This window comes from Hippopotamus amphibius, chromosome 6, assembly GCF_030028045.1.
Source record: "Hippopotamus amphibius kiboko isolate mHipAmp2 chromosome 6, mHipAmp2.hap2, whole genome shotgun sequence".
NCBI classification, from domain to species: Eukaryota; Metazoa; Chordata; class Mammalia; order Artiodactyla; family Hippopotamidae; genus Hippopotamus; species Hippopotamus amphibius.
The window spans coordinates 39219375-39291463 of NC_080191.1; the positions used below are offsets into that span (position 1 = coordinate 39219375).

The following is a 72089-nucleotide window of genomic DNA, read 5'->3' on the forward strand; positions in this document are numbered from 1 at the left end:
TCGGGCACAGCAGGCCAATGAATTGGAGACAAGGTGTTGAGGCATGGAATACGACTTTATTTGGGAAGCAGGCAGACCAAGAAGATGGCAGACTCATGTCTGTCAAAAAACCATCTTGCCTGAGTTAGAGTTCAGGCTTCTTTTATACTAAAAAGAGAAGGGGTGTTGTTGGGTACTGCAGACTTCCTGGTGCCAGAATCTTTTGTTCTTGCAACTGTCCCCGTAGGTCAGGTCACGATGTTCCTGTAAACCTCCGACAAGGCAGATGTTATCCTCTGTTCTGCAACATTAATGATTGGGAAAGAGTTATACCTTTAAAGGTCAGAGGTTTGAGAATGGGCTCTCCTGTATAGTTCAGGCTCTAAAGCAACATTCTAAACTTGTAGCAAAAGCAATAGAATACAAAGGTTAATGTAAAACAAACAGATCTAACATGGAGTCCGATTTTAGCTCTTCCCTGTAACAACACTTTCTTGATATGATCATGCACATTCCATATAAACTTATTAAAATATTTTCATATTTAATGAAATACATACTCATTTATTCAGCAAGCATTTATTGACTATCCTCTATATTCTAAGTATGGTGTAAGGTCCACGCTAGAGGTATATAGATAAGCAAGAGGGGACATTCTCCTGAAGAACATGGTATTTGAAGGAAACAAATAGGCACAGCAGATCATTAGAAAGCAGGAAGTAAGTTTCTAGATACACGAACATAGTGATTCCTAATGAAGAATACATAGTAATGCATCTATATTCTCTAGTGTTTTAATTTTTGTACATGGAAAAATAAAGGAAAAACTTACAAGGTACTGTTAAACATATGTTCTACTAAGAGTATGAGAAAATTGCCAATATAATACAACTCAACATCAAAAAAAAAAAAAAACCCACCTAATTAAAAAATGGGAAGAGGATCAGAATAAACATTTTTCCAAAGAGGACCTACAGATGGCCAATAGGCACATGAAAAGATGCTCAGCATCACTAATCATCAGGGAAATGCAAATCAAAACCAGCAATGAGATATCACTTCACATCTGTTAAAATGGCTATGTTACCAAACCAGACTTGGGTCCTCTCCCCCTTCACAGTAAAGCCAATCTACTGACAACGGGCTGTGGTGAAGGAAAGTGCAATGTTTGTTGTAAGGCACCCATACAAGGAGAACAGCTGGCTGCTGCTCAAAAACCCCGAGCTCCCTGAAGGATTCCAGCAAATTATTTTTAAAGGCAAAGTTGAAGAAGGGGCATCCCAGAGTATGTGATCAGCTTGTGCATAATTTTCTGATTTTTAAAAAATTTTTATTTTGTATTTGAGTATAACAATGTTATGTTAGTTTCAGGTGTACAGCAAAGTGATTCAGTTGTACATATACATATATCTATTCTTTTTCAAATTATTTTCCCATTTAGGTTATTACAGAATATTGAGCAGAGTTCCCTGTGCTGTACAGTATGACTTTGTTGGCTATCTATTTTAAATATAGCAATGTGTACATGGAAATCCTGTGTTTCTTTATATGAAAGTTTTCAAATATTTATAAAAACAAGACAGTATGTTGGTTAGTATAGTATAGATAGTATGGGAAAGGAAGTTGTAAAGTTAGATGATTTGTCTAATGTATTAAAAAGGCTATTGAAAAAGAAGACAAGTGTAAGTATATTGAAGTAGATATTAGAAATGTTCATTTGAATCTACAAGTTTTATGATATCAGCAGATTTTTTAAAAACTTTGATTTTAGCATTTTTTTTCTTTAAAATGAGGCAGTATTATGATTCTATGGTGTCCATGAAAAAATGAATCAATAGTTGATCTAAGGAAGAAATAGAAGATTTTACTCAAGCCAACCTGAGGATTATAGCGCGGGAGACAACCTTTCAGAAAGCACAGTCATCTACATTTTTGAGACAATGGATCATACGTCAAAATGACACACTGACATTTTACATAAAGTTCACTAAAGATACATAGTCCGGATAAGCACATACTGCACAAGAAACACCACAACCCTTTACAGGATTAGGAAAAGAAGATTATCTTCTAAGAAGCTACATTGTTGGGATCAGAAAAAGGGAAAAAAAATCTTTAAATTCGAGCAGTCATTCCTGCCTTGAGGAAGTCTGGTTAACGTATAAAGCAGATGCACATTAGGGAGGCCCCAATATGGGCAGGCAGCATGTAATGCTTAAATTTTCTTATCCTGCCTCAAAACATAAATTTTACTCCATTAATAACTTGCAAAACAGGATTAGAAAAAGTTACTATACTGAAACCACAGGAATCAAAATAAAGTTGTTATGCTCAGTGTTAGAAATGAAGACTTGTGAATAAACTGTACTATGCAGGTTGGGATGCCTTTAATCATCTGTAAATCAGATAAACAGAGTTTCTCATAGAAATAGTATAATCAGAAATAATACACTCTTCCCAGAAATGTTTACCAATTCAAAGTATTTGTGTAATGAGAGTCAGAAATGATGTGCTAATAGGTAATGTTGATTTACATCAAGCTAGAAAATTTTAAAATATAGCAAGAATAGTTTGATATGTATTCACACCTGCCACAAAGATGTAATAATCTAATTTTACAATCTCAGTATCTAAGTGAAACAAAATTAAAGCTAGAATAGAATTAAGGAATTTATTTACATTGTTCATGGACACAGAGCACCCACCAGTCTTAGTACCAAGAACAGTTCTCTGAAATAATTGACTTGGTTTATCACTGTGAATTACATAACTAATTCATTTCCTTTTTTTTTTTTTTTTTGCCTTAGAACCAAGTTTCTTGATCCTAAGAAAATGCATTTTGCAGCCTCTGTCTTGGCTTTGTTCTATGCCCTTCACTTCAGTTTTCTTTCCTTTTTTTGAGCACATTTTTAAGTTATGCCTTCAAGTGTATCCTCAAAATCCACTGTAAATTATTTTTAGAACACTGTATAATTAAGTGAATACAAAATACATTTTAAAATAAATAACATAATGAATGACAATTTTAAAATCCCTGCTTTAAACATCTGCTAACTGGTTCTGAACTCTAATACAATTTTATAAGCAGACTTAGGAAGATGCTCACTGGATAAATAAATATTATCTATGATGCCAGTTATCTACCACAATGTAAATAATTGAATTGATATTATAGTCAATAAAGAGCTATTTCTTGATTGATGTTACCTAACTCTGAAATCACAATGTGGAACTTGCAAATCTCAACACCTGACAGTGCAGACGCACTGCTTCGCCCTCCCTGAGCAAAGAGCCACCACCTTACTATCTCCTGGTTGCATTTACATTTTAATAAAAAAATGTTATAAAGGAAGAAAAAGAAGATATAGGCAGGGATTGAACTAATATAAGGTAATTACAGGGAAGATTTAGAATAACAAACATATATTAGGTCCTTTACATGTATTCTCTCAAATTTTGTCATGAGTACTACAAGCGAGAGCTTATAAACCAGAGAAATACCATGAAGTTGAGAGAGCTAAGCCACCCAAGATCACAGTGTTAATGGCAGAGTGGGTATTTCAGTCTAGGCTCTTCTGGCTCCAAGGCTGTGCTGTTCCTGCTACAAATGGGCTTTAAGGTGATATTTAACAGAGAACTATTAACTTGAATTTAAGCGTTCAGAGCACGATTGAATTGCAATTTAGTTATTTTACATTAGAAAATCTTACACTTTTATGATCAGTTTTTTTCTCCTCATTATCTGTCCAGAGTGAGTCTATTTTCAGTTCTCCCAAACTAAGACCAGAAACTACTAAGAAAATAAATTTGTTGTTGAGGAATTCTCTCTAAATACTTTGCCAGTGACAATTAGTTTGATGGCTTTTCGAAACCAAGGATAAAAGAAAGCATAAATCAAGGGGTTCATAGCTGAGTTATAATAAGCAATCCAAACCAGTATTTCGTAAATATATGTGGGAGTGATGAAACCTAGGAAGGCATCAATTACTGAATCCAGGAAGTATGGCAACCAGGAAATCAGAAATGCTAGCACTGCAATGCCCAGCGTTTTGGCTGCTTTTCTCTCCTTCTTGGCCACTCTGTCTTTGTAACTGTCTGAGCATCTCCCACTCTTACTGTTCATCCTTTCAATTTTTCTAGCCTGTTGTTGAGCAATGAGGAAAATCTTGGAGTAAACAATTATCATCACAAGAGTGGGGATGAAAAATATTAGAAAATTTACCAATACCCAACTTTGATTCACTGCAATTTGACAGCCTCCCACACAGGTGAGAGCACTTACTAGATCTTCCAGCCCAGATGCATTTGCACCTGAGGCAAGAAGTGAAAAAGTATAAATAATTGGAAAAAGCCAGGAGAAGGCAATACACATGCCAGAAACAGACACAGTGACCCTGGTTGGATAGACCAGGGGGTCAGTGACCGCAGTGTACCTGTCCAAAGAGATAAAGCACAAGTGGTAGATGGAAGCATAACAGAATGACCCATTGAAACAGGAGTGAAGTTGGCAGTAACTCTGCCCAAAGTACCAGCAGCTCTCCACAGACCTCACTGTGCTGAAGGGCATCACAGTCACTCCCACCAAGAAGTCAGCACAGGCCAGAGAGGCGATCAAGAAGTTGGCTGGAGAATGCAGCTGCTTGAAATGGAGAATTGAAATCATCACCAAGAGGTTTCCAAATACAGCCAGCACAGCCCCAATGCCAAACACTGTGTACAGGACCAGGCGGGGGCCTGGTGAGTAGGGGGTTTTGACACAGGATCCATTCAGATGCTCATAGCAGAGCTGCACAGCTGCAGGGGGGAGCGAATCACTGCCCATGATTCTCGGTTTTGATCCCTGGAGAAAGTGTCCCTCTCTGTGGCCCAGGATGTCATTCCAGGTTTAGAAAAGTCCTTTAAAAAAAAAGATAAATACAATATGTTAGAAATTGCTAGTATATTCTGTCTCCATTTCTTTGTAAGTTTAAATCCTTATTTTCACATTTAGAAAGTGATTTGTATCCTCATTTTGTAAAATAATTCACTTCCAAATGAAAAGACAGTTGTTTTATCATCACATAAAATGCTGTTTATTTAAATTTTTAACAATTTATTTCTTTGAATTACCTAGTACTTCATATCTGAGAAGCATTGGTCTTCAAGGAGCTGTTACACAAAGCTTGTTCAAATGCTACATTTTATTAGCATTCTTTTCCTGATTTATCAGAGTGGGGATGATGCCCAAAACACTCTGTCCCCTCAGGAAAGGAACTAAATGATTCCAATACCCAAAGCTCTTAAGATTGAATCCCCATAGTGGGAGGTGTGGAAAGAAAGGAAATTTTAAATAATGATTATGTTTATGTTAAAAATAAGTTTATGCCCTACTAATTTCTTGATGATATTTGACCTTTCCTTGAAATAGAAATGGAAATGGTATCTGTTCTTAAAAACTTTTGTCCGTAACTTGAAAGCTGTATCATTTATTCTTATTAATTATGGGAGCCTGAAATTTTATTTTTGTAAGAATCCCTGATTGATGATTCCTGTTAGTCACGAAACCTCTTTCAAAGAAGTTCTTAATCTCTTACTATACTGGTTTGTGTAAAGAGATAAAATACAGAATTATATATTAAAATCTAGAATGTTTCAGGTTTAGTTTTAATAATTCTGATTTGGAAAATTGTGGATGTAGAATCCAAAATGTTTCCTCATGGAAATACATGAAGGAACTGTACACACACCTAAAAAGCAGCTCCTGGTAAGGTTTTGCTTTTGGAGATGGAGGGGTTTTGTTGTTTCTAAATGGAAACTGTTGGGAAGATATTAAAGAAATAATATGAAGAAAGTATCTTTGGAATGTGAATATTCCTGTATTATACACTGGATTTTACTGTTGACAAATTTTCTTTTGCTCTAAGAGCTGTAGAACAGAATTCAGCCTAAACTTTGAAAAAGATTTTTCTGATGCATGACTTCTGGTCATTTTAAAAAATCAGCTTTCTGAATTTGAGGTATACTTCACATTTGAAAATTTCACACTTTTAAAGTGTACAGGTTGATGAATTATGATAATTGTATCCACGCATGTAACCACCACTGCAGTCAAGGTATAGAATACACTCTTTCCAGCACCTCAGCTCAGGGTCTGTGAGATTCACCCATTTATTGGGTATATCAGGAGCGCATTCCTGGTTATTTGCTAAGTAGCAATTTATCGTATGAACGTACCACGATTGTTTCATTCATATACCTGTCGATATTCATTTGGACTCTTGTTCACATTAGGGCTGTTATTAGGTGTTGCTGTGCACATTCATATATAATTATTTGCATAGACATCAGTTTCATTTCTTTTTGGTAAATACCTAGATGTGGAATTGCGGGACTGTATGGGAAATATATGTTTAACTGTACAAGAAAATACAAACTATCTTCTAAAGTAATTGTACGATTTTATATTTCCAGCAGCAATCTATGAGTGTTTCAATTGCTTCAAGTCCTCTTCAACACTTGCTATTGACATGTTTTAAAATTTAACCATTCTAGATGGTGTATAGTACTATCTTATGTTTTTAATTTAATGAATGATGGTGTTGAAAATCTGCTCATGTTAATTATTGGCCATTAATGTAATCACTTTGGTGAACAGTCCGTGAAAATTATTGCCCATTTTTACCTGTTTTAAAATTTCTTATTATTGAGTTTACTGGGCACAAGCTCTTTCAAGACATATCTTATGACTATTGGACTTTTCATTTTCCTGAGAGTGTCTTTTGAAGAGTAGAAGGTTTTATTTTTAATGAAGTCCAACTTACTATTTTTTGAATGGTTAGTGCTTCTGTTTCTTGTTTAAGAAACCTTTGCCTAATCCAGTGTCACACCTGTTTTCTTCCATGTTTCTTCTAGAATTGTTGTAATTTTACTTCTAGTATTTTATGATTCCTATTATCTTACAAGTAATTCTAAATATGCTGTAAGGAAGGGTCTGAGGTTTATTCGGAGGAAGAGGAGTGGTATATGGGTATTCAGTAATTCCAGCAGCATTTCTTGAAATGATTGTCTTTCTCCAGTGAATGATGTTTGCTCTTTGTCAAAAATCAATCCATAACATCTGTGTGGATCTATTTCTGGACTCTCTTCTATTCTGTTAATCTCTGTTTCTACATTTAGGTCAATACCCTATTGTCTTGACTGAAACTTTACAGTAAGTCTTAAAGCAAAGTTGTGTAAGTCTTCCACTTTGTTGTCCTTTCCAAAATTGTTTTGGCCATTCTACGTCTGTATTTTTTACAAAACTTTTACAATCACCTTGTAAATTAAAAAAAAAAAAAAAAACCTTGTGGTGTCAATTATTATAAAATTGAATCTATAAAACAGTTATGGAGAGAGACACTGAAATATTTGATCAGAACAGTAAATTTTCTCATTTCTCCCTTTAATTTTGTCACGTATGGTCTATGAATTTAGATGCTTTGCAAATAGCTGCATACATATTTTAAATCATTATATTTTCCCAACATTGAAGGATTGTACATCTTAATAATATTGAGTCTACTTAGCCAAATGCATATTTTATCTTTCCATGGTTAACAGGCCAATAGAAAAAACAAAAAAAGGAAACTAAAAGGGTTATTTTAGCAAAAAATAAAACAAGAAAGGAACAACAGAGAAACAAAATGTAATGAGAACAATTAGAAACAAGTATCAAGAGAATAAAGTCAAATGTGGAAAAACGTTTACCCAACTTATTATCTGTAGACACCTGTAATCAAGTGCCTACAGAAGAGAAGGCTCTGGGTGACCAAACACTGGCTGCATTAAACATTTTGGTAAACATGAGGCATGTGATGGGTTGGTTAGTTTCCTTCAACTGCTCTGAAGAACTTAGGGGACAATGAGCTCTAAAGGCTTTAAAGGCCCAGCTCAGTGTTCATATAAGTAACCAGAAAGCTTCATTGAAAGCCCTGAAAGAACCCTTTATCTCCTAGAGACAAAGAACTGAGTTTCTGAAAACCAAACTCCAAGTCTAATTCTGTAGGACGCTGAATTAAAATGCAAATGGAATTCTCAAATTCCCAGAGCCTCTTTCACTAAAATTCTGGCATTGATTAGGAAGGAAAGGGATTCTTAAAATTAGGAGGATGTCATATCGGCAGGTCCTAATGAAACTCGTTACCTCCAATCCCTAATTCTGTGAAGCCTTTTCTGCCAGAAGAGGCAGGCCTGCCACCACTGCCTGAGGAGCTCAGTCTTCCTTTGTCTGAAGAAGGCATAGTGGCCTCCCCTGAGGTGGCTGCATTAACAATGCACCACTGACCCTCCTCAGGACCTCCCCTAACACCTTTCCTCACCTCTAGACCTATAATCAGGATTCAGACCCAGCAGACCCTGAAGGGTGAAGGATAAAGCAAAAGGTGTTGAACATATTTTTCCAAGAAGCTGTGGACCTAGTTGCTAATCTGTGAAGAATCCACCCTTTTCCCGTAACTTACAATACATTGTTATTCTTGTCATCGACAATGGACAAATTTTGGATACTGTTTACAGAAAAAAAAAATTGCCCTCTGTCATGACTGGCAGGTAAAATACATCTCATGGGATGAGAAAAAGAAACATAAAAAAGACAATCACTGTTGTGAAAGTTGTACCATCTGCTCATGGTTATTCCCACACTTACAAAAAACACATTTACAAAAGTCCCCAAATTATAACTTATGAGTTCAGTTCTGAGAGTCTGAAATGACTGATGTATATGACTCAGGGACCTCCTACGTGCTCCAGAAAAACCATCCTCCTAAAAACAAGTTTCTGAAAATGGAAGCAAAGTTAACTGAGTCCAGAAAAAATGGCAGGGATTTCTAGACTTTCACAGGAAGCACTGAACCAGGAAACTTTTGAAAGTCACAGAAAAGTCAGCCTTAAAGGGAGGCCTGGAAAAGGAAAATAATTCACAACTAACAAAGCAAGAAAGTGTGCAGATTTGAGGAAACTAGAAAACATGAACTTTGTGTCAGACATTTTTAGCTAATATATTTCTGCCAAATGCTTAAAGATGTTCACCCATTAAGAAAGTAAAAGCATAAAGGTGATGGTCCTGAAATTGAGGTATTATTTCTCCTCCCCAGTTGGATGGAGCATTTTTTGTGCAATGTATTGAGAAATTCCAGATAAATCAATAAATTCCTCAATTTGAAAATTAGGCCTCCTTAGGAAATAAATTTATGGTTGATGAACTGTCTTTTAACACTTGGCCAGTTATAATAACTTTTATTGCTTTCCTAAACCAAGGGTAAAATAAAGCATAAATCAAAGGATTTAGAGCAGAGTTATAAAAACCAAACCAGCAAAATATCTCATAAACATATGAAGGGGTTATAAAACCCAAAAAAAGAATCAACAGAGGAATTGATCATGTACGGTAACCATGATATCAAAAATGCTACCACCGTGATATCCACGGGTTTTAGCAGCTTTTCTCCCCCTTAGCCAATCTGGTTTTGTATGTCCCTTATCCTTCTGCTTTGCTACTAAGGTGTTCAATCTTTTTAGCTTGTTGTCTAGCCACAAGAAAAATATTACTATACAGAATCACCATGACAAAAGTAAGTGTGAAAAATAATAGAAAGCCTATCAAAATCTAAAATTGATTTATAACAATCTGACAACCACCAATGCAGCTGAGGGCACGTACTAATTCCTCTGTCCCATTCTCATGAACGCCTGTGAAGAACACAGCACCTCTGTACACAAGGGGCAGACTCCAGGAGGTGCTGATGCACATTCCTGACACAGACACCGTGAACTTGGTGGGATAGACCAGAGGGTCAGTAACAGCAATGTACCTGTTGATGGAGATGAAGCACGAGTGGAAGAGGGAAGAGTAACAAAATACCACATCACAGCAACTGTGAAGGGCACAAAATCTGGCTCCAAAGTACCAGCAGCTCTCCACGGACCTGACCATGCTGAAGGGCATCACGGTCACTCCCGCTAGAAAGTCCGCACAGGCCAGAGAGGTGATGAGAAAGTTGGTGGGTGAGTACAGCTGCTTGAAATGAAAGATTGAAATCATTACCAGGAGGTTTCCAAAGACAGCCAGCACAGCCCCAAAGCCAAACACTATGTACAGAATCACGCAGGATGCAGGCGAGTAGGGGGTTTTCACACAGGATCTGTTCGGATGCTCGTAGCAGAGCTGCACAGCTGCAGGAGGAGATGAGCTGCTGCTCATGGTGCTGCTGTAAATAGCATGTAACCACGTGGAGAAGTTCTGCCCTTTTTCAATCACACAAAATAGAGCAGTTTTCTATTTTCTGAAGAAAGAGAAAAATCTCTTACCTAATTCCCCTGTTATAGTTATCAGATATTTTCATAATGCCCTGTCATATAGCCATTGTAATTTTAAGCTCTGAACATATAAAATAATAATATACTGAATTTAAGTTCTCAATCAATACTACTATTCATAATTATTAGTATTTATATTATTATTATTTAGAATATAGTTGGAAACACTTTTCCAAATCCAATAAGACTTTAAGCAATCTGTTGCAGATTTGCTTTTGCCACAATAAATTTCTTGCCTTGCAATTTAGAAAAAAATTTTTTTTTACCTGGTCTGGATGTTGGATTGATTCCTCATTGTCAAAGTTAGTGAGATGTGTGTGATTTGTTATTTATTAGTTATTTTTACTCCCCCCACCCCCACAAGAATGTCTGAGGAGTAAATGACAAAACCCCCAGGAAACACAGCCAAATCCCGTACCCAAAATTATCTACAGTGGAGTCCCTGTAGTACAATGTGTGAACAGGGAAAAGAAACTTATAGTTAATAATCTCCAGTTACAATTTATTGTTTGATGTAGAATGGCCTTGACACTAAAACCCAACAGGGGTCACATGAAAAATGAGAATGAGAGGATACCTCACTCACATATAAAGATGCAAATATTTGAAACCAAATGTATGTAAACCAAGCTTATCAATATACAAAAAGATAATATTGATACATTCGATTCAGTCTATGCCAAGAATGGAAATTGCATTCATCTTAGAAAATCAATTAATATAATTTACCATTTTAACAGATTAGAATTTTATGATTATTTGGTTAAATGCAACAATAGCAGTCATTTTGTCATTCCCACTCTTTTCTCTCATAATAGCATCTGCATTCCCGGATGCTGTATAGTTGGTCTGGCTTCCATGTGAATATGTTGGGATCGTCTTTGTACATTCCATCTAGTGTGAGATGGACATCTTTCTCATAATGGAAAAAAAGATGTCCATGGTACCCTAAGCTTGAATAACATGCTTAACAATAATCCCCTCCAGGCCTGGGAAGGGCTATGAATCTGGGGAACCTCTCTGTATGTGCTCCAGTCATCAGTGTGTGGCTCATTACATAGCATGCTGCTCTGGCTTGTTTAGATGTCAGAGCTAATATCCCATCATCGGTTTCCCCTCTGTCTCTAGAAAAAGGTTCTACTTTTAAAGAAGTTTAGGCACTAATTAGGGGCTTAATTCTTCTTTTGAAACCTCTTCCTTTCCCTTACAATTCTAACTTTGCAGCCATCAGAGTTGCAGAGAAAATCTATGTAAATTGTAAAGCTCTGTGTGGGAGAAGGGCCGGATTCTCTCATCCTTTGTAGGCCACTGTTAGTGTGACCTCTTGATTCCCAATGCCTCCTGCAGAATTAACTGTATAGAACAGAGCTATTCAGAAGCAATACAGAGGGACTCTTGCTATGGAAATTGCCCTGCTCAAAACCTTTGATCATGTATATGACATATGGGTTTCATGTTTATACTCATACACATATACATACATTCATTCCTGTGTGCTATGCATTCACAGGGGCTGCCAGCTGGGATGAGTGGTGACCTGGTTTGCCTAAATGGTAAGAAAACAATATAATTAAGTTGCGAGAAGTTGGAGAAAAAATAATGGTCAGGTTCATACAAAATGAGAAGGCTCCATCTTGGAACCTGAAATCGTGCTGTTTGGTGAAACAGGAAGTTTTAAAAAGGACCCCCCAAATTTTAAGCAAGCACAAAAACACCAGGAAATGATTGTGCTATTGAGCTATTTCCCAGTGGAACGCTCTTGAGGGAGCTTTTATCAGGCTGCAGGCAATCAGCAGGTCATAGTGAGGTCTGTCTGCCACTGCCTTCTGTTAACATTCGATCACAAAGCTATCACACTTAGGAGAGCACTGATGTTCACATTTAAAGGAGAATCCTGTGTATGTATGACCGATTCACTTTACTGTACACCTGAAACTAACACAACATTGTAAATCAACTATACTCCAATAAAATTTTTTTTAAATTAAAGGAGAGGGCTTTCTTGGTGGCGCGGTGGTTAAGAATCCGCCTGCCAATGCAGGGGACACGGGTTCGATCCCTGGTCCAGGAAGCCCCCCACATGCCATGGAGCAACAAAGTCCCTGCTCCACAACTACTGAGCCTGTGCTCTAAAGCCCATGAGCCACAACACTGAGCCCATGCACCACAACTACTGAAGCCCACGTGCCTAGAGCCCATGCTCTGCAACAAGAGAAGCCACTGCTATGAGAAGCCCGAGCACCTCAGCGAAGAGTAGCCTCTGCTTGCCGCAACTAGAGAAAGCCCGTGCATAGCAACGAAGACCCAACATAGCCAAAAATAAAATAAAAAATAAATAACTTTATTAAAAAAAATTCTAAAGGAGATCCTTTAACCAGGGTGTCCATGAACTTATATGGGAAACATACTATGTTTTTATATTCACTAATCTTTCCTTGAAATTTATCACTTCTTTTCATTTTGAATGTAGGCAAAAATTACAGTGATATTAACACTACTTCTAATTTTTGTCACCAGTAGAAATCAATATTTAGTATTTCAGCACAGCTGTTGCAGATATTGTGAGATTCATCTATGCTCATCACTGCTCTGAAACTGCAGTATTTATTGCCCCGGGCTTAGATCTTGTTAACTAGTAATGCTTTCATAAAGCACATATGTGATTATACTACAAACTTGGCAATTTAAAAGATATTTTGATAGCTGTATTCTAATACAATTTTATTCTTTTATAATTCTATATTAAAAAATTTCTTTTTCTACTTAAACATCTTATTCTGAGACAGAGTCCATGGTCATTACCCAAGCAGAAAAAAATTAAGAACACTTGCCTTCAATTTATTTAATTCTCACTTGGCAAAAGAGTGTGAGTAAAGGTTATTATGCCAGGACAGAAAGGCATCACTATGGATGTTCTACTCATATCTGCGGGGACAATCATTGAACACAGATTCTCATTTGTTCAGGGGCCTAAACAGATTTTCTGGGTGCAACAGTTTTGCCTCTTACACCCTGTTTTTATATCAGGGATGATGAAGGTGCTGGGCCTCCCTGGAGTTAGAAACCTGACCTGTGAACCCATTAGCTCATGCTCCCCATTGTGGCATCTGCCACAGATGTGATTCCTCTTCTCACTCCACCCTGGTCCATAAGTGATGGACCATAACACTCACATTCCAGTGGTTCTACAGTTCACTAGAATCTGAAGTCTCCTACCTGCTTTTAAATTTTAGTCCTGTCAAGGAAGGGAGGGAATACGGGGATATGTGTATAAAAACAGATGATTGAACCTGGTGTACCCCCCCAAAAAAAAAAAAAAATTTTTAGTCCTACTCATAGGTTTATTATTTATCCAGTTTCCTCTAGTATTTCAGAGGTATAGTAGAGAGGTTAGGGTTATCAAGTAAGAAGAGAATAAATTACCAAACTTCTGTATGCCTCATCTATAACAGAAGGTTGATAACGTCCACCTTGCGGGATTTATGGACAGTAATTGAGATGCAGAACGTTATAGGTTCTTAGTAAATGTTAGTTCTTTTCCTTTCCACCTTTCCTTTCTCTTCATCTTAGAGCCTGTCTTGGCTAATGCAGCGTTTTACACTTAATAGAAAGCAGTAAGATGGGAAAGAAGCAGAATCGCTTCCTGCTTGTGTGGAAGTGATTGATGTGCAGAGTTCCACCTAGTGAAGCAGCTGAGTGTTCTTACTTCCAGGACAGAAGCGCCACGCCTAATGGATTGGGAATGGGTGTGGACTTATTCTAGGAAGGGCAGAGGAAAATGTGTTTTTTGAAGTAATGACCAACTTATACTCTGCAAATTAGATTTATTGCTATATCTAAGGCACAGCATTCCAAGCTTCTTAAGCTTTCAAAACTATGTATGAAGATAAATTTGAATTTATAATTCATTTGTAACAATCATCTCATAATGCTTGAGTTAAATGCAAAAGAAAGAATAATTATTTTCAAAGAAGAATTAAGCATTAAAAATATACTGAAAAATATGTTTACAACAAATATATATTCTTAGGAATAAGTGTGGGATCAATAAAAGTTCTTTCTATCAAAAAAGTAAAAGAAATAAATCCATTTTAACTAATTTCATTGCCAAAATATGACTTTTCTTTCTTTTTTATTGATATATCTATGTCTGTATCTGTATCTATAATTACATTTCTATATATCTGTACTCCAGAACCTCAAATTAATTTAGAAATAGGTTTTCTAAATAAGCAATTATTAATCTGAAAAAATCAGTGAGAAATGTGGAAGTAGAGTGACTAGAGACCTGTAGGAAAAGATTTAGGAAGAAACAGAAGCAAGATGTACATAAAAGATACACCTTTCCTAGCAATAGCACCAGAGAAACATGATTCAATTCTGAGCAAGTATGTGGTGTAGATAACTTGTTTTACCAAAGAAAATCATATACCACCATCCTGAGAAGACAGTAGGTCTAACTTATGTGATTTTAAAAAAGGAGAAAATATTAAAATGGTGAGATGTGGAGTATCATCACTTTACAAATATGCCACATATTTTCATTATTCAATTATTAAAGAAAAAGGAAGAAAATATTCCTTCAGGAATATAGTACATTTACTTAGTGAGCACTGAAACAGACAAACCTGGCTTATCAACCTGTTTAGCAGCTGAGTTCTGAGGAGACAGGGTTTTTAAAAGGAACATTTTGAAAAAGAGACACTCAAACACTTGACCATGATTATGAAAAGGGATGGGAAATTAGGATTCAGCTGATGTTTTCCAAAGTTCAATTATACAATATTTGGGGTTAAGGACATCTTAGAGAGCAAACCCTTAATTTTTTTTGATGAGGAAACTGTGTTGAGGGGGAGGGGTCAAAGACTGTCAAAGTAGCCTGACCTGGCGCTGCCAGGTTAGCAGGACCAGGAGAGGAACTCAGAAATCTGACCTCAGTTCTCTTTTCCCTCCACCTCTACATCTTAGTTGTCTCAAGACAGTAATAAATGAGGAGCCTAATATTTGCATAGCATGTTGACTTATCCAATAAATATTTAGACGACTTCACTGTCTCCTTTTCCTACATTCTAGAAAGACATTGAAGGAAGAATGTTGTATATTTTTCCAAATTAAGATGCTTTTTTTTTCTCAGCCACTTAAAAAACCATGCTGCCCTGGAAGCCTGTCCACGAACTTGTGACACCACACATCCCACTCTGACAGGTCCACTCATCCTTCCCGCAAGACCCTACCCCTAGCCTGCATTCAGTCATTCTTGGTACAAATCAATAGTGGCTGTCCGCAGTGAGAAGATCTCCCGACTCAGGATGAGTTTCAGGGCCTTCCTGAACCACCGGCAGGAAAACACGTAAATGATGGGGTTGCAGGCTGAGTTGAAGTAAGCAAGCCAGATGAAGATGTCGAAGACCAGCGCTGGCGTGGTGAAGTTAAGGAGGCTGTCGACCATTGTGTCAGTGGTGAAGGGAAGCCAGCACAAGAGGTACACGCCCACGGTGATGCCCAGGGTCTTGGCAGCTTTTCTTTCACGCTTGGTAGCCCCAGCCAGGCGTTTGCTTAAGTTGCTGATCTGCTTAGCCTGCCTGGTAGCAACCACAAAGATCTTTACATATAAGCTGATCATGATGAGGCAGGGGAAAAAGAACATAGGGAAGTTTAGCCAGCCCCAAAACTTATTGAACGGCAGCTGGCAACTGCCCACACAAGGCATCTCTTTCAGCCACTGGCGGAGCCCTCTCTCTCCCACGTCTGTGTAGAGTAAGAAGGCAGTGTAAGCTGCTGGCAGCCCCCACCCTGCCAGGATGTACCTGAGGGCCACCCTGACTGTGAACTTGGAGGGATAGAGCAGGGGCTCGCAGATGGCATAGTGGCGATCAATGGAAATGAAACAGAGATGGAAGATGGAGGTGAGGCAGAAGAGGGTGTCCAGGTAAGTATGCAGGTGGCAGAGGAAGTCTCCAAAGAACCAGCAGCCCTCCACTGAGCGAATGGAGCTGAGGGGCAGCACCAGCAGACCCAGAAACATGTCAGCCAGGGCCAGGGAAAGCAGCAAGAAGTTGGTGGGCGTGTGAAGCACTTTGAAGTAGGACACAGCAAACACCACAAACAAATTTCCCAGGACAGTAGTCAGCATGCCTGCTGCACAGGCCAGGTAGATAGCCAACTGGATGCCCAGGGGATGGACCGTCCTGGGGCAAGACCCGTTCACCTGGTAGCAGAACGTTGTGGGGTGTTCTTCAGCATCCTGGTTGAGGACCACGCTCATTTATGGTTTCTCCTCCTCCTCTCTTTCTGGGAACCAGTCGCCTGTCCCCACCAAAAAAAAAGAAAAAAAAAAAATTATCTGCCTAACTAGAAAATGAGATCTGGAGGAAGAACTAAAGGGTAATTTGAATCAAGTGTGCTTTGAAAATCAAATGCAGCATGGAATTCAGGGTCCCACAGGTTACTTCCATTAGCCCTGGTTTGTCTAAGCACTTTCAAAACTAGTGGAGACAAAATCCTTAAGAAAAGAGAAGAATGATGTAAGAAAATGTTTCCTCAAAGAAAAAGCTAGTTATATCACAGTAGGAAGTATGAAATTATTGAGAAGTGTCTCTTCCATTTTGAAAACGTACCTGTTGTCAAATGTAAAGTGAGATTTAAAGTTATGAGAGGGAATTGGTACAAACTTCCAGCTATAAAATAAGTAAGGATTAGGGATGTAATATACAACATGATAAATGTAATTAACACTGCTGTGTGTTATACATGAAAGTTAAGAGAGTAAACCCTCAGAGTTCCCATCACAAGGAAATTTTTTTAAATTTCTCTAATTTTTGTAGTTATGTGGGATGATGGATATTTACCAACTTATTATGGTAATGATTTCATGATATATGTAAGTCAAATCATTATGCTGAACACCTTAAACTTATATAGCACTATATGTCAATTATATCTCAATAATACTGGAAGAAAAAATAAAGCTATCTTTGAGTTTGAACCAGAGAAGAATTAATTCTTGTTAACAAATCATTACTTGGGGAAGAAGTAACTTCTGGATTATCCCTTTAAGAATTAAATAAATTGACAATAAAATCAGCAGATAAAGCTTTTTAATTACATGTCAACTATTCCTAAGAATCCAGCATATAAATAATTAAATGAATAGAATTGTCCTATTTATTTTTGCATGCCGCAAAATTTCTAAAGATAATACACTGTGTTTACACACAGAGAACTAACAGATATGAAAAAGTGTTTTATCTGTTGTCTAGTCACTAGTCCGTGAAATTTTAAACAAAGTCTAATAAATTGAATTCAGAGTTTTTTAGCTACTTACGGAAGAATCAGAATCACTTCACAGGAAGGAATCCTTCTTTTAGCAAGTGACATAAGGTACACAGAATCCTCTTCCATCAGTAAAGATGACAGATGTACAATCAGTGAATGATTTTATACTCCAAATAGAAACTGCTCCTCCATTTGGCATGTAAAACAAATTAGCACTGAAAGAGTACCCAGGGACCTAGTTTGCGCTATTCACAAGTCTCAGTACCTGAAGGCTCCTTCTCAATACAGGATCATTTATCCTGCCAATTAATTAGAGATGAAATTTAAAGACACTGGATTTACATCTTCTTTTGCTAAATTTTATTTTGTGACCTCCCCCCCCCGACACACACATTGGATTCATCACGATTTTTTTTTTTTAAGCTCTTCATTTTGTGCTGGTTAAAGAAATCAGAGGATGAAACAGTTCACCTGGACACAGAAAAATTAGATTCTTATTCTGCCACTTATCCTCTTCCTCCCCCTGTTTCCCCATTGGTAATTGTAGACTACCTACAATTAGACTCCTATGTCTGTATCTCACAGAGATAATATTGAGGAAAATAACATGTTCAATTATATTCTGCTCTCTCTGTTTCTTGGTACCAAACCTCCAAAGGATGGAATGTCTTTTTATGGCCTTGGAGAAATCATTCCACAATGTAAGTTAAGCTGATGTTGCAAAAATGACAGAATTCTAAACACAACAATAGAGTACATCTGCCAGCAGGGCCCATAGGAGAAGGTGGCAGGTAAAAAAGAATGAAGGATGTTGGCAGGTACCTCGCCCTTCTCTGCAAAGCCAGGGCTAAGCTCAGTGGTGACTGCTGGAAACTTGCATTGTATCAAGTCCATGTGTGTGAAAATAGTTTTCTGACTCCAGAATTTAATCAGACAAGGTGCACGATCCCTTAGCTTACAAGTCATAATCCAAACAGAGTCAGCCAGGGAGTCCTACGACCTAAGTCTGATTTACCCAAGAGTCTGTGAAAAATAAGGACAAATGTCTTACAATTAAAACAAGAGCTGATGAAGAAAACTCTCAAAAACAGTTTTTGTTCTGGGATATATAATATCAAAACTGAAGAGCAGTATGCAATCTATGTGGAGATGGAGAATTTTATAACAACTATTTCTAGTTGTATGATCCCTGTGTCAGAATTTACCTAACACTTCTGCCCAATTTTCTCATCTGTTAATTGAGTATAATACAATACCCATATCACAATTTTGTTGTGAAGATCAGTGAACTAAAATTCGTAAGGTGATAAGAACAGTTTCTGACACAGAGGAAGCTGAGTTGGGCAGAACAGAGTGTGAATGGATAGCTAGTCCAGACCCTCTGTTCATCTTCCTAAGTTAGGGCTCTTATCTCCTCTTCCATCAACTTTCAGATATACATTCCAGTTACATAACAATCAAGACCAACAGTAGTTGGATTTTGTATATTTCCAGTTTTCTTTCTTCCCTTGGGAGTCACTGATGGTCTGTCCATTTCCATGGCTTTCCTCCAAATGCTTGTGTATTTTACTAATGGGAAATAAGGGTAAGTGACATATTTATAAGGTAGTTAAAACTATTGTTTAGATTTAGGATTTTAACATTCTTGCTATTTAATAATACTAAAATCACTAGGCTAAGCTGCATGACAAGAATATTAAAGTTTTCCCAATGAAAAGCAGTGTCAGACACTCTTGAAACAAGCTATAAGTGCTGGTCAGAAAGAAAGGCTACTGGGAGATATTCTGGAAAAATATTGTAACTTAAGACACTCAAGAACCTGTATTTCCTCAGCAGTATTTGGGACAGGGACTTAGTAAGTTCTTAAGAATTGCCTCTGTCTGTATTTGCAATCTGAAACACCAATCACAGTCACCCTTGATGACAAAGGGCTGAGGAAGTGAGCGATTTGTTTATTGTTTAAACAGAAAGAATAGTAAAAGCAATCTCTTAAAGATACAAATAAAAAAGAAATTCCAGAACTTATTTAGGGAGTGCAAGACTTCCTGTTTTTAGCAGCCCCTCTGCAATCCAATCAAGATAAACATGAAGAAGAAACCCTTGGCCAGCAGTAGACAAGGAAAAGAGAATGGGCTCTACAGAGAAAAAGACTTGGTTTTGAATCTTGTGGTCTTGAAGAAGTTGCCTAATGTCTCAGAGGAACAGGGGTTCTAATCTTAGGAGTTATAGGGAATGCTAAGAAGATTAAGTAAAATTAACCAGACTACTCATCTGGAACATAATAGGCACTCAATAAATATTAGTTAATTTCTCAAATCTCCTTTATTTTGCATCCTCTATGAATGTATACCATATGCTGGTTATTTGCTTATTTTTCAAGTTTCTTTTTTCACGTTGCTTTTTAATTGGTTCTTAAGGGATTCATGTTTTATTTTCATGTGCTGATAATAAACATCATGAATACAGGAACTTCTTTAACTCCTGGAAGTCTCCCCACTGCATCTCATAGAGTCTTGTCTGCACTGTGCTTTCGTGTTAAAATAGTCTCCAGTTCCCAAAGACTGGATTATGTGTCCTACCAATGTGTGTTTAAAAAATAAACTTTAGCGAAACTCACATGTGAAGACATCTGTTAACCCAATCACTCCTTATATATTTTAGAAGAACTATTAAGTCTTTATAATTTTTATTGCACCTTTAAAAGTACTTATGGAAAAATCCCTCCACTTAAAGAAATGGTGTTTAAAAATCTTTAAGAGAAAAATTATAAGAATTTATTGAATATCTCTTGTTTGCAATGCCCACTGATCCTCAAAACGGAGAATGTATATGCTCTCATTTTCTAGATTAGGAAGTGAAGGCAAAGGTCACTCTTTGAGTAATTAGCTGAGCTGGGACTTGGTCTGTCCTATTAAACCCATGCCATCTCTACTATGTCACGCTTCAAAAAGATGCAAAACTTTCCATCTTTGCAACAATTTCATTTCCTTTTGTCCGCAAATAGCTTCTGCTGAGTGTCCCAGGTCCTTGCTAACTGAGCAAGAAAGGGAAGAGGAATCTTTAAGAAGCAAGATTAGATTTTGAAAGCATGGTTTTGGGGTGAAGGACTGAAATGTAAAAGACAAGCACAAGAAGATATACAATCAATTTGTCTTGAGAACTGGCAGTTCAACTATCATTTGAATACACTGTTACCTCTAAAACAATGCACATTAGAAAAAAAAGAAATAAACTTGGCCTATTCAATACAGACTTAGGGGCAAGTGTAGGCCATTTCTATGAAGTATTGATCCCATAATTTCTCTTGAAGTGAGACCACAAGACAGACTGTCCAGGACTAGCTTCTAGTTCTAATCTTTTCTCCCATTCCTCTTCCTCTAAATAAGCCATGTCTGGTATGGCAAAGGTGATTCAAGAATCCACATGGATTATTTTGACTAGTGTGTAATGAGAGACAGAAGCGGCTATCAGTTTATACGTATCCACTTCCTAGCTAGGCAATAATCCTGGAGAGGTGGTGTTATGTTGTATATAATATTTATACTGAATTGTCTTTAATTTGCATCCCTTCATTCCTATGTCTATTAAAACCAAAACATTATAATTTGATAGGGAGGAAACAGTTAAAATCTAGTAACGGAAATTTTGATCTATTTCAATGCCTCCCCCTCACCTAATGGGTGAAGTCCAGCCTCTCAGCCGGCACAGAAGCTGCTCCCAGTTCGCTCCCCACATCCTTGCAGTCTCATCTCCCCACATTGTGTGGCTGAACTGATTCTATTCCCACACAGATATCCTGCTGTTTCTTTTGCTTGTTTTATTCCCTGTGATGAGTTGTGCTCTGCCAGCCTGAGAACTGCATTTCCCAGAGTCTCTTCACGTATATGATTCCAAGTTAGAGGAACTTTGGAAATATTTGGAAAGCAGAAATGAAGCTGCCGTCATTATTCGGCTGGTGTTTGCAGGCGGATTCATTGGTGGACAGGCAGATGTACATGACAGGTTCCAGCTTGGCCTCACTCCTGCATCCTGGCACTGCTGACCAATGGTACCCCCAATTCAACCACCGAATTCCTGGGAAGGACCCACTGAGGCAGTAGCTAACCAGAGGCAACAGCTTCTCTACAAGTTCTGACTTTGCAGTCCCACATCAGTGGTTGGACGTGGGTCCTTTACTGAACCTGATGACAGAATCTTTGGCCTAAGATGCAGGCAGTCTTCTCTGAAATTCCAAACCTGGCTAAAGTTTCCTCCTCCATACTCCCATAGCTTCTTGCAGTGTAATTGAGTAGCTAGGGGCCATAAGCATCTTAAAGCCAGGATTTGTTTTATTCATCTCAGAACCACAATCACTCAGAGCAGCAAATAGTATATGGCAGTAGATGCTCAATAAATTTTTAATGAACCAAGCAGCTTTTAATTTTATTTATTTATTTATTATTTTTTGGAGGGTACACCAAGTTCAATCATCTGTTTTTATACACATATCCCCATACTCCCTCCCTCCCTCGACTCCCCCTCCACCCTCCCTCGAGTCCCCCCCACCCTCCCCGTCCCAGTCCTCTAAGGCATCTTCCATCCTCGAGTTGGACTCCCTTTGTTATACAACAACTTCCCACTGGCTATCTATTTTACAGTTGGTAGTATATATATGTCTGTGCTACTCTCTCGCTTCGTCTCAGCTTCCCCTTCACCCCCTGCCCCCCCAAACCTCAAGTTCTCCAGTCCATTCTCTGCATCTGCGTCTTTGTTCTTGTCACTGAGTTCATCAGTATCATTTTTAGATTCCGTATATGTGAGTTAGCATACAATATTTGTCCTTCTCTTTCTGACTCACTTCACTCTGTATGACAGACTGTAGGTCTATCCACCTCATGACATATAGCTCCATCTCATCCCTTTTTATAGCTGAGTAATATTCCATTGTATATATATGCCACATCTTTACCCATTCATTTGTTGATGGGCATTTCGGTTGCTTCCATGTCCTGGCTATTGTAAAGAGTGCTGCAATAAACATGATGGTACATGTTTCTTTTGGGATTATGGTATTCTCTGGGTATATGCCCCGTAGTGGGATTACTGGATCATATGGTAGTTCTATTTTTAGTTTTTTAAGGAACCTCCAAACTGTTTTCCATAGTGGCTGTACCAACTTACATTCCCACCAACAGTGCAGGAGAGTCCCCTTTTCTCCACACCCTCTCCAACATTTGTTGTTTCCAGACTTTGTGATGATGGCCATTCTGATCGGTGTGAGGTGATACCTCACTGCGGCTTTGACCTGCATTTCTCTGATGATGAGTGATGTTGGGCATCTTTTTATGTGTTTGTTGGCCATCTGTATGTCTTCTTTGGAGAAATGTCTGTTCAGGTCTTCCTCCCATTTGTGGATTGGGTTATTTGCTTTTTTGGTGTTAAGCTTCATGAGCTGCTTGTATATTTTGGAGGTTAATCCTTTGTCCGTTGTTTCATAGGCAACTATTGTCTCCCATTCTGAGGGTTTCATGAGGTCCCATTTGTTTATTCTTGATTTTATTTCCATTCTTCTAGGAGGTGGGTCAAAAAGGATCTTGCTTTAATGTATGTCATAGAGTGTTCTGCCTATGTCAAGCAGCTTTTAATGTAGAGAACGAAGTGGCCATGGCAGTCACCATGCTCCTGAGAAAATGGTTACCCTGTTCTTCCTAGATGAGTCCTGGATAAAAGATTTTGGATTAGGAATAAAGACTCACTTTTCCTTGAACTAGCCTGGGAAGAGCGTGTGAAGCCTGTTTTGAGAAATAATTGAGTGAATGTTCATGGACACCCTTTGGAAATTGCAAAAGTCTTCTATTGAGGCAAGAAATGACTATGACTGCAGCAGAAGTTTGTACCTGCTCCTTCATTTCTCCACTATTTAGCTCTGCTCCTAGTGGGCAAAAGAAAATGCTGGTCTACGAAAAGGACTGCCCCATGACCTCAGACCCCAGTTCTTTGATGTTAAGGAACACATTTTATGTGATTTTGAGGATCAAAGAGGAAAATGAGTATATGCTGAATGAATGGCTGCCCTGCCTATTCAGTGGCTCAGATTTAGCATCCAAACATCTGTGCCGAATTCGCAAAGAGGAAGGGAGGCTCATGATGGAGAGCAAACTGTGAAATGCTCCTGTCATCATAAGGGGGTCCGTTGCCCCATCAGGCCCTGGAAGGAGGTTTAACTTGGCCTGAAGTTTGAGACACGCTTCCTGTTCCTTTGATTTTTCAGAAGCAAGGAGTACTTTGAATGTTGCCTTCAGAATCAAGGGCAGAGGAAATCTCCTCCTGAAGGACTACATTACTGCAGTCAGAAGAGAATAACCAATATTCTGCTAAGCGTCTTAATGCCCGATTTTGATTTCAAATACTGTCCTGTGATAATGGTAATTTGCTGAAACATCTCAGGGCCTAAATATTCTGTATTCAAATGATCAAATTACAAGTACTGACCTTGGGAAGCTATGAATGTTCAACAGAACACGAAGATCAAGAGGGTACTCGGAATTCCCAACTGCATAGAGAGGTTATTAAAGGTGTTTTAAAGTAATGAGCAGTTTCCCAATAGATAGACTCAAAGGGTAGATTCAAAAAAAGCAAAAAGTTTCACAAAAGCATTTAGGATTTATGTGCATGAATATTAGAAACCTTAGAATTAGTTGTCCTACACAGAAGTGTGACGTCATTTGGTCGTCAGAGAATGGAGGGAGTTGGGTTAACCAAATATTCTGATATTACTGTAAGAATTACTACAATAAAATACACTTACAATTAAAATCCATGCTAAAGGGAACAAGTTTTCTCTTTGCAACCTACCAGTGACTTATTGTTATTGTTACAAAAAACAACCTTACTTTCTGCAAAAATAGGCTAAGGTTGGGGAATACATCGCTCCATCCACATGTAAACAGATTCTAAGTTTGTGGATATGTTCTGTTTGAGCTGGAAGAGTCCTTCTATCAGGACTTACATTAAAAAAAAAATCTCCCTCTGTTAATACATAGAATAGTGAACAATATTTCTGCACAGCCAAACCTTTCTATAAAGCACTTGCACTAGTGAAGCATTAGGAAAGGCGAGACCTAATTTCTATCCTCAGGAAGTTCACTCTATGAGCATGAAAGCTGCAGTCTGAATGTTGTAACTCTTTCTGAGTTGGTCCGTCACTTTCCACTGTGTGTGTCTGCTGGCCCCGTCCCCACGTTTCCCAGCACAACATTGTCCATGTACAACCAAAGCCCATTAGAACAGGAATTAAATTCAGTTCAATTTCTTCTTCACAAGTAGGCTTTTGCTCCATCTTCCCTCCCAAGGAAACGAGCCCCCACTGTCCAATATCCTTTGTTTTATCGTTGTTTCTTTCTGTGAATTTGAGTAACACCCTCCCATTTTCCTCAAAGTTTCTACGTTTTAGTTATCCAGTGAACGTGTCCAGGGATTTTCATGGGAAAGGAACTATGCCAGTTACTGTGGAATACTAAGATGAAGAAAGTAAAGAGTCTTGCACACAAGAAGCTTCTAGTCTACACGAGAAACCAACACATTTGTGCACACCCAACCCCAGTACAAACCAGGAGGCAGAAGAGACAGTTTTAGGGCAGTGGGGGACACATAGAAGGAAGATGTCAGAGATGTTGGGGCATCCAAAAAGATCCTCCCCTGGTAGTAAGAAATGAGGATCTCAAATTTGCTGGAAATGAAAGGTCTGAATACATTTGAGAGGAATCTATACAGAGGTAGTAACTGAAGCTGTGAGGTTAGATAAGATTAGAGCAGGATTTCTCAACCACAGCACTATTGAAGATTGGGGCCAGATAATTCTTTGTGGTGGGGGGATGTTCTGTGCATTGTAGGATGTTTAGCAGCGTCCTTTACCTCTACCCTCTAAATGTCAGTAGAATTCCCTCCCTTATTGTAACAACCAAAAATGCTTCCAGACATTGCCAAATGCACTCAAGAGGCAAAACTGTCCCTGGTTGAGGACCACTGGGTTAGAGAGACAGTGTGAAGGATGAAAAGAAGATTGTAAAGGACACAATTTGGTGAAATAGGTTTCTGGGGTAGGAGAAGGAACAGAAAGACAAAAGGACACAGAGAAGAGACAGTCATTGAGGCAATAAATATTATCTAAAACGCTGGGGGAGGGAAAGAACCTCAATCTGTGAGTGAAGCTTAATCTGGGTGAGTAGTGTGCACACACGTAGCCAAAAAGATGTGCACAGCCCCTGTTTGTGTACATGTAGGCCACGTGGCTATATAGATCAAACGCATATGTTGCGAGAAAGAATACATTTCTAAAATCTTTCTTCATCCGTTCTTCTCATTTAATGACAGTCTAATTTTATCAAACTATTGCAAACGTCACATCAATTCTTTTTGAAGAGATTTAAGTCAGAATCAATAAAATTGGAAGTAACTACAACTGTTTCCTTCTCCCTTTCCATGTCACTCACCTGTTCTGTAATTCAGCCTCCCAGTGTTCTCAAGCTCTCCCCAGCCCCCTAAAATGTAACAATAATCTCAGGAAAGATTTAGATAAACGCTACATGGCTATGATGAGTGTGAAGACCAACTGTGTCATCACTTCTGATGTTTATAAGAAGAAAAAGGAGACGCTCCCCATCTGACTTATGCCAAAGGAAGGAAATTCTAAATCTCTAATTTTGGAAATTCAGGAATCAGCTAGTCTTGGGAGACAGTATCTTTTTACTGGAGATGCCTTCCCCAGAACCCTAGAAATTGACCACTTTGGTAATTCTGGTATACCCAGAAGGCTAGATCTATTGATTCCTCTTAGGTGTCTACTACACCAACTGGAAGAATAACTTTATCTAGTCAATCCACACCCCTACCTTTTGAGGGGAAAGAGCATCCAAGATTCCCTAGCAGGAAAGGATTTTAGAGAATGGGAGACATTGCCTAAGCACGTGCAGGAAATACGCTTAGGGTGGAAGAGTCAGGGCGGAAGATCACTCCTGAGACAATCATCCTCAATGCCTTGCGAAACCAAGGATAAAACATGCCATATATGATGGGATTGAAAGCAGAATTGAAATAACCTAACCAGAGAAAGACATTGTACAAATCTTCAGGAGTTGTGAAATTAACAAAAGGGTCTGTGATCGTCAAGATAAAAAAGGGCAGCCAGCACAACACAAATACTCCCATGACTATGCTTAAAGTCTTAGTGGCCTTGCTTTCTTTTTTGAATGATGCCTTCATTTTGCTTTCTGACCCAATCTCTTTCATCATAGAATCCATGCCAATTTGCTTAGCATGCTTCCTGGCTACTGTGAAAATACGTGTATAAATCCCCACCATTACCGTCCCAGGGAGAAAGAAGGCTATCAAGGAGGCCAGCACCCCCCAGAGCTTGTTAAATATCAACACACATAAACCTGTACAGTCAATGGCTGCAACAAAGTCTTCTCTGCCAATTATGTTTAATTCTGAGAATACCAGGCCAAAGGCAAAAAAGGTGGGAATAGACCAACTGATGAGTAGAAAGACCCCTATGACAGGGATGGTAATTTTACTGACATAATGTAAAGGGTCACAAACAGCATAGTAACGGTCCACCGAGATGAAGCAGAGGTGAAAAATGGAGGTGGTACAAAGCATAATGTCACAGCAGGTGTGGACTTTGCAAAAGAGATCTCCAAAATACCAGCAGGACTCAACGGACCTTATCATACTGAAGGGCATGACCACACAGCTCAGCAAGAAGTCAGTGGTGGCCATGGAGAGGATCAGGAAGTTGGTTGGGGAGTGGAGCTGCTTGAAGTGGGCGACAGAAGTGATCACCACCAGGTTGCCCAGCATGGTCATCACTATAGCACTGATCATGATGATGTACATGGCACAGGCACTCAGCCCAGACCTCACATTTCTAGGGCATGAATTGTTCACCAGAGCAAAGCAAAATTGTACTTCTGAGGGATTCCAAAAGTCCGGTGAATTCATTGTCTTTGTCTTGTGGGTACTATGAGTCTTTTGCAAAAAGACTGTGCTCCTCTCTTTCCTGTGAAAGATAGAGGAAAATATAATAAAAATCATGGGATGTGCAACACCCAGCTAGCACATTTTCAATCCAGGGATGAACTCCCTACTGACCAGAAGCACTGCTTCCCAACTTTAATGTGCACATGAATCACCTAGACATCTTTTCAAAACACAGATTCTAATTCTGAGGTGGGGGCTGAGAATTTGCATTTCTCACCAGCTCTTGGGAGATGCCAATGCTGTTAGTCTAAGGAGCATCCCTTGAATAAGAAGGGACTAAATACAACTGAATGAACATTGTCATCCAACATCTAAATAACCCAGTTAAAACCACCTAAGTAATCCAGGTAAATGCATATTCTGATTGTACTAATGTGTAGCCCTTACCCAGGATTCTGAATCTGTAGACAGATCAAGAATTTTCCCTCTCCTGCTTGTATTAATCAATTTGCTGGATAAATCCCCTCCTGGGGAACTATTATTTAATGTTCAGCTTAAAAAATAATTGTGATCTAAAGATTGTGCTTCTTCTTTTTTTTTTAAATTTCTCTTGTAGATATTTGCAAATGTTTGGATCCTGCCACTCTTCAAGGACACATTTTTCTCTCCAATGTGAACAATATAGATTTAGAATTTAGAACAATATACATAAACTAAAAATATGCTAAAGCCTATAAGGTTATACAGGAATCACCTCAAAAACAGGGAAAATACCTCAAATGATAGATTGTGTAATTCTTGTGAGTTATCACCTTTCATTCGGCAGCCACATTCATTCATGAACTCAAATTCAAGTTGAGGTCATCCTGTTCACAGATTTTAAGTCTCATGTTGGCAACAAATTTGACATATAGGGAGCTCATTGTTTAAGCTGTCACTGTATATAATTTATGCTGTTGTCCTTAAAACGTGACAATAACGGGACTGACTCATCCAGAGTATGACATGGGTTTGATTTGTTTTTCCAGTGCTAGGACTGGGTGTGTAACTCTGATGACCAATGATGAGCATTAGTGAGATCTGAGGCCGGGTTGGAGAATGGACTTTGGCCCGAGAAGAGATTAAAACTCACTGGTTCATTGGGAAAATGAACCCACAAGCACATCCGTGCCAGATTTACTTGGAAAAGATATTTATGAGGATACACGTACCTTTGAAAATTATATTTATGGTATTTGCTAACATAGCTCAGCAATTTTTTCCAGTGTGTATTATTTGAAATCTTAACAGTATGGCACAATTTATTTGGTCTGGGTATAGTGATTTAATTCCTCAGATTAGTATTTTTCTTAAGATACATTTTAATTGGACCAAACAAATAGTATGCAATTGAGTTGAACTTGGGAAACCAAAACATTAAGAGTAAAATGTAAGAGGGACAAAGACCTATTCAACTGCTTTAGAAACTGCAGAGTATCCACTTTGGAACACACAACACAAACCATCTGACTACTGATCACTTTGGTTCCTAAGCTCTGAGATACTGAATATAATGAAATCTTAAACACCTAATCACCTTCTTTAATAAATTAACTTCATTCTGCTTTTTATCTTCTTTACTTTCGTGAATTAAATTTTTTTCCTTAATTCTTTTAAAAATTATCTTGAAAGATAGCTAGCAATTACCACAAAATAACTTATGCATTTGTTACTGTATATCTGTAGACATAGCATTCCTATTACAAAAGAGTATACTCTTCAGTACTTTGTGGTATAATTTTTGGAGTTTTAAGTTTCATTTTTGAAAACCTAATCCCTGAAAGGATGGATAGAATTTAACTTCCCAGGTTTGTAAAGTGAATTTTATTTATTTTATTTTATTTTTTGGAAGATGTTATGAAACAGCTGCTAGAAATTAATAGTATTATTTCATGTTTCTGATGAATGGTTATGTATATTAGAGAAATATTTAAACATTTAAGTATTGGATTAAGACAAAAGGATAGAATAAGACACATTTATTTAAAAAGTTATTACATGATAACAAAGGGAGATCAACTCCATGATGGGTGATGCCTTAGAGGGCCGGGATGGGGAGGGTGGGGGGGGAGTCGCGGGAGGGCGGGAATATGGAGATATGTGTATAAATACAGCTGATTGACTCTGGTGTACCTCATAAACTGGTACAATAGTGTAAAGCAATTATATTCCAATAAAGAGCTTAAAAAATTAAAAAAAATTAAAAAAATTAAAAAAAAATAAAAATGATTTAAAAAAAAAGTTATCACATGGAAGATTTTGTTAAGGTAATGCTGAAGATAATTAAGCCTTTAGCTTAAGCTCTTAGCCAAAAATTACAAAATAAGTAAGTAAATGCAAATATGACTGCTGGTCTACCGCTTTTTTTAAAAAAAGGAAATTGTCATGACATTAAGTGCTTGGGATTTTGTTTGTTATTTAAAACTTAACAAAATAGAGATTCCTTTCCATTTAAGATTTGCTTCCAGAAAAGACAGTAATTTTTTAATAACATAAAATTAAACCCTCTATGACATCTCACCTTTATCATGGGGCATTGTTGCTATGCCTTTTTTCTTTTTATCAATAACATTTCAGCAAAGGATCAAATTAATGACAACACTGCAAACAATGACCTAATGAAAGCACAGAAAATTGTTAATTTACCAGGAGGTAAAAAGAAACATTTGCTAGCAATACTGGAGAGGAGCAAAAATCACATTATTTTTTAGTTCAAATTTCATTCTCTCAGAGAAAAAAATTACAGGATAGATAAACAGACACAAGGACTCTGAAATAATGATTTTAAAAATGTAAAAGTTCCTCAGAATTTCAAGGAAAAAATGAAAAAGAAATTATATAATTTTTCCTCAAGTATTAAATACCTACAATTCTAGGAATGCATATATGTTTTCCTCAGATAAGAAAGAAAATATCTAACAAGCTCAATAGTATATTGCAAATAAAGTGGCAAGAAATTAAGAAAGAACTCATTATACTTGCCTTAACAGGGATGATTTTTCTCCTCTTATTGGTAACGTAGCTCAAACATGTCACCTCTGAGACTGTTTCTCTGAAAACAATGATTTTTATCCTGCTTTGCTATGTCTCACTCTAACAATAATTTCCTAGGTAAGAGAGATTACTTGTAAATTAGATGTAAGAAAGATCTGTTGTGGGTCTTTCTATCATTGACTCCTTAGAATTTTAGTGATTTTTTTAAATGATCCAGATTTGTTTTTAAAGATTAGTATTTTAAGTTTAGTTCCTTTCAACATTAAATAAATAAATAAATAAATAAATCATAAATAAACACATAAATTCATCTGATCTTTCCCATCTCTTAAGATAGTCTCATTTGGTTTATCAGAATTTGGTCCTTTCGGTAATTTGGAGCTAAAATCACTGAAAGGTGATTCCTTTGTTGTGCTGAGGTTTCTTACCATGCAAATGAGCGTTACCGGAGTCACCATTCTCTTCCCTGCTGATTTCCCCCCAGAAAAGGCACTTGGGCCTGGGATCTTATTGGTTGGCTTATGGCAGGCTGTGTTGTTGTCAGTATTTATACACAAAATACATCCTCCTGAGGCTGCATTACCTGTGTCTTGCTTTTGACAGGTGTGTTCTTTAACAAATTCAGTGTGCTGTCAGCAGAAACGTTACATCGAGTCACTAGAGAATTGGCTCTGGGAGAACGAATCAGTTTTGTGCTATCTTATCCATGACTTCAAAGGGACAGCATGGAATAGCCTCACACAAGGCCAGGGTGGAGAAGAATGAAAGGGGGAGGGGAAAGGTGGGAGTGAGGAAGGAAGGAGGCAAGGAGAAAATTTCATTAAAATCCAACAAATGTTCACTATACTTATTACCAAATGCTAGGTGCTTCCAAACAGTGAGTTCTTTAATTCCTGTGAAAATTTGACTAATTTCTATCTTTTCCTTTTGCTGCCATGTGCAGGTCAGTGACATGCATTCACACTGCAGTGCTTTCGGTCTATAATTTTCTGAGCCCAAACAAAAGACATTGAGAACTATGTTTCAAAACAACCAAATGAAAAGGGAAAACTTCCATCCTCATGTGGGTATTTTCATAATCACTGGGGGAAGGTGTCCTCGTCAGTGCACCATAGTCTAAAACACCAAGCTTCAAGCAGTTTATGAAGATAATTTTATCATCCATCAGGACCACAAAATTGTTATATTTAAATACCCAAAGCTTAGAGGGCATCAAAGCTTAAGGATTTATAAAAAATAGAATCAAATTATCTATGTTTAAATTAACTAGTAAAAATTAACTTTATAGCCTCTGAGGATTTTCTTCACAAAATGAATGGGAATGATTGGAAAATATTGTTTTCTTTACATGCTCATCTGCAGTTACAAAACTTCTCTCTAGAAATTTCTTCCCAGATAGATGAAGCAAATGAAACATACTATTAATAAAGTTTGTGTTCAGTTTAAAAGTAATCTTTGCATATTTGTCATTTTCAGTATGTGTAATGTTTAAGGGAATTTAACATTTACCACAATAGCTTTGTGATTCCCACTGAAAATATGTTATTAAATTATTGATTTAGCCATGATTTTTAGTTGAAAGAAACAAGTAAAGTTTGCTAAGTTTATAAATGGTATTGTAATTGTTAAGAATTTTAAATTTACCATATTTGTAAGTAAGTCATTAAATTTACAAGAGTTATTTATGTACTGGGGAATGTTTTATGTATGGCTGACAATTAAATTATCAAAAAGGGAGCTTAAAATTTTAATTTGGTAAAAGCAAATAAAATATTAAGAGGATTCAATCACCTAGGCTCTAAGTGCACCTTAAAAGACATTGTTAAAATTTACCAAGTGTAGAATACTTATATTCTGTTCATAAGTTAAAGTTCAATAAAAGTTATAAGTTAAGTAAGTTTCAAAAGAAGAGGTACATTCTTCAATATTATTTTCTAAATGAAATATTAATTCTAAAAGCCAAAATTACCTCACATAATCTTTTTTATACACAAAGAGGACACCAGAAATCTTAAACTGACAACTGATCTTCAAAAGAAAAAGAAGATTGCCAAGTGGAGGAGGAGGGCAAGTAGTCCCCAGGTAGGGCAAAGGTGGGGGGATGACTTATTGGGGGCCAATGATTCCTTCGGAGAAAGGTAGACTCCAGAGGAGTGACTAAATGTAGAAATACAAAGAAAGGCCAAGTTGAGCTTGTACAGACTTGATGCCTTTGGGGAGAGTTTCAAAACTTTATCTCAGAGCAATGAAAAACTACATTCATCCTGTGTCCAGCGAGAAGCAGATGGCACAGTCAACCTGGATGATTGGGGAGAGTTTAATAAAAGCACTATTTACAAAAATGTGGGCAGCGTTTAAAGAAACCAGGAAGAAAATGCCAGCACCCAGGAGCAGCAGTAGTGGGGAACCACCACCAAGGCCGGGCCTAAATTCACAGGGGGCGAGGGTGGTTGGCCAAGTTCCAGAAGATGGCAATATGGAGATGGACTCCGCGTGGCCTTTCCTGGAGGACACAGCCAGTCCAAGGGCAATTTGGCAGAGAGGTGGCCTGGGTTAAGTACCCTGATTCCCCCCTTTCCACCCTCAGATCTCCTGTAGGTAAAATGCCATCCATCAGACACCCCAGCGCAAGAAAGCACCTAAATCCTAATCCTAATCTGTGCTTCCTACACAGAGTGCATGGAGAAGAGTAGAGCTCACAGAAGGGATCTAGCATAGAAAACATGTAAGATATTCAAGAGGAAAGTGTCAACTTCGGTTAACCGTACAGAGTAGATTGGAAAGCCGTGAAACAGGAGGCAAGAACAGTAGCTAGCATGGTGGGAGGGGAGGCATGTGTTAAGGATCAATTCTAAGTAAATATTCATATCCTTTATTGAGTACTCAGTACCTACCTCTGTGAATACAGACAGTTTTCCTACATCTTCATAGCTATGTATTTCATATGGCTAGCTAAGTCTATTCTAATAGATTATCCCATTTATATTCAGATAGATTTATATCTACAGTCTAATAAGCACATGCCAATCAATGTTCCACACACCAAAGCTGGTCTCCCCTATACTGCTCCCTCCCCACTTTGAAAATCCCTAATTCTGCATCCATGAAAAGCTTATGGACACAAACACAAATACACACAGACACACAAAGACTCTCTGCTTTAACCAAACTTTAATCAAGGTCCTATGATTCCTCTGCTTGACTAGACCAAACTTGGGCTTCCCTCTTTGCCCTGATAGAATCTAGATTGAGCAAGAGTCCTGCTAAGTCAGGTTAGCAAAAATCCCCCACCATTGGTGTCTGACCAGCTTCACTATCTTATCACTCTGGACTGCCTTCAGCAAGAATTCTGATGAGGTCAGTATAGCAAGAATCTTCCTTAACCCTGATGTTTCCTCTTAGTAATTTTCCATCCACTACCCACAACCCACTTCCTTGGATATAAACCTTCACTTGACCTTGTTGAAGTTGAGTGTAATCTTTCTCCCTTACTACAAAATCCTACTGCAGAAGCTTCCCTTGAATATAGTCTGCCTTACAGTCTTTAACATGTGTCTTGAATAATTTTTTTCTCTAACATACACACACACACACCCCATGCAGTTTTTAGAGTAAAGAATAGTTCAGAAGCAGAGAAACAAATAAGACTTTTAAAAGCAGGAACTGAGAGGAAGCCAAATATAGCAGAAGAACCGCTAGATGTTAATTATCTGTCACTACTGAAAGGGGGCAAGTCAATTTTAATATATTCATCTGTGAAGAGAGAGACATGATAGAGTCATGTCCAGGGTCTTGTAAGACTCTAAGGAAGAAGGATCCCAGCAGTGCTTCTCATAACCTAGTATCTCTTCCTGGACAAAGCCTAAAATGTTCACTTCAAGACCACCAGTCAGGTTGGATTAGTAAATATTCTTTAGTAAACATAAAAATACTCATTGGCTACCAATTATACAGTTATTGTGCACATATTCTTTTCTGCCAACAAGTACAGGGACTAAAAACTGTGATCAGGGGAATAGTCCTTATTGAGTATTATGCTTCAAGACATAAGTTGAGCCTATATATTTAAATTATATTATTAAATTATACTTGGATCTAGGACTACTGAAATTTAATAGAATAATATTTGCAATGATCTGGGGATGTAAGATACATGCTTCTGGTCAAAATAATAAGTCTCATTTTCAATACTCTATTTACTTCTGTAATGGCTTTTTTATTAATGTGCTTCAGGAAACAGATTTGCACTTTTTGAGTGGGAGCTAAATATTTTTCCTGACACTATATACTTAAGAGCTTTCCGAAACCATGGATAAAAAAAGCCATGAATGAGTGGGTTGCAAGTGGAGTTGAAGTACCCAAGCCACACTAAAAGATCAAGTACTATTATGGGAGTAGAGTACTCTAGATATGGGTCAATCAAAACAGCAAGAAAACAAGGCAACCAACAAGCTAGAAACACACCCATTACTATGCCCAAGGTCTTAGCTGCTTTCCGATCCTTTTTCTTAGAGAAGTTTTTTTTCAGTTCCCCTTTCATATTTTCAGGCATATTGCTGATAACTCGAGCATGTCGTTTCGAAACAATAAAGATTTTGCTATAAATACCAACCATAATGGAGCCAGGAGTAAAAAAACATGTAGTGAACAATATTGTCCCCCAGAATTTGTTGAAAGTAAGTGCACAGAAATTGAAGCAAGCAACAAGATTCTCATAGCTCTGCATACCAGAAACATTGGCCTTGGATAGAACTAAACCGAAAGAAAAAAGAGCAGGGGCTGACCAGCAAAATGCCAGCAGCTGCTTTATCATGGAGGTGGTCATTGTGGTCGTGTAGTGTAGAGGGTAACACACAGCATAAAATCGATCAATAGCGATGGAACAGAGGTGGAAAATGGAGGCCAGGCTTAGCATCATGTCAAAGCTCGTGTGGAATTTACAAAAGCCATCTCCAAAATACCAGCAGCTCTCCACTGATCGCACCATGCTGTATGGCATGATGACCAAACCCAGCAGAAAGTCAGTGGCTGCCATGGAGAGGATCAGAAAATTTGTGGGAGAGTGAAGCTGCTTGAAATGAGATATGGAAATGATTATAACCAAGTTTCCAAAAATAGTGATGAACATGGCCCCGATCATAATTGAGTACATCATTACTCGGACATGAAAATGGCGGTTGGTGGGAGGACAAGATTTATTTCCAAAATTGGGACAACTGGATAAGTCCTCAGGAATATAAGTTAGATCCATGGTGCTTTATTTCTTCAAATTCCTTTCTAGGAAGATGTCAGTGTTTCTTCTCTTCTTAAAATGATTCCAGTAAATTTCAGTCCCTGAGAGTACAATAAAGTCACCTGTTAATTCATTTCAATTATAATATAGTTGAATATTTAAAATTATATCCATTATATTTACTTTCAGAGTTATTTGCTGTATTTGAAAATGAAAAATATCAACTGCTCACGCTTTCCTGTTTTAGTCTATTTTATTCTATTTCATCCATCTGTTGATTCATTCCAATGGGTTTATCTCTTGGCTGTTTTATTCCCTGTAATGTATTGGAGATTTTTCAAGGGTTTACTCGACTTACCTGAAGCATCTAAAATAGTCAAACTCATGCAGTAGCGAATACTATGGTAGTTATTGGGGAATTGTGTAGTTGTTGTTCAATGTGTATAAAGTTTCAGTTATGCTAGATGAATAAGTTTTAGAAGTCTGCTGTACAACATAATGCCTGTAATTAATAACATGGTATTGTGCACTTCAAAATTCATTAAGATGATAGACTTCATGGTAAGTGTTTCTACCACAAAGAAACAAACAAAACAGAGGGACACAAGGAAATCTTGGGAGGTGCTGGATAAGCCTAGTACCTTGATTGTGCTGATGGTATCAGAGGTATTTGCATATGTCCAAACTCATCAAATTCTACAGTTCTCAGTCTGTCAATTATACCTCAGTTAAGCCGTTGTTTTTTTTTTAAAAAGGGGATCAACTTTCACTTTAAACAGTCACTTCCCTAGAAACTCCTTTGAATTACAACATAAAAATACATAATCCACAAAAAGCTAAGTGAAACCACAATGTTTTTGCTTCTGCACTCTTTCAATAGTTTGAAATCTTCTTTTGCAAAAAAGGCTGCAGATGTTTTAAGAATTATAAATGGCATGCAGCTATTGAAAGATACAGAAAGCCATGTACCTACGGACTAAACCAAAGCTTCTGTACTGTCTACTTCCTTCCTCTCCTCTCCTCTCTCCTCTCCTGTCTTCTACTTTTCATTTCCCCTTCTATATTTCTTGAGTCTTCTTTCTTATCTGAGATTCTAACTAGTGGAGCCATGTCACATGCTCCATCGCCGGCTGGCTCATTATAATCACAAACTTCCCACTCACAGACTCAGGCCAGGCAAATCTCACATGACTCCTACTGGTTGCAAGCATGTCTTTCTGATATAGAACCAGGAAGCAAAGAACCAGCCTATCTTGTCCACCCCTGGATTCTCAGTACTCAGGTTAATGCTTGTAGCAGGCACAAGAAACACGTCTGAATGAATACATTTATACATAAATGGTAAGTTATGATTATTTTTTAAAATACCTGCATGGTTCCAATAAAAGCAATTGATTGAATATGCTTGAAACTTTGCTGAAAATGAATGGACTAGTTTCAGGAGCTCAATTCATGACAGTATCTTCCTGTATTAAACTGCTTCTGATGCCACTATAAAAGAATCCCTCCCAGAGTAGCATTTAAACAGGCAGAGCTGAGAGATTTTCTATGAATGTATTTTACTGATCCCTTAGCCTAGGGAGATAAGAGCTAAGGATCCTGAGTCCAGATAGAGATATGAAGGCGTTGGTAAAAGGAAAAAAAAAAAAAAGCTGCTGAGCGTTTCAGCTAAATGTACTTGGGAGATGGTGGTGGTAGTGGCATAAGAGCCCACTCAGTGTTCCATGGCCATGTTAGGGTGGGGTTATACTGGCTCTTTAATGTCCCTTATGCAATGCTTGACACCTTACTTACCACTTTGCGGAATTGGGAGTGTTCTTCCTGCTGAAACTCACATACTCTCAAAAATTAAAGAAAATACTCTGTTGGAGAGCACAGACTTAAACTTGTACATGTTTAAGGTCATGAATATGTAGGCCAAGTACATTATCACCAAAGAATAACTATCTGTGTCACTCCTCAGTTGCCCATATGATTTCAGTGATCACAGCCATGACACTGAACCAAACTCACATGGGTGTTGCAAACAAGTAACTGTTGCGTGTTTTTTAAAGATGGAGAGGATTCTAGAAGGTGTTTCGACGTGAGACCAAATCTTCCACTCTGCACACTTATTATTTATAAAAGGGAAAATTCATATACTTTCAGAACTGGAGAAGCCCTCAAATGGAATGTTTACAAAGATTTATTATGTGATGCAGTTCCCAGCCCCTTTGCTGCCTTACATTCCACAGTATGGCTTTGAAATCAGGCAGACCTGTGATTGATTATTGGTTGTACCACTTATTAACTCTATTATTTTGGACAATTTTATCAGTGTTCCTGAACCCCAGTTTCCTTCTTTATAGAATAGGGATAATGTGCCCTATTTTACACTGTTGTTTTAAGTATCCTGGGAAGCATGGCATGTATCTTGTAAGCACTCAGTGAAGCCCACCTTAACCGGCTTTAACAAATAATCAGAATACAGAAAACTGTATTCTGATTTCTAAATCACTGATTTTCAAAAGAAACTTTTGTTTCCTAACTTGCTTGTAAATTTAAAAGTTGTCTGTGAAGACATTTAAGGCCGTTAGCATTATTCCTACTTTCCTTTCTGCTTTTCCTCATAAGGATTATGGTATTTCTTTCAATATCATACCTTTTCTTTGAGTCTTCCATGTAATATATTTTATTGAACACATAACCTCTATGAAATTGCCATTTTTGTATGTTAAAAATGTTCAAAAATGAATAATTTCCCATGGGGATCTTTTCTTTTTCCCCTGAAGTTTTAGTTTCAAGCACTGACAGATAATAAGGTTGGAACATCTCCAGTCATGTGCATTTACGAGGAGTCAGGCTATCAGTGCTAGATTCTATCATGGAACTAAAGTGTATTGAAGGGAATCTTCAGTGGCCTGGGCACATTCATTCAGTTCAGAGTCTAATTTTCACAATCTTAAAGTATGAATGTCACAAAAGATATAGTAGAAAATGGAAGCTTATAATCCATGGTTCTAACAGAAAGAGGCAAATATTTGCACAGCTGTCTATGAGGTTCCAACTAATACAAGTGTCAGCCTTGCTATAAACATGTTCCCCTCTTCTAGAACCTAACTTCTCAGGTAAGGAACTTAAAATTGCCATTGCTACATATGTATGTATGTAAACATATATTATGTACAGATATATAAATGTATCAAAATTGCGATTTTTCTCATTTTCATTTGTTGAAAAAAATCATATTGGAAGGATTAGCAAAGGAAAATATAAATTAATGTTGTTAGTTCTGTAAGATAATGACTCAAGTTAAATGTAATAAAAAGCAAGTTTTAAATTTTTTATTTGAACTTAAATTTATATCATGTTGATAAATAACGTGCTTTCTTTTTCTCCTTTAAATTTTGATTTCTCCGTGCTTCCTGGAACTTAAGGCTGAAGTCTAAAGTATTTGAGCTGTTAGAAAAATGCTTAAGATAACCACATAAGTTTTCAAACCAGCCTCTCAAAACATAGGCTCTTCTGAATGTCTCTGCTCATGGTGTTTCAGATGGGAGAAGGAAAATTTTGCTGAAACCACTAATTTTAAGACCTGGAACTAACACCAACAATAACTGTTTCATCATTTGTCATTCCTCAGGTCAGAAAATAATGTCAATTTGTACATAATCTATTAAAAAATTGATCTTAAATTTCCAAGTCTCAAATATAAATTCTATTTTTAAAGCTCCAAAATCATGCTTAGCTTAAAAGCAGATGCCATTCAAACAGCAGATTTGCGTTAATTTTCAATTAAACTTGTTAAATAAAGATAGCAGTACAATTTCATGAGTAATTTCAAAATTTGAACTAGTATCATATTGCAAAAGTGTAAATGGTGTACATAGTACAATAGGAAAGATAAGAAAAGATTTGAAATTTATGAAAATTTCATAATCCATGATGTTGGATCTTTCCTGGTTAATTCTTTAATATCTAACATAGACCGTAAAGAATATCTAAATACGATAATAAGAGAATCTACTTGGAAACCATTCCAGGGATGACAGTAAGTAGACTGTATTCAAATGCTGCACTGAAAACTAAGATAAACAGAAGAAAAAGATTTTTTTCTATGACCGATTTCTATGACAAATGACTAATTTGTTCCAAAAAAATGGAATCACTGTTCATAAGTAAGCTTTATAAAATCATACGGCAGTTGGCAACAGGCAGAGATAACATCTTGAAAAACATCATCTTCTTGGAAATAGCTGGGAGCAGGAAAAACATTTTAAGTGACAGTAAATACACACACACAACAGGCAGAGCAACTTCCATGTTAGAGAGCAGGGGCAGAAAGGAGAGTGAAAATTAAAACCATAGCAAAGCATCTTTGTTATAATCATTCGTAAACTATAACATTATTTGAAAACAAACAGAAGAGAAAAATCTTTACTAAAGCTATCAGAGAAGTAGGAGGCCCAAGGGGAACTGATCTAAATAAATCTTTTATCAAGATCACATACACTATTTTTTGGTGGATACGTGGAAAGGGTCTGGGAAAACATGTCTTGGCTAGAACATTGGAGCACCGCTTGCCTGTGATAAATGTGTCTTTTCAGCATCTGTTGGCATGGAAACCCTGGTTGTAATCTTTCCGCCCTTCAGTCTACAATACTCCAGCAACCTTTGACCACGCCGTTTCCCCACAAAAGCCTCTGGCTTGGCCAACCCCCTTTCCTCCACCTGACCCTTCATCTCTGACCAACTGAAGGCTCAGCTCAAATGTCATCTCCCTCCAGAAATCTTTTTTCACTCTCCCAGTTGATCTCATAAAATTGAAGACTACTGAGGTGGCCAAAGATCTTAGAGATACATTGTGCACTTCCTCATTTTACAGCTGACTTTGATTTCCCATGCCTTTGTTTCCTTCCTCTAGCACAACACTTTTAAAAAAAAACCTACTTTATCTTAATTTACATTTCAATGCCTTGTGAAATTTACAGTTAATCAGATAAAATGCCATTAACCATCTAAGCCTGACAATACAAGCAGAGCTGTGTTCGTGGCAGGCAAGCAGTAATGGCTTGCTGAATTAAGTGGAAAGAAATTAATTCCAGCACATTAAGAAACCTACTTAATAGGCATTTTGTCTCATAGTATTAGAGACAATTAGTTTGGGAAAGATTAAAACATTAGGCAAAAAGTAAATCCTATTTAGAAAGTAGCTAATAAAGCCTCTCCCTAAACATACAACATTAAAATGAAACCCAGTCAACAAATATTCTGGGTGTCATAAAGTTTCTAAATTACTTGAAAGGCACATTTCCACTGTATCCTCCCAACTCTTCCATGCATAGAAAATAGAAAATAACTAAGGTCTTGAGGGAACCATTGCTACTAAATACTGTAACTAAAATTCCAATCTGGGTCTTTTGGTTCCTTTTGCAATGAACTTACTATCATCCCTTTGCCCTCTAATAATGGGAAATAATAATAATATAACAATAACAGCAATAATAATAATAACAGCAAAAAGAAAGTCTATGGCTTCATTTGTTCATAGTTTCTCCCATACAGTCCTTGCTAATTAAAGTATGGCCCGTAGACCAGCTACATCATCATCTCCTGGGAACATTTTTGAAAGTGAAAAATCTCAGACCTGTCCCAGATGCATCTCTTGTCAAGATATCTATGTTATTTGCATGACCATTGAATTCCAGGGGAACAGTTCTAGACAATAAAGAAACTATGTGTTTACTTCGGGCACTCTTTGCATCTGACATGCATGAGTAAATCTGAGGAGGAAAGAGCAACAGAATAACTTAAGTAAAAGCTGCTTGCAAGAGAAAAAAAATATCAAAAGTGAAATGTGTAGTGTCTGGCAGTGAATTAAGTAGTATAAACAAAGAATTTTTTATTAGATGTACTATCAAAGAGGAGAGGGCATTTTAGCATTACTAAAATACATACATAACTTACATTTACTAAATCACGTCTTGCATAGCTCCTGTATTTTGCAAAAACATTTTTAAAATGCCATTACAGGGACTTCCCTGGTGGTCCAATGGTAAAGAATCTGCCTTCCAATGCAGGGGACATGAGTTCAATCCCTGGTAGGGGAAGCAAGATCCCCCATGCCGCGGGGCAACTAAGCCCACACACCACAACTATTGAGCTCGTGCTCCTCAACTAGAGAGCCCACGTGCTGCAAACTACAGAGCCATGCACCCTGGAGCCGGTGCACCACAACTAGAGAGAAGCCTGCACGCTGCAACAAAAGATCCCACATGCTGCAACTAAGACCCAACACAGCCAAAATAAATAAGAGAAAATAAATAGAGAAATAAATATTTCTTTAAAATGCCACTACATAGAGATTTACACACCTTGCCAAACAAATTCTGATGGAAAATTTAAGACGTTTATTCCATAGTAACTATTTTCCAGTTAGAAAAAAATTCCTACCTTCTCTCTTGCATCCTATTTGTAACAATTTCTGGTTCTTTATAAAATTTAATTACCACTATTTAATTATTTTGGAGAAGATAATAAATCAGATGTTTTTAAAAAAGGAGAGTATATTTGTAGTTCCTTTTATTGACTCAGTACCTCCCCTCTCTTGAAAAGTTAGTTGTGAATCATTACGTCTCTTCTGGTGGCTTTGCAGGCACGAGGTCAGGGTTGTAGAAAGTGTAGTGTCAAGGACTGAGGTATCTGACATATAAGTTTACCTCTGCTCTCAAGAGAACTGGAGTGAAGAACTCAGATCCAGGAGCTCCTAGAGAGAAACTAAGTGCACAGCCCCAGGGGAATTGCTCTTTTAACTCTCTTTCCTGGGGGATTTTGAGCTATTCTATTTTTATGTCCCAGATAGTTTTCAGTTTCTTTTTTTTCAAATGAAGAATGACAATTTCATTTTGGTAAGATAAGGTACAAAAACTTCTTTATATTAAAAATATATAGACGTGTGATTAAATTAAATATTGGCTGATATCCAAAGGAGGAATAATTGTCTAACTCTTAGAAGGTCTCTGCTTACACTTTGATTTCCCCATGAAATGAGAAGATATCAGGATGGGAGAAAAGTATTTATTTTTGCTTCAGTGAGTTGTACCAGTTTGACAAAATTCTTAGGAAAAAAATAAGAATTGCCATTAAAGTGTCACAAATCTTGACAAAAACTAGTGTAGTAAATGAGGAACACTGAACAAGAAGTCCAGAAAGCTGGATTCTAGTCCTGCTTCTATAGTAAATTGTACAATCCAGGGCAAATCACTTAATCTCCCTGGGGTCAGTTTTCTCATCTGTAACTGCCTATAAAATTCTGAGTGTGAGGGGAGACGTTACAAACTCCGGGAATGAACGCAGGATAAATGGTGGAAGACAAAAAGTAGATAGGACGCTGGATTGTTCTCTCTTTCACTAGCAAACAAACCAGGATGATCACATTCTGAAACTAAAAAGTGCCATAAAAAGTGCAGGGGAAATTATGTTTCAGTGAAAGGGGAATAACTGAGCAGAATGTTTAGCTATTTGAACGATGTTTTAAAGTACGGGTAGTATTCGAATAGAGAGAGGAAGTGTCATAAGAAACTTTTGGCCCACACAGGGCTGCCAAATTTTTATTTCTTCTGTGAGCATAAACAATAACCACCATCACAAACGCCATCATTTTGTAAAAAGAGTACTATCTCAAAGAAGCTGCACTATTCCACCTCTACCTTATAGGTAACAGGCAGGGACCAACCTGTTAGCAGGTCAGCATGGATGGAAGGGCCGTAGAAGTTCTGGTGAACTTGGGTCAGCCCATCTTTGGGCAGCCAGGCAAGACTAACACTTGAGCTGACTACTGAGTGGTCACTGTTTAATTGTCATCTGTGCAATGAACTAAGATCAAAGCACATTTGTGGGGAATTATGTAAACATTTTGAGAAAGCAAAAAAAAAATTGTCAATTTGTTCATTGATGGAGAAATTAAACAAAAAACACTTCAGTAAAACAGTCTACTTACACATATAAAACACGTAAACAAACATATACACTAATATAACTAAAATTAAAACTTCATAAGGCAATATTTACCCTCAATGCAAGTCATGTATTCTGAGATTATCTATTTTCTTTTATTCTAGTTTTCTTTTCATTAAAAATGTTACTTGCAGCCAGTGGTAAACCAGAACCACTCATGCCTACTTGCAAGAATAAGTTAACTTTTGAAGAATTTTCAGAGCCCGTTGACATTATATTCACAGCTTGAATAAAAATCAATGAAATAGCTCAATGAAAAAAAGCATCAAACTCTACAAATTAGGGGTTTTTTTTCCCTTTCTTTTCAGAGCCAGGTGTTGAACACTGTCTAGCACACCATTGGCTGCAGACCTGTAAGTGGATTTCCAAGTTACTAATGGGTCTCAACTTATAGTTAAAAAGTCATTGAATAACAAATATAAATTTTCTTATACCAGAGGTGCCCCCATAAATATGTTTTCTTCTTTGCTTCCTCCTCCCACTACTGTATTACTCAAAAGTATTTGTATACATATTAAGCAAAAAGGAGTGATAGATTCAAAACACAACATTTTTTGGTATGTGCTTTACATTTATTAAAAATCAGAACACCAATTAGCAATACAAAGTGTGAATGAGCCTGAGAAAGAAAGGAAGGCTCTGCCCAGAATTCTCCTGCTAGTAAAATAGAAAATTGCCAACTCACATGATTTATATGCTACATGGATGAAAACATGGGTGGAATCTGGAGCCTCAGTTACACAGTTTCCATTTCTTCTTTTATTTAAAAAATGTTTAATCTCACAACTGTAAAATCTAGGAAAGGCTTAACTTTCAGCTACCAAATGACTAATTCCTAACAGAATATGGCTTTTTGAAATAAAATTTTTTCCGTATTTATTTACCTATAATTTTTAGTGGTCAGTGTTTCAAAAATACATCTGATCAGACTCTGAGGAAGAAAAAGTAAATGGAAAAATCACACAAAGTGTGTGTAGTGGTGAGAGGGGGAGCAGTCCTCAAGCTCAGCTTGTGTTTTGCTCCCTTTCAAATAGTATAAAACTTTTTAGGGAATGTGGGGATGTATGTATAAATGCCACTGATTCACGTTGCTGTACAGCAAAAGCTGGCACAACAGTGTAAAGCAATTATATTCTAATAAAGAGCTAAAAAAAAATATATAGAACAGGGAATATAGCCAATATCGTATAATAACTATAAATGGAGTATACAACCTTGAAAAAAAAAACTTTGTGTGTGTACCCTTCATCCCATTCCCGGCTTTTCCTCACCTTCTCTTTACCTCTCTAACTTTCTTCTTTCTTCTCTACGTAGAAGTGGTGAGAGTACAAAGTATTCTGAAAAGACAGGATTTGGGGATCAAAGAAAAGATTCCTTTTCCCCTGAAGTCTTAGAAAATAAAGTCTTTCTATGGTAGCCAAAATCACACACACACACACACAAACTTTAAGTAACTTCATTCTTCTAAATTCCAGTCTTTTGCTTCTATCCACTCATACAGAATAACTCTATTCAGTTTCTTTTTCAGTAAACAAATTAGTATTATGGAAATGTGAGCTGAAAATTTTACCTAGCAAAATGTACTTCAGTGCTCTGCGAAACCAGGGATAGAAGAAACCATATATTAAGGGATTACATGTGGAGTTAAAATAGCCAAACCATGTCAAAGCATCAAACAAAACTGCAGGAGTAGAGAAGTTCAGAAAGGGATCCAATAAAATTGTGAAAAAACAAGGAAACCAACATAATAAAAAAACACCCATCACTATCCCTAAAGTTTTGGCTGCTTTCTTGTCTTTCCTCATTTGATTATTTTGATTTTCTGGCAAGTTATTGATGGCATGAGCATGTTTTCTGGATACTGCAAAAATTTTGCCGTAAATCCCGACCATCACAGACCCAGGAGCAAAGAAACCTGCCATAAACAAGGTGGTGCCCCATAGCTTGTTGAACATCACTGGGCAGGAACTAGAGCAAGCGACCAAGATATCATAGCCTTCTATTCCATCAGCGTAGGCCTCCGAGAAGACCACCCCGAAGGCAAAGGCTCCGGGGACTGACCAGCAGAGAACTAGCAACTGTTTAACGACTGGAATCGTCATTTTGGTGGAATACCATAAAGGGTAACAGATTGCATAAACTCTATCAATGGCCACCAAACAAAGATGGAAAATGGACGTTATGCTAAGCATCAGGTCAAAACTATAATGAATCTTGCAAAACGTAAGCCCAAAATACCAGCAATTCTCCACCGATCTGATCATACTATATGGCATGATGGTGAATCCCAGGAGGAAATCAGTGACCGCCATGGAGAGGATGAGGATGTTGGTTGGTGTGTGAAGCTGCTTGAAGTAGGAAACGGAAAGGATCATGGCAAGATTGCCAAACACCGTCATGAATATGGCTCCGGCCATCAGTGAATACATGGCAACTCGGACTCCCAGCAGCCTTTCATTTTCTGGACAAGATCTACTTCCATATTGAGAGCAATTCAATATTTTCTTCAGAAAAAGAAAAGAACACATGGAATTTGTCAAAGATAAAATGTTGTGTTTTATATATACTTTCATAGAAAAATTCGAAAAAGGCATAGAAGACTTAAGGAAGATCATTTATGCTGAATTATTACTTATGATCTTTCTTATTTATTTAACTTAACCTGTATTTGCAACTTCACAGGATTCTAACCTAATGAGTTTAAGCGGTCATTATTTACTTTATTTGTGCCTTGATTCAAATTACACCACCAACATTCAGTAAGTGCTTAATTTATGCCAGGGCCTGAAATTAGAAGTGGGAGCAGGGGAGAAGATGGGGGGAGAGGAAGGAAAGAGGAAGGGGGAGAAAGAAAAGGAGAAGAAGAAACAAGTTTGTTATTGAACTTAATATAATTGTTCCTCTCTGTGTACATAGGAAGGATAGATACTCATTAGACAATGCATTTACTTCTTCAGATGAGTCCAGAACATATATCAGACTTTGTTTGATTGAGGTCTATTGCCTCATGGGACCAGGAGGTTACTATTTGAAAACAGTTTCTTTCAAATGTTCTATTATTCTCACTTTGGTTCCATTTTTTTCACACTAAGATTGTTTGAAAGAGGAAGAATCATTTAAGGATGCCTAATGATCTGGTAGAATCATCCTCTTCAGGCAATCATGGAACCTTGTGAAGCATCTTACCAGCCAGAGCAGCAAAATCAGAGCAGGGCAGAGGCCAAAGCTGGACCACCCTCACTTCTTTGTGAAGAGCAAGGGCACCTCCCCAATGGCTCTCCTCAAGCCGTGCGCAGTGCACAACAGGCAATAATGACAGCCTGACGAGTTTCAGTGTATGGGTCACACGGAAGAGCGAGGAGCGGGGCAGGGTGGTTAGAAAGCTTTAGAAGCCAGTTCTAAGCAGCACACGCTCTCCATGTGTTTATATTTTACATACAAAACTCTGCATGATGCCATTCACATGTATACTTGGAACGGCACATGTTCATGAATTAGGATAGCTTTCTTTTTTAAATGTACATTAGGGGGAAAAGCACTTTCTAAATACAAAGCAGAACTATGGGTATTCCAGAAAGCCTTTGTTCATCAATGACTTCACACATACCAGACCTGACCAGTGACTAACAGATAAACCAATAACTCAGCCTCTGTGAGCACCAAAACATCACACACTGAGCCATAACTTTACTGAATGCCCACAATCCACGAGACACAATGAAAAGAACAAGAAAGCATGAATAGTCGCTGGCCGTGGAGAGTCTATAAAACAGCTGAAGAGACAAAACATATCAACACTTAAAACCCAAATGATTCTGCACCACAGATCAAAAGCAGCTGTGGTGACGAACTGACCAATGAAAGGTCTAGGCAAAATGTGCATTCAAAATCAAAAGTGGACTTTCGGGTTGGGACAGACAAGAATGCCCCAGTGAGGATGGAACTTTTGACCTGGCTCTCCATGGGTGAGTAGGATTTGAACAAAAGAGAAAAAAAGCTGTTCCAAACAGGAAGGATGAAGAAAAGACATGAGGTTGTCCGGAGACCTTTGAAAGTCATTCTCAAGGTGTCTGAAGCACAATAGAGAAAATAGGGGGTGGAAGAGAGGATGGAGTGGGAGAAGGGCAGGTTTCTAGTTTCCTTGTGCCCCCAAACTGCTGTTCTTAGCCTGTATATTGTTATAGGAGCTTTCCCATTTTGTCCTCAAATTTAAGCAGTGATTTTAAAAAAGAAAAAAATTAAAGCAATTAATTGAGCAACAGGAAAATGAGTGCAGATTTGAAATTAAAAGTTTCTCTAACTGATTCTAAGTGTCGAATCCAAGGCGATTTTATCCTCATTATGCTTCCTGCTCTGGGGCACTGTCCCCACACACGGAGAACTCATGGCCTAACCGTGTGATGTGACACATTGTAGCAATGGAACTGAAGGTGGAGAGGGGGTATGTGGGTGATTACAGCCACATGATAGGAACGCTACCAAAGTATATTTTGGGGTCTCTGCCCACTAATGTCCTAAGCGCCATTTCAGAAATGAGAGAATTATTCCTGAAAGATAATTTTGCCAAAAGATTTTTATACAAAAATTTCTAAAATATGTACAACTGATTTTCAAACTATTTTCATTTTCAGCAGCTACCACAGGGGCTTCCAATACGTATGTAGCATTCACCTTCTCTTCCTCCTAACATTCTCACAGGGAAAAAGTTGGAGGGAAAAATGAGAGGCAAGGAATTTTCCCCCCTGATGGTACCAAGTTTTTCAGCTAATTACCATTCCTTGTTAGCCAGCTGCTGGCCAGTTACGCATCATCACAGTTAAGAAAGTCCCGGAGAAAATGCAGTACTAGGAAATAGAAATGAAGGATTAATCACCTTCAGTATGCACCTGGAAAAGCCCCGGAGAGCCGAAGAAAATTTTGTTGGTTTATTTTTAAATCACTTTACTTCTTACAAAATAAAGCTAAGAGAAATTAACAATTTCATTGTAATGAAAATGACACGTGCACACACGTACACACACAATATTCTTTTGTCAAAGGCGACTCCATGACAATAACACATTTTAAGATTTAAGTGCAAACATCTTTGTGTTCAAATAGCACTTTTCAATAAATTCCACTTAAGCATCACCATTCTCCGTGGTGTATTCGCTATGTTTCTGGCATGTGACATTCGTCATAGCTTAAACTGTTCAACGGCCATATCTGTCGCATTTTTCAGATTGATTATCTATAGAAATGCAAAACCTAATATTTTCAAGGCTATATTCTTCAAGTATCACTTTGTCTACTTTTTAAAGTAGATATAAACACATAGATACAAGGATTGCAACAGAATTAAAGAGGATGTCTCTGTTTCCACAAGAAGTTCAAGCACAAAAATTAAAGATTTGGGACATAATGAATTTCTTGCCCATTCAGCTTATGTCTGAACTGTCTTCTACTAAATTGTTAAATTAAAAGTGATTTCTACATTCCCTGAGAAAGTGATTAAACTGGAGGAGCAGACCATAATAACAAAGAATTTTCTGATTCTTCTAATATGATCTCATTTCTTTTTACCTCCTCATTAAATTTGTTTAGTGCTTCCATATTAAATATTCCACTGCGTTAGCACCCACTTTTTAAGGTTTTTAAGGAACTTAAAAAGCCCTTCTTCCCAATAATCATTCTTTGTGCTTTCCTTGAATTATTTTGCCCTTACCCAAGCAATTGATTTCTTTCAGTTGTTCAATATCTATCAAAAATTCGCTGTAAATCAGTCTTATATTGAATAATACATGTGAACCACTGTAGCATGATGCCTGATGTATAAAGAACACTATCAAAGGTGACTTCTCTCCTGTCCTTCCTCCCTTCCTCCCTTCTTTCATTCCTTCCTTCTTTCCTGGCTGGGATGAACACCACATTCAACATCAAGAATACATTTGACCAGAAAATATTTCCCCTAAGAAAGTAAAGGAATGGAATTGTATGTAAAAGTCCAGGTAAATGCCTTAACACTCTGCTTCACATAGGTGAACACTTGTGGTAAACGATTTACTCATCTGGAAGAAATATGAAGAAATTCCCCTTTCCACGATTCTAAATCTTCTTCCCAGGAAACATGTTGCACTGCCAAAAGGCAGCACAGTATCCTATTTACATGCTTAAAAAGCTCTGCCTCTTATTACAAATTTATATTAAGTTCTGCACCTATAATCTGCATTCCTACAGTTCTCTTTGCACATGACCAAAATGCAAAAAAGAAGATCGATCCACCAGCAATGTCACTGCATCATTAGGGTGACAATTTTCTTATTAAGAAAACCCAAGAGAAAGCACAGATCTGTCCTTCTTAATCCCTTCTCCACATACCTGTTGCACTGTAGAAGATGACATTGTTAATTAAACTCCTTGCTGTAGAAATTTTATTTTTTTGTTTGTTTCTTTTCCAACTAGTGTGAATCCTTTTATGGAGCTAGACAACCTGAACTATGGGCATTATGTTGTTCTGTAACTTGACAATTAGTCTCAAGGGAATTGGGTCTGAAAAATTAAGAAAAAGAAAAAACAGAACCTTGCCTTTCTAAAGTGTAACAGCTAAATGAGCCTAAAACACTCCTTCATCCTCTCAGGAATCTCTGGTCTCCTAAATTTTCATCACCTCCGTCACCGAAGCCTCTAAGTCCACTATTATATAACGACTGTAAAAACAAATCTAAACCACTGAGTTATGGGTGACCCTGAGGAACCTGATTCAGTTACACATGGATGAGATCAGTGGTTCAAGTCAAAAAATGGGTATGTGCCCTCCATCTCTTTAGGAAAATCTGATGGTCACTGTGCTACATTGTCTCACACTCCAGTCACTGAGATCTTACCACATATTGTTTTTATCATTTTTATGATAGTTGTATAATTGTGATTAGAATAAATCTCCTCAATCCTCTTCGATCTGGAGAAATGGGGCATGATTATCATTTCTTTAAGGAACTCACATAATGATGCCAAAATCTTCTCAAATGCTACTGGCTTAAGTCTACTCACATGTTGAAGGACCCACCTTTTTGTTTGTGTTCTTTTAAAGTGTGAAAGTTCATTTCGCACTGATGGAACAGCCTTGGGATGCAGTATACCCCAGAGTAGTAGAGGAAATATAATACTGGTCACTAAAAAACATTGAGGCCTGTTTGAATTAAAATTATAGCTACTCTGTGATTTCAGTCAGCTTGGCTTAGGGCTGCTGCTTGGACATGCCACTTGTGCAGTCACACAGGGTTACACGGGGCCCTGCTGTTGCCCTCTTGAAATGCTTAATACTTTTTAAAGAAAGAATCTGCATTTTCATTTTGTGTTGAAATCCCCAAATTACATATCTGGTCCTGCTCCATCTCTCTCAGGAGCTCTTCTTGAAGAAGAGAAAATTTTAAAAACCTCTTTTCATTTCAGGAATATTCATATTTATATTATGATATAATGAGAAATGTATATGAAAGTATTTTTAAAGAAAATTTTACAACTATTAGCACAATTACCAACATAGTGCAATTGCAAGAAGGTAGAACTTTATTTTAATAGCGGAAGGCATTATTACTCCAAGGTTGCCAGCAACTTCTACATCTTCTAAGGAAGACAGTAAGTCATTTTGGATAAACCTTCTCAGTTCTGTAAAGAATTATTTAAGCATTGTCTTTTAATTAGGAGATGGGAGACATGCAGCAGAGGAAGATTAAAACGTAAATTGTTGTTTTTAAAGAGCTAAGGAGCAAAAGGAATGAGTCGTGTCCTCTTCCCTTCTGAGGTTCACTCTGATTAGAAAATACCTAATAAATGGAAATATACCATCTTAATATATACCAGATTAATAAACTAGCCTAATATGCCAGCTGGCAAGAAAGAGCACTAGGCCTTTCCTGAGTAGGACTGATCATGAGGGAGGGCAGATGGATGACGGACCCTTGAAAACGTCTGAACCGCCTTCTTTGATCCCAAGGGAAAGGTTTGAAAGTAAGAGCTCTTTGGTGAATGTAAGTGCAGTGAGTATCAGCTCAGTCCTCTTCTTTCTAAGCCCTTGGAAACCTAGCGTCCCCTGATAGCCCCATGTCTTTACACCTTGCAGATGGAATGGCATCACCAGACTGGGTGGCCGCCTATTTTCAACAGTGACACCTTGTGGCAGGCTGAGAGAACTGAATCTTCTGATTCAGTCCTTAGAGGGTATGTCAAAAGATGGGAAGGAAAATGGGAAAGATGGCTAATTAATTTAAATAAAACTAAGAGATATGACCTTATTTTGTACCTCAATCTGGAGAAAAGGGATATATCACTAATATAACTTTTCACATTTTTTAATGAAACTCTGGTATGCAAAATTTGAATTAATCACAATTAATCATGCCATAGGTCTTATTTGCTTTATTCATTTGTTTGTATCATAATGAATACCCACAGCTGTGAACTAGCTTGACAATAGTGTACATACCTCTATATTCTGCTTTCTGCCTATCACCTCAGGAAACTACTGCATCGAATTTTGTGTTAACCAATTTTTATATTCTTTTACTAGCTTTATTGTGTTTATTTGTAGGATTAAATCAAAATATTGTTGAGTTTGTCTTTCAAATTATTTATAAAATGGGTATCATGCAATTTGTTGTCTTTTAGAATTTGTTTTGCTTTTATTTTTCCACTCAGTTTTTTCCTCTATGTAACAGTAGTTCATTCATTTTTGCTGTTACATAATAATCTTTTCTCTTATTAATAGATATTTGAATTATTTCTAGTTCTTTTGCCATTATGAGTGGTGCTATTTTGAATATTCTCGTGCAAGTTTCCTGATGCTGATATACATGAGATGTTCTTGTAAATATACGTGAGAAAGTAATTAAGGAGTAAAAGAATATGAATATTCAACTTCACAACACAAAACAAATTTTATTCCAAAATGGCTGTACTAATCTACATTCTCACAGTCACTATGCAGAAATTCTATTGACTTATATACAACACATGATATCAACACAGTTAAATGTTTGACAATTTAATGAGTGAAGAATAGTATTTTATTGTAGTCTTGATTTACATTTTCCTGATTTCCAATTAGGGAGAACACTTATTGGTGTATTTATTTATTTATTTTAAAGATTTCTTTCTTTCTTTTAATTTAATTTTATTTTTAAATTTTTCTTTGGCCAAGCAGAGCAGCACACAGGATCTTAGTTCCCTGACCAAGTATTGAACCTGCACCCGCTGCAGTGGAGCACAGAGTCTTAACCACTGGACCACCAGGAAGTCCCTCATGTGTTTATTAGTCTTAATTTTGTTTCCCTTCTGTGAAATCCTGCCGTTTCTTTTTTTTTTTTTTTGGATTAACATTTTCCTTTTCTTCTTGATTTATACAAGTTATTTTTTTACACTTAATAATAATATTTTATCATTTATTATATATGTAGGAAATATATTCTCCTCATGGATAGCTTGCCTTTTCCTGTCAGGAAAATTTTGATAAAAGTTCTTTTATATAGATAAATTTATCAATCATTTATGTTTTGTAACTTTATTAAAGAAAAATCCTTCCTTACTTCAAAGTCAGGAAAATTGCCATCTATATTTTCTACTGAAAATTTAAACATTTTGCTTCTAATATTTGTTTTTTTTAATAAATTTATGTATTTATTTATTGGCTGCATTGGGTCTTCACTGCTGCACGAGGGCTTTCTCTAGTGGCAGCAAGTGAGGGCTATTCTTCCTTGCGGTGCACGGGCTTCTCATTGCGGTGGTTTCTCTTGTTGCGGAGCATGAGCTCTGTGTGTGGGCTTCAATAGTTGTGGCATGGGCTCCAGAACGCAGGCTCAGTAGTTGTGGCACACAGGCTTACCTGCTCCGCAGCATGTGGGATCTTCCTGGACCAGAGATCAAACCTGTGCCCCTGGATTGGCAGGCAGATTCTCAACCACTGTGCCACCAGGGAAGTCCCTCTAATATTTGTTTTTAATTCATCTGTAATTGTGTATGGTGTGAGGTAAGAACATAATTTCTTTCTTTCACATAAACCATCTTTTTCCAGCTCTACTTTTTTATTGAGTAGACCTTCCTTTCCTCAAAGCAGATATCAAATATCAAAGTCCATGTATATCTCTGAACTCTGCATGTAATTTCATCCACTAACTCATTTAATGCTGCACAAATACCACACTGGCTTAGTTACCATAGCTCATAATGACCCTTGGTATTTAATAGAATAAGTCCTTTCCCCCTCCTCTTCCCCCTTCTCCTCCTCCTTCTCCTCTTCCTGTCCCTCCTCCTTCTTTTCTTCATAGATGTTAATTATCTTTCCAAGTTCTGTAAAAATTTTGTAGGATTTTGAGTGGATAGCATTAATATCTCTTCAATATTAAATCTCATTCATGAGCATGGGCTACCTCCACATCTATTTGGTTTTCTTTAATGCTCTTCAGTAAACTTTCTTAATACTCTACAAGCGGTCTTGCATAATTTTTGATAGTTTTATCTGTGAGTAACTCAATTTTACATTTGAGCATCTGTCTAAAATTACATTTTCTTTGTTGCTTATTACTGGTGCAAACATTCAACTGAATTTTGTATTCTGGCAACTTGCTCAATTCTCCTAGTATTTAAAAAATTTCTCTGTAGACTCTTTTGGGTTTTCTATGTGGTTAATAATACTACCTGCAAATAATTATGGTTTTTATTTCCTCCTTTCCAATCCTCGAGGCCTTCAATTTCTTGTTCTTAATATACTGTACTAAGACCTCTAGAACAATGTTGAGGTATTATTATAGAATGATGAAGTTGCTTTCAAAACAAAATGTTTGCCTCCTATGACACTTAAAAAGTCTTTTAGGGACTTCCCTGGCTGTTTGGTGGTTAAGATTCCATGTTTTCACTGCATGGGGCATGGGTTCCATCCCTGGTCGGGGAACTAAGATTTCACATGCTGCAAGGTCAAAAAAAAAAAGTCTTTTAAAGATAATATAGTTCCAAACTTTTTGGAGCTCCTTTCTGCTAGTTTTTAATTCAGTCACAAATATTAATCTTTTTTATCGTAGCTTATGTCCATTTCTAGAAAATAAAGACCACAGTTTATCACCCAATGAAAACACTGAGACTTTGCTTGAAATGTTTCCTACAGTTTCTGAAAATCCAATTCACATTAAGGATTTTTCTTTTAAATGTGTATCAGCCATTTTAATCTGAAAAAAACAAAACAAAGAAACCAAAAACACTAGAAATGGTTCTACCTGAGTCTGATAATGACTGCTTACTCCTCTGAATCACAAAAGCTCTCTCATTGTCACTCAATTGCTTCACAATGAGATTTTCAGTTTACACTGCACTGATACCCTGTTTCCCCTTTGTTTTTACCCTTATCCTCTCCTACCCCAAACACACATGAATAAAGTTGATTTTGAACAAATAATTTTCATACTACAAAAAAAAGAGAGGAATTAAGGAAGGAAAGAAAGGAAGGACAGAGGAAGGAAGAAAAGAAATGAGGGAGGTGTGGAGAGAGAAACACATCCGTGATGATTTGCTATATCAGCTAAACAGAAAGAGCAATATGTAATGCTGTGATCTGCGCTTAACATTGATAGTCCAGGATATATTTTAAAATTTCATTTCTGCAACTATGAACCTGGTTGATAATGGCAAAGTTAATTTTAAATAGTAATAATAATTTGAACTTCTTGACCTTGTACTATTATCTCACTTTATTTCCAAAAACCTCATTTCATTTCCATGAAAATTCAGAGGGGTTAAGAACATGTTGGTTGGTGTTGTTCAGCTCTGTATCCTTAGAATTTAGCTCACACAATGATGGGCGTATAACAGGTGCTCAATAAATACTTATTATGTGAATGAACAAGTGATTTAATGAATGTCTCCACAACAACTCTGAAAGTTACATATTATCCATTTACAAAGGAGAAAACTGAAATTTAAGGAGCTTTAGTTAGTTGCTTTCTGCTGATGAACATGGCTAAACAGCTAATAATAACCTGTGTTTGAATATAAACTCAAGCCAATACGCTTCCAGGTAGATCACCAGCAATGATTCTGATTTCTTTTGTTTGTAGTCTTATTTGATGATGCTAACACGAGTGGTGAAGAAGATAATTTAAATGACTCAGTTACCCAGGTAATGATCACCATTTTTCACCTTGTTTTTTTTTTTTTAACTAGAACTAACATTAATGTAGCTGTACATATTCACATTTAGCACTGTGGTAATCCCACCTCTAGTCTACTACACGTAAAGCAGGTGTTACTTTGGTATTTTGTTGTGTTATGTTTTATTTTATTGTTCCTCGTAACATGGAAGAAAAATCAATGGATTACCTATGTGTTTTTCCTTATTCTCCCAACTTTTAATAATTTGCTGCCCTTGAGAGAATATACAGACAAAATGAAAATGTTAGGCCACTTAAAAATAAAGTTACCAACACATTTCAAGCTTATGATATCACTGCTTGCAAACTCTTCTGTTTGTCAAAAGTAAAGTCTCGTGAGAATTGCTAATACCAGTAATTAAATGTGTTGATTGGATATTTACTGATGTCCATGGCACTTCATTTACGGTTTGACACCCTGAAGCAGCAATTCGAGCCCATAGTCCGAAGAGACCAGTATAAGCAGCATGTCTCTCTTTGCTCTCATTTGCTAAACTTCTGAGTAAATAGAGACCAGAGGGCATCATTAACGCACCGGTTGTTCTGCCTTGATTGTGATGGGAAATAATTTCACACTATTAGTCATTGGGGAAGTAGTTGTCCTTAGTGGAGATAGGAAAACACTTATCACAGAACTTTATTTGAAGAACCAAGCGTTTAGGGAATTCTCAGACTATTAAGCAAAGTGTAAATATAAGAAAGAAAACTTCAGCTGATGCAAGAGAGGCACAACAGTGACCTCTGCCTCAGTCTATCTTATTATTTGACGTAAATATGTTTATAGAGCTGGCATATGTGCAAAAAACAAAGAATCACTTAATCTGGAAGGTTTCAGAAACTTCAGAAAAACCATTCAACTAACATCACACCTCAACTCTGTTTGGCTGGTACAAGAAAACTCTTAATTATATACTCACTTTGTCCCTTAATGAGTAATTGCAAATTTTAGAATTATAAGTAAATTATACACATTAAATAAATTAAGATTTTGTGTCAACAGAGGGTATAATACAGGACGAAGCCAACTTTTTTCTTAGTAGCAAGAATTCTTTTGCTTGTGTTTGGTTGTGGCCTTTCTCATTTATTTTCACTGAATTGTGAGCATGGGTTACAATTGGTCCTTATGACTTTAATTCCTTCAATGATTGGAGTTTACCTGATGCCTCCCTGGTATGTTGCAGGCTCACCATAAAACCATATTGCCAAAAACACCTTTTTTGCTACCGGGGTGACTTACAGCATAAAATAGTGGATTTGGGGATTTCATAAAAAGAAAACTTTTTAAACATGGGGGCAAACATAGGTTCGTCAAATAAGATCCTTGTTAAAACCTTCTATTATTACCATATTTTCATAAAAGAGAAGAACATCTTAATCCTGGAAATTTAGTAAGGATGTGATCTTAGAGAAAAGACAGTCTATTAAATTGAATACATGTTCCATAATGAAACACTCACTACATTGTGTTTATTTTCTCACTTTATAATGACCTATAAAAAGTCTGTCACAGCCAACACTAATTCTCAGACTAGGAAAATTTGAGAATCCCTGAGTTCGCTGGTCAAGGCATCATTAGTTTGAGAAAATAACACTAAAATGCTTAAATTTCAAGACATAATTTTAGAAATAGTTTTTCCCTTTCTGGTTTAAAAAATGTTGCATTTAAATCAGTTAGTTATCTTTCTTCTCTCCCTTCCTTAAATAAATGTTCCTGGAGCAGCCCAGACCCTGTGGCAGGTACTGGAGATAAGTGAGCCCCTGCCTACAGGAGCTCACAGCCAGGACTTCTGAGCTCATTTTCTAAATATATTGTACTATTCATTATTCTTTTAAATTTTCACTGTACTATATAACTAAAATTGTTTTGATTCCTTTTTCTTAAAGATCTAAAGCAGTGATTCTTAGAAGAAAAGTAATCCAAAGAACCTGGGTTGCTGTTTGAAATTGTAGATTTCTGAGTCTCAGTCCAATCAATCCCAAATAATTCCAAGGCAGTTAGGGCTTCAAACATCAACCTGGGTAGTAGCCCATAAGCTAAATCTAGTTAGCCGTTTCAGAACCAATTTTTAAATAACTTAACTGTTAAAATATTTTTTTCTATTCATAAAGAATACATTTATTGCCAAAATCAAACCCATATAGGTACATCTGCTTAAACTTGGGGATAAACTTGGCTGGGGATAAAACTGTGAGTCCCCATAGTTGTTTCATATTTGCCCCCAATTCCTCAAATAGGAAAGAGCGTGGAGTTTGTAGCCAGACAGACTTGGACTCAAATCTGTCTCTAATTGTCATTAGTTCTATCCCCTTGGGTACCTTTTTATCCTTGACTTCATCTATTCCCCCACAAAAAAACATGCATTGAATGACTTCTCTGTTCCAGGTGTACTCTGAGTACAGGGTACAATGATGAATAAGACACAGTCCTTAAATTAACTTCTGCAATTTACACTCAAGTGGGTACAGAGGGCATGAGAACATATCCAGGGAGTGTACCAACAGGAAGTGCAAGGCACATTTGGAGAGTTCAGAGAGGACCCCTATCTGATCTTAGGGGATTTAGATCGCTTCCTGGAGAGGTAACCCCCAAGATGAGTCTTTTAAATGAGTAACTGCCAACCAGTTAAGGGAGGTGGAGAGGAGGAAGGAGGCTTTTCAGGCATGGGGGCCACAGGAGCAAAGACACAGGGAACCACAAGGAAAGCTGGAACTTGAACCCAGGCTGGTCTGGTTCCAAAGCCTGAGGACATCCCTCTGTGCAGGGAGCTTCAGAACTTTGGCTTTACACCAGCATGCTTCAGGGCTTACACAAGGTGCTCTTCCAAGTTCATTAGCTAGGTGGACAATAAATAGTTACTTTGCAGATAAATATCAATACTATATATAGAGAGAGAGACCGAAATATATAGTTATTTTATATATATGTATTTTTATAGAAATTATTTCTAAAGAAATAAAAATTTGCACACTTGTCTCAAATATACTATATGCCAAACATTGACACATCACAGACTAGTGCAGAAATGTATCACCACGTTAACTTCTTTCTGCACAGACCTTGGAATAAATCTTCTGCTGTTCTTTTGCATAATTTTAATTGTTGAATTTATTAGGAAAGAAGATGATGTAATTCTGCTCTAGCCTTTTTAAAAAAAATAATGTGTAATGTCTGCCATGTCAGCTTCTCCACGTGTACTAAGCATGTTTTGAATGAGCACCACCATAGCACGTACAAATAAAATGACGGAATTGTGCTAATAACATGTATTTGCTGAGCGTTTTTACGTTCAAGGCCACATGGGAGACAGTATCTCTCATGTAATAATTAAGAGGTAATATTATTATCCTCATTTTGCAGGTGAGTAAATGAAGGTTTAGAGTTTTTAAGTAACTTTTTTCAAATAGTAGCTTATACATGTTGGAGCCAGAATTTAAACCCATGGCTCCTAAGCTTGCCTTCTTCACCACAGGTCATCTTCTTGACATAGGGCCTTTGTGTCCTTGTTATTTCTATTTCTATTACAGCTCTCCATCAGCAGTCAAGGTTGAGAAACACTACTTTAACACACTGAACTGTGAAAATACTGACCAATAAACAAATTCTAGAGCTTATCATTGCGGTTAATGCTTAACTGACTTGTACATTTATGAAGAGGAAAGTTCTCCATCCATAAGCCATTGTGAGTGGCTGAACTTTAAGCTTCTAAATCACTTTAATTGATAAATAGGCTAAGAACTTTTAATTTGCCTAAGTCATTGATTTCTTCCTCCTGAAAAAAAATCGAAGGCAGAAACAAATTAGATGCTGATATGATTTCACAATAGATATGACTTCACGATAGAACTAGACTCAATGGAACACTCTAACCAAATTAGAATGTTGGAGCAGCATAAATTCACTGGGAACTTAGAGACTTGGGACAGGGGTTTTAGGAGGAGGAGGAATGTGAGATGGAAGGTCAGGACCTGTCAAAGATAAGTTTACTTTCTTTGAATACTTGTTTATGGTTGGCCATGTACTCAATGACCTGTGTTGAAACACTTTGGGAAATGCATATATACCTTGTCTTTTAAAAAAATCTTCAATCTGATTCTCACATCACCTAGACTATTTGAATGTGACATTTGAAGTATCTCTCTGAAAAATTGTTTTTTTGGTACACTTTATAGTCTGCTAAATTTAAAAATGTAAATCATTCTTCATGCATCCTTAAACACTTAAGTTTAAAGAGTGTTCACACTCTGGTTGACAATGTACAATTAAACAAAGTGATTCACCAGAATCCACAATTTATAAGAATTTATATGGTTTGCCTTACTTTTTTTGGCAAAAATTATGACTCTCCAAAGATTTGATCATTGATTTCAAGAATCAAATTGAAAATCGGAATGGAACTTCCATTTCACTGATCTCTTAAGATGGCAATATCATTGTTATAAAAAAATCAGTTCCAACGAGCTCCTTGCTAGTACATTTATTTTTATCTCTTCTTGGGTAGAAACTTAAATGAATACTTCTCTTTGAGAGGAGAGTGGAATATGAGACTGTTTTGAATGGACGTTGTCTGGACTAGGAAAGGAGTGTCATGTCGTGTTGCTGCAATTGCTTTCTTGGTGTTTACCATAATATTGTATGTCAAGTTAAAGATCTTTTCGTGCATGCAACCAAAAACTACTCCTACAGAGAATTCATTAGAAGATTACCTGGGACTCATGGAATCCAAGAGAGAATGAATGTCAGTTTGGAAATGAATAGTTGGGTATCTTTAGAGTCTGGGAAGCAAGAATTCCAAGAACACCAAGAGCAGTCAGGTCACAATTGCAGTCAGGTCACAATCTTACCACATGGGTAGGACGGAAACTCACATGTTTTTTTGTTGTTGTTGTTCTTTTTGTTTTGTTTTCTGTTAACAATTCTGCTAAAAATCACTCTCTTTTTATCTTCACTTAAGATTCAATTTCCAAAGAAAGACCATCTGAAAATTTTAGTGTAGGTTATCCACCCATCTGTTTAGTTAAGGAGAAACGCAGAAGGCCAGTCTCTTCATTCCAACAGTTTATACCTAGTTGGGATGGGAAAGTTCTCAAAAGCTAATTGAATTCCAGTTGGGAAATGGATTCTGGGCAACCAAAAGACTAAAATACCTTCTGCACGAGGGAATGGAAGCCAGAGTAAAGCCGGGAATAGGGAAAGACAAAGTGGGCCTTTCTTCTTGTTTTGCAGAGAGGATGGGTTATGGGTTGTCTTTTATTATGAGTATTAAAATCAGATGTTACAAAGAAAAATAGGCTATAGGGGATTTAGTATTAAGTAAAAAAGGTAGAATTATCTGAGTCATGAACTTGTCCCAAGAAAAATGTGGGCTCAATATTAAAACCTGGATAGTAATTTAAAATAGATGTAAGAGAAGGATAACTCTTATCAACATTATCAATATCAGTATTGTGCTAGAAATTCTGACTAATGAAGTATGCAAAGAATGTAAATAAGAATAACTATTGGAAAGGAAGTAAAATTTAGCATTATTTGAGGATGACTATATAATGAAAACCCAAACAGGTCAACTGAAAAACTAAAATAAATTTTATTGTACACCAGCAATAATAATTATATAGAAAATATAATGACTTTAAAAAGTTATAATCATAATAGGCAAAACACAAACACACACAAAAGTACAAAACATCTAAGAATGTGTGGGAGCAAATGAAGAAAACCATAGAAACTTGCTATGAAGTACAGAAAACTGTCTAAATGCTTTTGTTCCTTTTTAAAATTTAACAAAACGGCTTCACAAGTAGAAAAAGTCAAGGTAGTTTTTGAAACTAGAAGTGATTAGAGGCAACTTGTCTTACCATATGCTAAATGAAAAGGTTTTAAAAATGTTTTTAAAATCTACTAGAACAAAAATCTAGTCAGATCAATGGAACTAAGTATACAGTCCTGAAACAGACTATAAAAGATAGAAGTGTTTTTGAACAGAAATGTATGTATAGGAACAGGCATTTTAGTTTCATTTACAATTAGCTGCCTTACCCTAACTTACCCATGAGCATAAGTCACAATTATTAAATAAATAAATTCAAATCCCTGGTACTGCTCAATGTGATACAAACTACATGAAGTCTGGATGAGAAACAGCTCAACTGCAAATTGATAATTATGATGAAGAATGCTTGCCCGGTTCTCTAAGGAGATCTTACTTGAAACCACTATCTTTCCTTTTTTTTTCTTTTGTATATGCCGTCTTAATAGACATGCATATACTGTGCATTAGCTGCTTTGATGGATAACTGCATCTCTTTTGGTGTAGCATGGAGCCCAGCAAGTAAATTTGTTTTACTTCATACAGCTTGTATTTTGAGTCCTACCACATCAGGCACGACCTTGAAATATGGTGAAGTCCTTCCAGAAATTTTCATGAGCTCCAATAAAAATTTTGTGCATCCGTACAATGTAACATTACACAGTCACCAAAAAATGATGTTTTTAAGAATTTTGAATGATACGGTTCTTTCAGGAAGTGAGCTCTGAATGATATTTTAATATTCATTTTGTTTCTATGTGATATATTATTCTTATTTTTTACTTTATTTTCCAAATTTCCTACAAGTATGAAAATCAGAAAAAAAAAACATATTTTAAAAATATAAAAATCAAAAGATTTCAGAATTAGAATATATAAATAGGAATTAGTGATAAATAGCAAATTATGTATAAACAATTACTTAATAGTAACATTGAATATATACTTTTAGTTGATTTTACAAAAAGGCATATATATTCAAGGAAATGAATGACAAGCTCTTCTAATTTGCATCCCCAAATGTAATCTCTTAGTTTCCACCACTGAACAACTGAGTAAGGTACCACTGTCAATTTCCATGGCAGTTCATGTAAGGGCAGGAAGGGTTCTTTCAAATATAAGTCCCTAAATTCTGGGCTTGTAAAGCTTCAATATGTGTAATAAGAATGGCAAGTAGGAAGCAAGATATAAGCATCATATCTCAAGACACAATCTTGACGCTAATACTTGATAAAAGCCCCTGTGGTTGGTGCCTGTGGTTGACACTATGTTGTGTTCGTAAATATGATCACCAACTGTTTTGCAAAACAATAAAGTATAATAATTCTATGGATTTAATTCTAAAAATAACTGACATCTAGATGAATCTTTTTGGAAAATTTTACCAAATAGGATCATCTTCAGTGCTTTTCTGAACCAGGGATAGAAAAACGCATAAACCATTGGATTAAAAGTGGAATTCAAGTAGCCAAACCAAACCAAGGCATCGTTCAAGATGGGTGGAATAGTATAGTCCAGGAAAGGATCCATGACTGTGCAGACAAAGAAAGGACACCAGCATGTTAAGAAAACTCCCATCAAAATCCCTAAAGTCTTTGCAGCCTTCCTTTCTTTGTTTCGTGAAATTCCATTTTTCTCCTCCAACCCAATTTGAAACTTCTGATTTGCATCATTAATTGATCTTGCCTGCCCTTTTGCTATAAAATATATTCTACAATAGATGCACAACATAATAGAGCCAGGTATATAGAAAGAAGTCATAAAGGCCAGAACCCCAGATGTTTTGCTGAAGAAGACAAAGCAACTCCCTATGCAGTGAATGTGTTTATAATACATCTCTTCAGCTCCTTTGAAGTTTAGCTCCAGAAAGATCAGTCCAAATGCAAAGAGAGCAGGAATACTCCAACTGATGAAGATCATCACAAAAATAACCAAGACGTTGATCTTAGCTTTGTATCTCAATGGGTCACACACAGCATAGTAGCGGTCAATGGAAATGAAGGACAAATGAAAAATGGATGCTGAGCTCAGCATAATATCAATGCTGGTGTGAATTTTACAGAAGACTTCTCCAAAATACCAGTGGTGCTCAATGGATCTCACCATACTATAAGGCATGACCAGGCACCCCAGCAGAAAGTCCACAGTGGCCATGGAATGAATGAGCCAATTAGTTGGGGTATGAAGTTGCTTGAAGTGTGATATGGAAATAATAACTATCAGATTGCCAACCACTGTGGTCAGAATTATGAGCACCATTAAACTGTACAGGGAAGCGCGGACATCATTTGACCAGCTGCTTTTCACACAGGAAGTATTAATTACATTGTGGCAAAAGGGCACCATTCCTGAGGGCTGTGTACTAGTTATCTTTTCCTTTGTGCATTGAGGAGTCTTTCTTTGAAATCCATGATCAAGTTAGAGTTCCTTCTCCTTTTATTTTCATATATGTATCCCAGAAACCTAGGAGAAAAAAAAGAAGGAAATCATCAGCAATTTGATTCTTCTCGCTTTTAACACATTTACCCATTACTTCTTGCTGAAAAATAATTATTTTGGAAAGAGCTTTCATCTCCAAGTTTAGTTCAGTAGTTCAGTTCTACAGTTTTTTTTAACATGTATTTGATGCTGGCCACTGTGCTAGAAATGCAAAGCTGAATTATTAGTTTGAAATACATGATTCTGTAAATCTGTAATACTCAGCTAAATTCTGGGATTTGCAATACATTTTGCAATACACGTATAATACAAAGTATGTGTAATATATGTTATATAATTGTATATTATAAATATAAAAAGAGAGGAAGAGAGAGAGTTTGGAGGAAGAATGTAAATTCTGGCAATCAATGAACAACCTGTCACTATATTGTGAAAATGCTAGAAAATAGCAACAAGTCTTAGAATTCCAGGAGTCGATCTTCCTCTTTGTCTTTTCTCATTCCCTCTGGGCTGACAGCTTTGGATCAAAACAACATAGAAACTGAAACTTATCCAAAACTAGAATTGGAGGAATAAAATATTTAGAAATTAAAATGCATTTTTAATAAATTTGAAACATCTCTCCCCCCAATCCCTTTCTGCCTTCTATTCTCAGGAGGAAACATATTCATAACAAATGCATCTGTAAGATTTATTTCAATAGACACCCAGGCCCACTTTATAACAGAATAAATGGCAGACTAAATCTATTTATATCATTTGAACTCTGTAATATTTGAAATATAATGAAAATTTTGCTAAAAGAATGATGGATTTTTTTGCTATGAAATTTGTGTTCACCCAACTAAACTATCATTTAAAGTTATAAATCTTCAACTTGGACTTTTTTTTCTCACTATTTCCCCCCTTTTCTTCTTTCTTTTACTTTTGCTGTTGACACATTAAAGGAACCAAGCAACACACCTGTAATCAGTGTTTAGAAGTGTTTGCTAATAATTACTACCAGTCAAGAAAACATTTCTGCCTGATATCACATTGAGTAGCTTCACTCAGCGGGAACTAGGGTCCAAAAATAAGTAAGGTAAGGTGTGGGGAAAAAATTGGTTGTTCAGTTTTAGGAGCCTACCTACATAGATGATGAAAAAGTCATCTGACAGCTTTGTATGCCTTGTTGTTTGTTCCCAGATAAAAACCAAACAACTTCCTCCTCATAATGGTACACCCTGATTTTAGAGAAATAGAGCCTGAAGCATAGTATCTGGGGAAATTATTGATAATATTAATGACATTTCAGAAGAATAATTTGCCTGACCAACTTTAAGGACATTACACATAATTTTTGTGCAAGCATTTTTTTAAATGTTATAATTTATTTTTAAGTAGATTGACTTGTTTAAATAAATGCCCTATGATGATATTTTGAGTTGAACGCTTATCTAAGAACAGGACATACTAGTGTTTTTGTTTCTTTTCTTCCAGCTCTAAGAACTTAGCTAGCTAGAAATGATTACTCTCTGTATATACAAATGATCACATTGAACATCCAATAGTAATACGGAAACTTAATAAATGTCTCTTTGATTATCTAGCTAAGCAAACAGTTCTGTGCAAATGATCTAATCACCTGATGTTTGAAAATGACATATGATTTCATGATATATTGGTAGGCGTTACAGTTTAAAGTAGGTCTATCTAGCAGAACAGGAACTCACTGGCTGAGTGGCCCAAATTCCCAGTAAAGGGCTGTCAGTGCAAATTTCACCACCCCCTTTGTCCCTGGCTCCTTCAACTACCCATCTCTAATGGTTCAGACTCTCAATCCCATATTTCTCTATACAATTCCTAATGTGAACTCATCTCCCAATCTACCCATCCATTACCCCCCACTCCCCAAACCCTTCCAAGTGTGCCCTCTGGAGCTCATGGTCCCCCCTACTTCCTCAGGCTCTTTTCTAAATGCTTCCTTCTCTTTGTTCTACCTAAAACCGTCTTTCCCCTGAGGATACCTCATCCCCTACGGATTTGTCAAACGTAGCTGTTTTCTCACATGCATCCTTGGCCACCCTTTATAGTACAGGACTTGGAGGAAAACTAAGTATCCTCTTGTACTCACTGACACTGCAGATCACTGTCCCTCTTTCCTTCCTCACCTCCACCCCTTGCAAACTTTGAAGTTCTGTGTTCACACTATACCTCCTCTTGCTACAGACTTCAGACTTTCAACTCATTTCTCCATATCTTGAAGATGTTAGCTCCTGGTCTACTGTCACTTTCTCCAAGGCTACTCCTGTCAAAACCCTTGATAATTTTCTTGTTCACATAAATGATTCAATAATGGACTTTCAGCTCCTTAACCCTCTGTCTTCCAACAAGCATGTCCTCCACTCCCTTTCATCTCACTCTTTCAGATCCATCCCCAGAATCTGCCATTATCCATAATGAAGCCATTCCAAATTATTAATTTTGAGTTCCACACTCTGTCTTCCCAGCCCCATGCCACTAGTGGTCTGCTTTCAACATTTGTTCAACCTGCTTGAAGCCTGTAATTCATTTATTTTATCACCTTTTCACTGTTCCTCATTTACTCACCCTCACCTCTTTACCTAACTTAGATTCCAAAATTTTTTAGCATTATTTTAAACTCTATCCCATTAATACACTTTTGTAGCTAAAGTTGAACCCTTGTTAAATTGAGTTTGCCTCTTGCTGTACTCCTACACAGGGTGCAACTGAATATGATGGAGAAAAACACACAATCGGCCTTAGGTTAAATTCATGACAGGTATGAACCATTAGAACTGCTCAAGAATCCTATCCATTTCCCTATTACTTTTACTCTCCTACTCTTCAAGATGACTATTTCATACCACCTCTCTCCTTCAACCTCAATTACTTTCCTCATCCTCATTCTTAGTTAATGACTTCATATCTTGTTTCACTGAGAAAATAGATGCAATCAGAAGAAAATGTCCAGATTCCCATCTCTACCCCTATACCAGCTTACATCTTGTTCATCTACTCAGCCTTCCTTCTTACTACTACAAATGTGCTGACCATCCCCCAATTCAGCCCCCCTTCATGTGTGTTCTATAGGCACCCTTTCATGCCTGTTCAAGGATATAACCTTTAATTCTTCTCTAACCCCTGAATCTTCAGGAGTTCTCTTCTAAATGATTACTTCTAGTATTCAAAAATGTAGTAATATTCCATGTTAAAAAGAATTATTTTAAACCCACATCTTCCAATTATTGCCTTATTTCTCCCCTTTATGAAAAAAGAAAATCTCTTTGAAAGAGTCATGTAAATGCTTTGTCTTCAGTTATTCTTTTCCTAACCTCCTGAATCCACTCTAATGAGACTTTTGTCATCAACACTTCACCAAAACAATCTTAACCATATTGTTCTATATTACTAAACCCAATGGTTAATTCTCAGTCTTCATCTTGTTTTACCCCTTAGTTAGTTAGTTTCTTCCTTGGCTCCAACTTACCTCCCTCTTGGAGCTCTGTTACCTCACTAGCTTCTCTTTATAGTCTCCATTACTGGTTTTCCCTCAACTCACCGGCCCTAAGGCAAGTCCTTGGTCCTCTCCTCAACTTCTCCCTAGGTTATTTTTAACAGTCTCATGACTTTAAAAAAAAGTTTCAAATGAATACTTCCAGCCTTGACTTCCCCCCTGAACGCTGAACCAACATTTCCTGCTGCCTGGAGAATATCACCGCTTACTTACTTGGTTTTAGACAAGCCAAATCTCTAATCTCCCCCATAATATGCGTCCAGCTCCTCTTCCTCCCTCATGTCAAGAAAATGGCAACTCCATTCTTGAAAATCCTGTCCCAAACCTTGAAGTAATTTTTTACTTCTCTCCCTCACACTCAACAATATAGCCAATCCATTAGCAAATACCTTGACTCTTCATTGAAAGTATATCCAGAATCAGACAATTTCTCATCACTTGTACCATAACCATAAACTTGTCACTAACTACTGTCAAATTAGTACCTCCCAACTGGTTTCCCAGCTTCTCCTCCTTTTTTCCTTTCCTTTTTGGTTTTCTTTTAGCCTCTTGACTTAGCACATAGCTTCTAAGCCAAGAAGGGGTGAACTGGTTCCCTCCTCACCACTCTTTCCTAAAATGGAGAGAACGTGAATGAATTCTTTGGAAGGTGTGGAGAATATGTTCAATAGAAGGTGCTGACAGAGGAGAAATTTGTTCTGTTTCCTATCAGGTGCGAGAATTCATCATAAAGCAAAAGGAAAGGAGGTCCACAGTGTCCTTCGAAAAAGGCAATCATGGAGTGGGGAGGGGAAAGTCATAGCTTTTTAAAAACCAAGCTGCAATCACTCGTGTCCAGGGGGATGGAGCCTGGGAGAGGAGGAAGCTGTACAGGCTTCCGTGAGGAATTTTGCAGGATGCACAGCCCTTACAGGAGAAAGTCACCTGAGCGCCAAAGCAGATTTAGGGAGAGGTCAAGATCTCCTGCCCCTTACTACGAGGAAACAGGAAGCCCTTCAAGGAAATGACAGCAGAATGGCCTGGAGTTGTAATCGTGTAGAACCTTCCACCAGGTATAGGTACTTGTATGTCCTCACCCGAATGCGCAAGCTAAATAGACATACAAAAGCAGTTCCCAAGCAGAAAATATGGAGCAGTTAAATTCCTGGGGAGTTCAAGGCAGGGGCCGTTTGCTACCTTAAAGGAGACTAAGAATAAACAACTGTTTATCTGGAAGAAGACCAATCCAGGTAAAGGGGTCAGCAAGTTCAAAAGCCCTAAGGTGGGAGAATGCCTAGTGTGTTTGCAAAATAGCAGATGTCAATGTGACTGGAGCAGAACAAGCAAAGCAGAGAAAAATTGATGGAGAGGCCAGAGAAGCTGCACAGGGCTATACTGAAAAGGGCCCACAGTAAGAATTTCAGCTTTGCCTTTGAGTTAGATAGGAAAACATTGGAGGGTTTTGAATCCAGCAACATGATCTGACAGATTCTAACAGGTTCACTCTGGCTGCTATGTTGAGAACAGGGGCAGAGGGCAAGGACAAAGTGAGATGATTAGGAAGCTGCTAAAATAACCTGGTGAGAGACGATAGTGGTTTCGACCAGGGCAGTGGTTGAGTCTGGATATGTCCTGAAGGTCCAGCAGGCAGGATTTGCAGACAGACTTAATATGAGTTGGAAGAAAGTTATCAAGGGAAATAGCAAGGCTTTGGTCTGAGCAGCTTGAAGGGTGCAGGTCCCATTTACTGAGATGGGAAGGACGGTGGTTAGAGAACGGTAAGAAGCAGGAGGAAATCAAGAGTTCAGTTTTGAACTTGGAGGCTGGGGCCAAAATGCTGAAGAGCATGGCCTTTAGTGCCCAGCTGCCTTTGTTTAAGTCTGGGGTTGGCCATTCACTAGTTCTGTGGCCTTGGACATGCTACCAAGGGGCTGCAGTTTTCTAATGTGGAAAAAAAAACTACTTCCTGGGCTTTTATGAGACTGAAATGAGTTAATATTTGTAAAGTGCTTATAATAGTATCTTGTACATAGTGTTTATCAAATAAATAAACATCCAAAGGGAAAGTTAAGGGTGTGTTAAGGGAATGTGTAAGAACCATCGCAAGGCTTTTTGAGCAATATAAAAACGATGTACTGTCCCTATGGGCAGAGGGAGGAGGGGGTTGAAGGGTGAACAAAAAAATAAGATGAAATGAAACAAGTAGAAATAGTGTGTCATGAGGGAATAGACTGTTTTATTCACTGCTATGGCCCCGGGGCCTGGAAAATGTGTACTGAGCATAAAAATAAATAAAGGATTGAATGAATGAACTGAGAGTTTCGTTAGCTCATTTCTGTGCTCCATGTGGCCAATAAAAATTAAGGCACACACTCATAGCATGGATCTAACTCCAAAGATAAATGAAAAATCTTATAGGCATTCAGATAGAAATTCCTTGATGGAGGTGATGGTATCACAGGAGTTTTTATAAGTCTAAACTCATCAAATTGTACATGCAAATTATGTGCAGTTCTTTGAATATCAGTTATAACTCAATAATGCTGTTTTTAAAAACTAAAAAAAGAAAGAGGATCAGCCTAGCATAGGGCTTCTCATCTGTAATTTTGGAAGCCAGAGGGCAGTGGAATGAGCTTAGAAACTATTAAGGAAGTAGGAAGGAAACTCAATAATCCTATATTTGGCCAAAGTAGTAATCATATGAAGGCAGAAAAAGGACAGCAAATATACGTTTATGACCGCCTTCTGAAAGACTCTAAGACATGTTCTAACAAGATAAAAGTTAAATCAAAACAAAAACTTCTAAATAGCAGAACATTAAGAGTAAAAGCAGCAGTAGTGAGTAATATTATCTAAGTTAAGATTTTGTTTATCTCAAAAAGGATTATGATAATATGACACAATACTATGCTTGTTAAAAAAGGATTTTTGAAATGGAAAAAATAAATTTCAAGAAAACACTTACTATTAACCTGGAATTTAAATGTTCAACTATGTCAGTGACCCCTAGCTGTTATCAGAGTTGGTGAATAGCTGGCAAGTTAAACTTCTTGACTGGATCATAAGATGCACAACTAATCATTTGATTTTGGAAAACTTTTCCAGCTGTATTTTTTAAAGTTTAAAATGCCAGATTGTTTGATCCAGAAATGTTCAGTGCAATAGTTTTCATAACAGCAACAAAAGTAAAACATAACATTGCCTGAACTTATATCAGACACGTAAAACTCAGTAAGGTGTCAAATTGGAAGAGCTGGTTCTTTTTATAAGACATACAAAGATGTCAGTGATAGCTTGTCAAGAAAAGAAAAAAAAACTTGTGGTGTTTTAAAATACCATATTCAGGGACACACACACACGTATATCTGTATAAGCATGAAAAATGGGTGTAGAATAATAACTTCAGTTACTCAAAGATGGTAAGATTGAAACTAGATAAGTAAACAAAAAAGGGAAATAATACCAAATTTTAGCATTAATTTTTCCTAAGTGGTGAAATAATGGATGAGTTTTACTTTCTTCTTTATAATTTTTACATATTTGAAGTTTCCTACTATGAGAATGTTTCACTTTCATATCCAGAAAAAATATATTTAATAAAATTACGTAGATTGTCTATCAATTGTTTCAAATGAAACTTTAAATAAAACTTAAAAAAAACTATTGGTGAATAATTATTAATACAATATATTATTTGTGCTTCATGTGTTTGTATTATTCTTTACATGAGTAAAGAATTTTACCTTTATTATGAAAATCACACTTTTGCTAAATTTCTGAACTGAACCCCATATCCTGGTTTTGTTCTATTATACAAATTTGGTAACAAAATTAGAAATGGACTTAATGTTAATTTTATTCCACAAATATGTTTGCAGCTCTGTGACTTATCTAGTATTCTTTATTAAAATACTAAAAGTATTTTTGAAAAAATATTTATTTTTAAAAAGGGAAAGAAACAAGAGGCTGGATTTCCAAATATTTAAGTCATGCATCACAGGATGTTCAGGTGGGACATCCCTTGAAGCAAATTGTTTCCATCTTGAAGAAACAGGAAATACGGCAAAATCCATTTATTTGCTTAGACATCATCACAGACCAATAGATAAGAGAGAAGACAATCTCCAGCAATATTATGATAAGGTAAACAGACCATACCTAACAGCATTTGTGCTATGTAGATATGAAAAAGATTACATGCATCAGATTTAGGTCATCTAAACTAAAAGTTTACTTACTTAAGTTACTCAGTCTCATATGTGGCATGTATAGTCACACACACACACACACACACACCCCTACACACACAGAGGCACACACATTAAAGCATGACGTCATTCAGAAATGTGCCAGGATTTTCCCCTCCA

General features: G+C 37.1%; 5 protein-coding genes and 1 pseudogene across 5 annotated transcripts; all 6 read right to left on the reverse strand.

The window, feature by feature from the left end:
* Positions 1 to 3772: 3772 nt before the first annotated feature.
* LOC130855659 (trace amine-associated receptor 7a-like) lies at positions 3773 to 4839 on the reverse strand. Its single transcript, XM_057739539.1, has one exon. It carries the CDS (start codon positions 4799 to 4801, stop codon positions 3773 to 3775), a length of 1029 nt encoding a protein of 342 aa, XP_057595522.1. The 5' UTR covers positions 4802 to 4839.
* Positions 4840 to 9160: 4321 nt separating this feature from the next.
* LOC130854886 (trace amine-associated receptor 6-like) lies at positions 9161 to 10195 on the reverse strand (annotated as a pseudogene).
* A 5367-nt stretch (positions 10196 to 15562) lies between these two features.
* TAAR5 (trace amine associated receptor 5) lies at positions 15563 to 16576 on the reverse strand. Its single transcript, XM_057740291.1, has one exon. The coding sequence runs from the start codon at positions 16574 to 16576 to the stop codon at positions 15563 to 15565; it is 1014 nt and encodes a 337-aa protein (XP_057596274.1).
* Positions 16577 to 34798: 18222 nt separating this feature from the next.
* On the reverse strand, positions 34799 to 35830 carry LOC130855923 (trace amine-associated receptor 3). Its single transcript, XM_057740007.1, has one exon. The coding sequence runs from the start codon at positions 35828 to 35830 to the stop codon at positions 34799 to 34801; it is 1032 nt and encodes a 343-aa protein (XP_057595990.1).
* Positions 35831 to 45315: 9485 nt separating this feature from the next.
* Positions 45316 to 50902, reverse strand: LOC130855920 (trace amine-associated receptor 2). The gene is made up of 2 exons (XM_057740003.1): positions 50849 to 50902; positions 45316 to 46311 (listed from the first exon to the last, which is right to left on the reverse strand). Exon 2 carries the CDS (start codon positions 46234 to 46236, stop codon positions 45316 to 45318), a length of 921 nt encoding a protein of 306 aa, XP_057595986.1. The 5' UTR covers positions 46237 to 46311; positions 50849 to 50902.
* Positions 50903 to 63113: 12211 nt separating this feature from the next.
* TAAR1 (trace amine associated receptor 1) lies at positions 63114 to 64133 on the reverse strand. Its single transcript, XM_057740316.1, has one exon. It carries the CDS (start codon positions 64131 to 64133, stop codon positions 63114 to 63116), a length of 1020 nt encoding a protein of 339 aa, XP_057596299.1.
* Between the last annotated feature and the right edge of the window lie 7956 nt (positions 64134 to 72089).

Excerpts from the sequence above, each read along its gene's own strand:
- LOC130855923 (XM_057740007.1), bottom strand. The coding sequence starts at position 35,830 with ATGGATCTAACTTATATTCCTGAGGACTTATCCAGTTGTCCCAATTTT.
- LOC130855659 (XM_057739539.1), bottom strand. The coding sequence starts at position 4,801 with ATGGGCAGTGATTCGCTCCCCCCTGCAGCTGTGCAGCTCTGCTATGAG.
- LOC130855920 (XM_057740003.1), bottom strand. The coding sequence starts at position 46,236 with ATGTATTCACTGATGGCCGGAGCCATATTCATGACGGTGTTTGGCAAT.
- TAAR1 (XM_057740316.1), bottom strand. The coding sequence starts at position 64,133 with ATGGTGCCCTTTTGCCACAATGTAATTAATACTTCCTGTGTGAAAAGC.
- TAAR5 (XM_057740291.1), bottom strand. The coding sequence starts at position 16,576 with ATGAGCGTGGTCCTCAACCAGGATGCTGAAGAACACCCCACAACGTTC.